We start from the raw sequence: 61,240 nt of genomic DNA, 5'->3' as shown, positions 1-61,240 counted from the left end.
AGAAACGTGTTGTCCTTATAGTAATCCACACTTGGGCTATTGTGTACAGGCGTTGGCTCTGACTTCCTGTTATGCACTGCTCTTGTTTTTACCTCAACTGGGATTACATGACTGAGCCTATAATAAAAGTGGTACCAAAAGTCCCTGGAACTCTTGGTTTTGAATTTACAGTGTTTTCATTGGATGGAAAGTAAGGTAACATAATAACAAGTAAGAGGTGGCTGTGGTGTGATGGGAAGAATGTAAGAGCTGAAGCAAGATGACCAAGATTCCTCTCCACTTTCTGCTGAATTTGGAATTGTTTTTGTTAATTGAGATCTAATTCACATACCATAAAAACTCACCCTTGAAAACGGTACAGTTCAATGGTTTTTATACATTCACAAAATTGTGCAACCATCACCACTCTCTAGTTCCAGAACATTTTCATCACCCCCAAAAAGTAACTCCATATTCATTAGCAGTCACTCCTTATGCTCCTTTATTTTCTGTGTTTCAACCCCACCTAGATTTGCTGGCTCTTCCTCACCTTTCTCTCCTTTCCCCCTGAACCCTCTAGTTGTTACTAGATAAGTTACCAGAGATGAAGTTCCTCTGGCTGAGCACAAGACCAGGGTCATTGTCATTTCACTCACCATAAGGATGGCTCTGCCATCCAGTTCAATGTCACCCCTGACGGAGAAGCCCCATCACATTGCTACAACTAATATCCCAAGGAAACAGGTATGTAAGCATTCGGAGGGGTGGAAAGCCCTGAGTGTGAGCTGCACCTAACTGCTGGCATGGTTCTCAGCAGCCCGACCATGCTCCTAAAATGGGCTCTCCAGGATGTATGAGGTCAGCCTGAGGGATTAGGAACACCACAGTGCCCCTCACCTAGGGCACGAGTGTCACCCTCTGATCTCACCCACACTTCCTGCCTCCTGCATTGCTCCTGTTGAAGGGAATACTTATTCCCAAACCCAAGTTTTCACGGAGAGTAAGGAATTCATCCTCTAAGCCTAAGAAGCCACAGTGTGCAAGGGGCACCTCTCTCTGGCTACTTGTTCCCTCCTGCCTAGGGAGCCTTAGCACCACCTTAAGAACATGTAAGGACTCATGTATGATACGATACAATATATTGTATAGTATATATTGTAATATATAATACATAATATATAGTACACACTTACGTCTTTGTTTTTGTCTGCTTCCTCCACTAGCACATAGTGTCCAAGAGAGCAGAGAGCTGGCTTATCCTCCTCACTGTCCCACCTCCAGTGCTTAGAATTGTGCCTGAAACAGAGTGGATGCTCAGTAAATATGTGTTGAATAAATGAAGGAGAGAGGATCAGGAAAGCAGAAAAGTGGCACGAAGTCAAAGGCCAAAATTCAACCCAGAAGAGTTTGTCACTAATGTGAAAAGTTCTGAATGTCAAGGCTCACATTTCTTTAAAAATTGTATTTTTATCATGTTTTTTTTGTTTTGTTTTTGTTTGTTTTTTTACATTAGGGGAATATTGGGGAACTGTGTTTTTCCAGGACCCATCAGCGCCATGTCAGTTGTTGTTTTCAATCTAGTTGTGGAGGGCGCAGCTCAGCTCCAAGTCAAGTCGTTGTTTTCAATCTAGTTGTGGAGGGCGCAGCTCACTGGCCCATGTGGGAATCGAACTAGTGACCTTGGTGTTATGAGCACCGTGCTCTAACCATTGAGCCAACCGGCTTCCCTTTATCATGTTTTAAAAAATGTACCTCACAGGCACTTAGCACAATAGGACCATCATTTGATGTGCCCAGTCCTGCAGCCAATGTTGGCTCTTCAACTTCCTGGCCACTTTTCTGTTCTTAGGACTCAGCTTTCAGCCTTGCCCACCCATGCTCAGCTGGACCTCGGACCCCTCAGAGAACCCTCTTTTCTGGCAGCTGAGCCAGCACGCAGACTCAGAGAAGGCATCCTGGCTTTTCTTCCTTGGCATTATGGCTTCTCCCCTCCGCACAGTAAGGTTCTCCCCTCCTCCATACCGTATCCCACAATGCACCATTCCTCCTACGGCATCTTAACTTCTAGTCTTGCCCCTAGCCCCGTTGTGGTTTCAGGCACTAAAACCAATGATAGGCCAGCCAGTTGTCCCCCCACGGAAGCCTCTATAAGGGGCACTGAAGCCCCACCAGAAGTACAATGATGTGGAGAATGTCAGAGTTACTGCAACTCCTCTCAGTACTGCTTGTAGTTATAACCTGCTTGATGGAGGGTGTAAAACCCAAAGGGTTGTGCTCTGGGAATAATAGATAATAAATACCTCAGCTGCCTTCAGAACTTTGTTTGCTGAGTGAGGTCTACAAGTCTGGATCCAGAGCTGAAATTTCCAGACCAGAGAGGGGAAGAGTCTTGGTGGTGACAGACCCGCTTCACTTCTCTTCTCCCAGGCAGGCAGTTTCTTTAAATGAATGTTCAAAAACTCTTGGAAGGGGCCTAAACTGTTACCCTATCCGGTGTGCCCATGCACATCAGTCCACTCCTGCCCCCTGCTCCATTCTGCATCCCACAATGCACCATTCCTCTTAGTCCATTTTAACTTCCAGTCTTGCCATCAACCCTGTGGTGGTTTCAGGCACTAAGGGCTACCACTGGGTAAAATGACATTTGTTTTAGCCAAATTTTCTCAAAACAGAAAAAGAGTCCAATCTACATCTGATACCATCCAAGAGTATCCCAGGCTCAGCTTAAAATTTCATTTCAAGGGTTCTTAATGGAGCAATTGGGCAATTCACACCAAGTCAATGGGATCCCTGTCTCTCAGCTTCTGCCGTAACCCAGGCAATTCCAATGTAAAAAGAGAAAGTAAAGGCCACGTGGAAACTGGATCAGCATCTCTTAATGGTGTTGATTCAGCACAGAATCTAGGTCAATGGCACTTTTTCATGGCCCACATTGGGGTAAATCCTTTAATTAGACATAGAGCTCCAGGCAAGCTTGAATGTCTTGACCTTTCTAAATGAACACATTTCCCTTCATCCCTGCCAAAGAGAGTGGAAAAACACTTTAAGAAATCGGTCTACCAACGTTAGCCTTAACAAGTTGGGCAACCTGCTTGACACTAGGTTTTATTGCCCACAAGTTGCCCAAGGGCATTTGAATGCTTGATCAGCAGCCACTGTGAGATTATTTATAAGCCAGGGTTTTTGAAATAGAGACTCTTTATCTTTACCTAAACAGCAGAACAATAACCAGATTTTTTTAACAACAAAAGAATGAGGGTAAGCAAATTTGATTTCAAGCCCATGACGTCAGAGTTTGGTCTTGTGTTTGGTTTCATGCAGGTTTGAGCCATATGTGGTTCACCTAATGAGTCAGACTGTGAACTCCCTGACATCAGCCCCACAGACACATAAGGAGAGCCTATTAGACTAGGAAGTATATTTGCCCCTCATGCAAATGTACAAAATAATCTGCTCCTGAAAATGTGATTGTGGCAAATATTGCTTTGTGCCATTTGTCTCATAGCAGCAAAGGTTAACTATGGCCTTCCCTTAACAAACTATACAGACTCTGAAGAGCAATTTTTAACAGTAAATTCAAGTTCACAAATATTTCATCATCCAAAAACGCAACTTCTCATTTGCCAATAATGGTTACTAACATTTTCCAGAATCTCTTGGTTATGAGGTTACTTTCCCTGTGAAGATGTAGGGAAAGCCGACTTCCTGATTCCTATCCACCCGAGTAGAACCGACACTTTGTTCCCCCTGTACCTGCCTTTATTGAAGTGCACACTGCTGATGTATCCAGTTTTGTCAATGTCTGTCTCCCCTATTGTTTTTTGAGGTTACTGAGAGTCAGGTCATATTTTGATCATCTTATTTTCTCAGTGCTTAGTATAATGCGTGGTACAAAACTGGCACCAAATATACAGGTTCTGACAATTAAGTTCACGAATTTGTTGCAATGACGTTGCTAAACTTCTTTGATATAAGAGGGATTATTCATTATGAATTTGTATCAACTGGACAGTTAACCAAGTTTGCTATTTGGAAGTGCTGAAAAGGCTGCATGAAAAAGTAAGATGACCTGAACTTTTTGCCAACAATTCATGGCTCTTGCATCGCGACAATGCACCAGCTGATACTAATCAACGTGGCACTGTCTGCGAGGGAGTTTTTAGCCAGTAAACAAATAACTGTATTTAGGGCACCCTCCCTACTCACCTCATCTGGCCCCCAATTGCTTCTTTCTTTACCTGAAGATAAAGGAAATATTGAAAGGAAGACATTTTGATTCAGGACATTGACATTCAGGACATCAGGGTAATATGATGACAGCTCTGATGGCCATTCCAGAAGAAGAGTTCCAAAATTGCTTTGAAGGGTAGACTAGGTGCTGGCATCGGTGCATAGCTTCCCAAAGGGAGTACTTTGAAGGTGACCATAGTGATATTCAGCAATGAGGTATGTAACACTTTTTCTAGGATGAGTTTGTGATCTTAATTGTCCGACTTCGTATGTTTGTTGAATAAGTAAGCAAACAAAGTCTCTTGGAATGGTGCAGAATGTATGGTTTCTGCAGTCTGCTTCATTTCTTCCATAAGTGAAACCATAACAAATAATCAAGATTGAAAGAGTTAAAATGTAGACAACAATAACTTCCCATTTTCTTTACTTGCAAATTTTTCTGCCAAATACCCTTTTCCTTTAAAGTACATTTATTTTTTTCGATCCTTTTAAGAGTTCACATTGTATAAAGCTATAATTTGCAAAGCAATTGGTATAGTTAGTCTCTGATACTAATCAACAGTGTCACATTAGGAAAGAATTCTAGAATTGATTAGTGATGTCTGTCATGGATGATAAAGAAAAAGAATGATGCAAAATAGGCTAGATATTTGCCATCCTGGTATAAATAATCTCAAGCATCCCTTTCAAGCTGTAAACTTCTGATTTATTTCTTTAGTAGTTCATGGAGTTTTAACATTTAGAATATACATGTTGTGTATGGCCAGAATGCATTCAGTGTTAACTAGATCCTGGCACCTAGCAAAGTTATTTTGCATAGATTGTCTCATTTCATCCTCACAACATTGCTATGGGGTCTATGATACTATTGTTCACATTATACAGGATGAGGAAAAACTGAGACCCAAAGAAGTTGAATGGCTTACAAGGTCACACTGAGTTTTCTCCAGAAACTGTGTTCTTAATCAGTATGTTGAGGTGGCTCTCATACTTTGGCTTCTTTCTCAACAAAAAGACAAAGTCTGCAACAGAAGAAAAATAAACATATTCAGGGGTTAGGAAACTGTGTTTTACTGACAAACAATGATTTGCAACCTTAAGTAACACATGGCAGTTCAAATACTGACTGTTCCTGAATCACTAATATTGCAGGCAAGCTATTTGAAATGCATGCATCCCTGGGAAAATTCAGACCTATAATCATTTTTCAGTAGTACTAATAAGTTAAAGAAGTTATGATATTTTAGGTAAAATGAAACAGGAAATCGTTCCTTATCTCCCTTTTATATATGGAGAGAATGGTTAAGAACTTCAGTTGGGGCCTCGATGTAAATAGACCGTTCTTTTAGGTAGCTGGTAACTTCTCCTATGACACACCATCGTCAGCCCGTCTCTGTTCCACACTCCCTGACGCTCAACAGATGATCTCCTCTCTAATGTGCCCATTCTGTTCCTAGTCCTTTAGGCCAAGTAGACTCTCCCATGTCATCAAGGCAAGCCTCACCTGCTAGCAGATTTTCTAGGCTCAGATCAGAAGCATCGCAGAATTCAGCGTGGCTGAATAGGACCAGGTCCACAAATTCAGCTATCAATAGGTGGGGCATGGGAACTGGTCACACTTCCTTTCACTGAAGCCTGAGAAGTACCCTTCCCCCAGCCCTCAATCTGCAAAGGTTAGAAAAAGGCATTACCATCAATGCCCGGCAGATGAAAGGATGTGCAAGCTACTTCACAGAGGAAGATGCTATCTTTTGTGCATTAATTTTCTTGCGTCTCATGATTACCCCTTCACTTGTCACACAAGATTAGTCCTTCTGTCATCTATGCTCTGTACCTCATCCTTTAAAAGAACTTGGTTCCCTCCTATGCTGGGGACCATAGTTTTAAATTAATTTCCCATTACTCATTCACTTCAATAATGGATTCTCTGTTTAAGAAATTACGATAAAGCTAAAGTCCAGTAGGTAGCTGAAAATATGGATCTCGAAGGAGAGGTCTGGAAATAATAGCTTAAGTGATAATTGAAGTTGTCGTCAAAGAGACTTTGGAGAGAATTTTCTCCCCTAACTTAAACCCTGCGCATAAATAGCCTCAAATCACTCTCATCTTCAGAAACAAAAATGAAACAGAAACACCTTCCTTTTTCCTAATCCTCCTCTAGTTATCACTTGTTTCTTTTCCTCCTCCCCTCCCATTCACTCTTCCCAAGGCTGCAGTTTCACTACAATGTATTTTGCTTTCATTTATGTTGGGTTAAACCTAATGACAAAGAGCGTGCACTTAGAGTTTCAATAAAAACCCAAGCGTACTTTATTGCTGGCTTTTACTATCTTTGATTCAGAGCTGGGAGTAGGGAAGCCAGAAGGTGTCGGCCCAATTATACCCATCCAGCTGTATTCTCAGCTAGAACTACTGCAGGCCCCCTACAGGTAAGGAACAGCTTCTTCTCACTAGGGGACATAGAACATTTGCATCTGGAGTTCCCAGCATTGGCAGCACTCAACGGAGCACTTAGCACAGCTGGAGAGCTGATCAATGCTAAGGTAAGCACTTCCTTTGTGGAGAGCTTATCTGAGTGTAACTGTGATTGCTACCAGAAGTGCAAGCGCAGAGCAAACTCCATTCTCTGCCTCATTCCACTCAATCATACTTATGTGTTCACTCTTGCAATCGTGTAACATGTAAACATAAAATTGTTTATATTTTTAAGCCTACAATCCTTCTAATTTATTCTGGTGATCTCTAAAAGGAGTCTCAATGCATGAGTGTTAAGCTAGAAGCGCTGAGAAGACCTCAAAGCACCTCTGGGTCACAAATGAGAAAATCAATGGGCTTAGGAAAGGGGAAGGCTCTGTCAAGCAGGGGCAAAGGGATGGAGACTTAAAAGGGCGCCTGCAAGTTCAGGAAATGGTGGAGAGGGAAAGGCTTGTGGCCAAGAGGATGGGTGTGAGGTTGCGAGAGGGTTAGAGTGGGCTGGCTCACAGGCAACTTTGACCCTGGACTGGCAAGCCAGTCAGCAAGATGGGTATAGGGTCTGTGTCTAGGAATTCACCTTGAAGCCTTGGGGCCACAGTAAACCCTTACCTGGGCGCCTGCTTAGCTATCGCTGCTAGTCCACTGCAGACCAGAGAGGGGAACATGCCTCTACCCTGACACCTTCAGGGCCTCCTGCTCCCCAGTTTTACCTCGGCAAATGCCCAACAGAACTGACAGGGCCTCTGCAGCACCCCTGTGACCTCCTCAAGTGGGTACAACCTGGCCTGAGAGCTTGTTCCCTCTGCAGACTTTAGCACTATTGCAGTAATCAGGAGACTTGGGGGATTTTCCTCTGTGCTAAAAACACTTCAGTTTCTCTTAGTGCCAGCACTTGCCAGGTCTCAAAGTCTAGAGCCATCCACAAACAAGATCCGTTCAGATAACTGCCATGAGCCCCTGCCCCCCTTAAACTAACAAAAACACTTTTATCTCCCAGCCAAAAAAGAAAAAAATCCCCATCATGGTCCAAATGTACCAACTTCCTATTTTTCCTGGCCTGCTGCCCCTTCTTCATTGCCTCCTCTTCGTTTCCCAGCAGCAGCCAACATCCGCTGCAACTTGAGCAGCCGGGCAGGCAGGTTCTACCCAGGTGGGCGGAGGACACACAGTGTGGGAGGAGATGCTGTGGTTCCTCTGAGTTGTCCCAGAGCCAGAGGCATTTACAAGGCTGGCCTGGGGAGTGAGCCTGCTCTAATCAACATTTGGAACCTTGGCTAGAGTCATTGCAAGTCACATGTGTCCAACCCTTCAGGGTTTACAAAGCTATTTTCATATCTATTACCTCTCTTCATCCCCACAACAACCTCATGAGGCAGGCTCTGACTTTTGCTTCAAAGATGAGGAAGACAAACCTCAGAATTTAAATGGCTTTCCGTGGATCACCTGGCAGAGTCTGAAACGGAATTTACCACTTATAACTAAATCCTATGTGCTTGGCCCTATGCTTGGGATCACAGACAGGGAAAATGGCTTTGAGAAACGCCAGGAGATGTGTGTGAGTGCCAGCGCGCACACACCATGGTGCCTATTCCCCTTTAAGCTCGTATGGAATGAACCAAAGCCCTGAGCACAGTGCCTGACACCATACAATGCCCCACCTGGGGAGGAGACCACCTTAAGATCACCATCAGTTTCTAGGAATGAACTTGACAGCCGTTTATCACACTGAACGGCAATTAGTTGTTTGTAAGTCTGCTCCCCTCACCAGACTGTGAGCTACTCGGGTCCACACTGTGCCTAGCACGCCACTGATCTTTAAAACACATTTAAACAAATGAATATTAGAGACATGAGGACAGATGAACTGCCCCTTTCATCACCTTGTTCAGACTATTATGCTTATACTAATTCTGCTCACTTAATAGTATGCTCACAACCTCAAAAACCAGGCCCAGTAGCATGGGGATACGTGAAGCAGGTGGGCAGAGACACAGTGAGGTGCAGCAGGTGGTGGGTGCACTAGGTACCACGTAGATAGAGATACACAGGCAATAATGCGACAGGAGGTGCCTTACAGAGAGCCGGGGAGAGGCCCAAATCGAAAAATGACAGAGCTGATGGGCTAAGCAGGCAGTGGTGTGACAACCCCTGGCCTAGGTGGTCTGCCCCAGTTCACTAAGTTTAATGGGGGCCCTTCCATCTTTCTGCTCATCATCTTGAAGGTGTCTGCTCCATCCAGCCCATAGCTCTGAGACCAAGTGTGCGTGTGTGATGAAGATACTAGGTGGAAAAAGAGACTGGAATAAAGAGAAAGGATACTACGGCTCTTGATAATTCCTTCAAATTGCCTTTTGTATTATGGCCTGTCCTATCCCTTACTGAAGTTATGGCAGCAACAAGTGAGTGGGAAGCTAAACCTTTTTTTTAAAGGGCCAATTCGGAGCAAAGTAAAATAGAAATCAGTCCCACCTTGCTAGGTAACTAGGAAATTCATTATTATTTTCTTCATCTCCATTTTAAGAAAACATGCCTCTGCTAGTTGCTTGGATAATGAGACGTCATGGAGGCACTTGTAATAAGCACCGGAGACAACGGCTTGTTATCAGATCCCAGGCCCCAGCGGAGCACAGCCTCTGAGAACTTCCCACTGCGCACCCAGGGAGGCTCCACCTGGTGAGCAGGTGTGCTATTCATCTGGCACAGCGCGGGCAAATGTGAGCAATGGAAGAGAAGCGAGGCTGCTCAGTGAGACTGTTAGGGCGTCCCAAACAGTGAGTGGAGCCGGAGACAAATGGAGGCTCAAGTTCGAGACAGGCAGATGAAGTCTCCCCTTGAGTTCTGGGTAAAAGTCCCTTGAGGAGAACAGAGTACTGTGCAGTGTACGAGAAGAGAGGTTTCGGTGCAGAGTCCAAGGTCAACGCTTAGTGATAAGAACAGGGCATATGGGAAGGGGGAGGGCATTTTCTCAGCAAGGGGATCTCAACGCCCAGGACATGACTGAAGCTGGGTGAAAAGCCCGTCTCTATTTGGATCAGACCAGATGATTGGTGAGATGCGTTCTGAGTATATGAATTAAGTGATCCACAGCAATGGAAGGAGAAGGAACTACTGAGGCTGGAACCCAGGTAGGACCCGACACTATTGGATGATAGTTTCCACTGTGCTAAAACTCATTTGTAAAATGAGGTTAGTGCTCACCCAACTTTTCTTCCCAGAATTAAACTTCTCCCATGGGGGCACACAGGATGGAATTTTAGAGACACAGACAATTGCTTCCCACAGCCTCCTTCTCTGAGGTCACCTACGGGAAATGGAGGCATTAATGACAACACCTTCCATGGCCAGGAGAGATGAAAGTCTAAACACAATTAGACTGGGAAGAGAAACTCAGGCGCTTTAAGTCTATGATAGCCAGGAGACCAAAGTGTGGTGGAAAATGGACTGACTTCAGATTAGCCCGCTTTGACTCCCCGACTTGTACCTGACTTGTGGTCCAGGAGTGACAATGGAATGATGTCAGTCTCTGTTTTGGCTCAGACTCCAAAACAATAGGTGCCCATCATTCCCGCATTCCATAGTGAAACACTAAGCAGCCTCTGCAGGATTTGAGAAAAGAAGATTCAGACACAAAAGCATTTAGGAAAGAAAAGTTTACCTTTAAAGAAGTTCAAGGGAGTAAGACTTCAGAAGGACCGGCTGGCAAAAATAAAAAATAAAATCCATGATAGATATTTAAAGGGAAAAAAAATCCCTCAGTATTAGCAAGGTTACCTAGTTTACATTGGCCAGTCATGGTAGTGTTACGGATCCCAGGACTGGAGAGAACCCAAGTGGCACTCAGAGAGTTAGGAGAGGCAGCTTTATTATGCCAGCAGGCTCAGCGGGAACCTTCCCGAAAACTGAGCCCCTAGTGTGGTTTTGAGCAGGTTTTTATGGGTTGGGGCCTTCCTTGAGTTGGGGAAGGGGTAGGTGTCCTCTGGTGATTGGCTTGGGGTGTGACTTGGAGGGGGTTACAAGGAAGTGGGCTGGGGCTTAGGCTGGGGACTTCTGTCTCCACTCGGGCCACCATTTCAGGTCAGTTCCATGTGGCAGAGAACCATTTTAGGTCAGTTTCTCTATCAGTAGAAAAGCAGCGACTTTCTCACATGATTATTATATCCTCAAAGTCGTAACACATGGTCAGATGTCAGCACTGCAAAAGTCAGGGTAGAGTTGTTGGCAGAGTCAGGAAAAAGTCAAATGGCAGCCTGTCGTGCGGGGCGGCCTGCGGGGTCTCTGGTCCCGCTCCCCACATAAGAACGCAGGATATGGTGAGGCCAAAAAGGAACACCCATGGAGCCATAGGTAGGGGAGTCATACCACTATAGTCTCGCTGGCGGCTGGGTTGGAGACACAGGAAGCAGGAGCCACACTGTTCGCAACCCTCACTGCGCCGCTTGCAGGCTCAGCCCCCATCTTCTTGCTAGCCCCCATTTTCTGCTGGCGTAGCCACGGCAATTATATTCGTGGCCAATGGCTCACTGGTTACAGCTGACGGCCAACTAGCCACAGCTGATGGCCATCCAATCACAGTTGATGGCCATTTACTACCTGAGCCAGCACCTTTCCAAGTGAGGCCGAGAGCCTAGAAACTGCACTCCTGGCTCTGTCCCCACACAGCCCCACCCCCACTGGGAGAGAAAGGGATTAGAGACTGGAAACCTGTCTTTACTGGAGAAGGTCAAGGCTTTGTTTATTTAGGGAACCTGTCAATTGTTTTCAAAGGAGGTGGCTGAAACCCTGTTACCATTTGCAAACTTAAGAGTTGAAGTCAGAGAGTTGGAGGGAACTTGGAGATGGGAGCATCTCTTTAAAGAACTGCCATTGTGCTGAGTCCTAGCCTTCACTCCAAAGAGGAAGGGATGTGTGTGTGTATGGTGGTGGTGGTGGTGGTGGTGGTTCTTCCCTCTTCAAGCCTCATCAGGAGCATGAAGAGCTTATTCAGAGGGCTTCATTTTTGGGTCAGACAGCTAAAGAGAGGCTGGTGGACAGCCTGGGGCAGCAGAGTGGGCCGCACTGTTAGTATAACTGCACTCATAGAGGTCCAAGGTTGCATTGGTGTTTGGCCAGGACCAGAGGGAGCTTGAAGAAACAGCTGGCTGGGCAACTTTGATATTCCGCCCCAGGGAGTTGCCTTGGAAAAATGAGGGCTGAAGTTGCACTGAGAGACAGGGAGATGGAGGGAGGAGCTAAGTGACTGACCAGAAGATCCATATTCACTCCCAACAAGGAAATGGCAGGAAAAGGATTTTCAGCATCTCCAAGAAATCCACAAAAGAGGAAATAGTCCTTAAACATTTGCCAGGTTAGAGGAAACTGAACTCAGATAAATGCTGGTCAAATGAGATCTTTCTGTCTTTTGTCTTTCCTTCCCCTCTCCATTGCAACTCTTAAATTTTTAATATGCCCCGGTGTATGTCTTAACAGTGGGTACCTAGTAGGTGTTGAATTAGAAAGTTGAGGCTATAACTTTATATACTTGGCTCCCAAGGCAGAACGTGGAAACAATTTTTCATTAGATTAAGAAGCAATTTGGGGAAGACAAGAATTCCTAGGAGGAAGAGAAAGCTGCCAAAGAATTGCTAAAAAGAGCACAAAAGCTTTGCTGTTGGTAGAATTATAACCCTTCCTAAGCAGAGTCTTAAAAATTACTACTTGCTATAACCAACGAGGTTATCTTACTTCTAAAGGACAAGCAGCCTTCTATGTACATTTTCCTCCGAGCTTTGCTTTTTCACTTGGCAATATATACCGAATTTTTATATTAAAATAAAGAGCTAAGGAAGACCTTTTTTTAAAGATGAAGAAATCTGAATATGTTTGTGGGACAAGGAGAATAAACCAGTGAAGGAAGCAAACAACAAAATATATCCTTTAAAACTATAATTATAAACACTGTAACAATGTGAAAATGTATAACATTGTATGAAGAGTACAAGCGTAATTTTGAAAAGTAAGCAAATAGACAAAGATCGAAGGGAATATGAAAAGATTCTAACTGTTGTAGTAGGGTGGTAGGTAGAATTGTGGCAGATATCTCCTCTTGATTTTGAAATTTCTGAAAAGTTATCACCGTCTTCAAATTAAAATAATTTATTTTTGATAAAGCAGTACAGATAAAGGCATATTAATTACACTTGGAGACCTTAACACTTTTGATTTCCTTTCTCAAGCCTTTCTGCTAGGCATCATTCCCACTGTTGCTGTCTTAATTCATTAAAAAATTGACTAGGATTCCTGGTGCTTTTATCAGATGTCTCCCTGGTGTAACACTTAAAATTTTTTCTTATTCCGGTTAACCCATCTCTGTGAGAACTATGTTTAATTAGTAGACATCTTTTACTCTCTTTAGCATTTTGACTGTTTGTGATTAAGTTCCTGAAGCCCCTAGTCCATCACAAATCCCAACTTTGATACAGGTCCACACTGTTAACACTGGCTGCACACCTATGCCATCAGAATTCTTTGAAACCTTTGTAGTTTAAAGAGACTGTTTACGAAACACTAAAAAGAGGTGGAATTGTAATAAGGATTACCAAGATAATTAGCAAAAATCAATAGCAACCAGTAGCAACAGAAACTTTGTTCCTCTGGGCAAGCAGAAAGATAGTTGATTAAGAAATGTGGATCAAGTAGCGTGTTATCAAGACCTGGAAAGTCTTTTTTCTGTTGAGACACGTGTTCATTAATATCCAGTGGAAATGTAAATATCTTATCAGGAGACTGGGTTCTGCTCAGTCTATGAGACATTTCATTGATGTCTTTCTTTACCTTTTCCAACTTGGCCTCAGAGGCCCTCCTGTTTTCAGACACAAAAAGTAAAACCAAGCAACATTGTGAAATAAATTTAGAACATCAGTGTTTTGTACATGATGTCCATGCATAACAACCCCTCCAAATCCACATTTTTTCCATAGCTGGGGAAATAAATAATTATAATTCTTTCTCTTATAATGGTTTTGACCCTTGAGCTTCTTAAGAAAAATCTTTATTTACTTTATTTCATCCAATTCTCACAGTACATCGATAGCATTGTTATGGTCCTATTTTACAGATTCAAGTAGACTGAGGCTCAGAGGGATAAGTGGCTTTACGGTGAAGAGGCCAGGCCCTTGAATGCTGAATAGCACTCTCCACATTTCCACACTGGGTATAGGTAGATATTGCCATGGCAATAACGTGGAAGCTACAAGCAGTAAAAGAGTCAATGCAGGGGTAAGTCTAAACTGTTTTTTCAGTTTCTGCATTGGAATTTTCACATAGGTTCTTTCTATCTTCTAAGGACAGAACTATTTCAAAAGTGAACCGTGATCTTCTCAGAGCTGTGGTGTCTCTCTGGACCTTTTGCATTTGATGAAGCTATCTCGCCTGACCTCAGGCACTCTGTGACCCACACCCATGCTCTGATTCCTTCTGCCTCCAGAAGCACTTTGGTGCTTATCAGCTCCTCTGGACTTCCCCACCTGAGCTGTGAAATTTATGGCTGTGCCCCCTACAGGGGTTTCAGAGGGGAGGCTATCACCAAATCCCTTGGCCATCCCAGGCCTGAATGGACAATCTCTACATCTCTCTCATTGTCTCTGAATCATGAGAAGCCAAAGTCTAGATCACCCTTACAATGACAATCGTGGGGCATTAAGGATTCCTGGGCCTTGTCCTAGGCACTCAACCTGGTAGGATTCAGAAGTTCATGTGATGAGGGGGGTCCTTGAGCATGGGGTTTCTGGAAGATAGGGGACATGGGGTCTTTGGTGAGCAAAACCTAAAATGAAAGCACATGTGCCATGACTATAAATGTTGGAGACTTGAGAAGTAGGGCAGAGCCTAGAGTCTGGCACTGCCTTTGGACCCAGCTTCCATAGGAATGCAGACCCATGAGGGTCCATGGCAGGGAAGAGTAAGCATCTCCACGGTGCCCCTCATGCTTTCTGACTTGACCATGAACCACCCTGTCTCATACACCTCTCTTCCCCAGGGAGACCTCCTAGACCTGGCTTCCAGCTCCAAGATTATTCTCTCGTCATTTGATATGCAGGAAACCAGGAAAATAAATTCTTTTTATATAGCAAACTACCTAGAAGGTGATTTTTCAATCTTTTTATAACTTGAAGGAAACAAGACCCACCATGCCATAGCAGCATACATCAACTGAGCCTCAACCAAAAGATGAGTGGTGTGCTTAATGGAGAGAAGTATGCAACATGGTCCCTGCTCTCCAGTCTTGGGGCAATAGAACATTGTTACCACTTTGTTACGTTGCAATTCGAGGCAGCAGATCCTGGTACAGACTCTCGGACCCAGCCTGTTCCCCGGCCAAGGCTGCCAGATCTGTACCAGCAGGGTCATCCTTGCTCCCCGCTCCTGGGCCCTATTTTAATCAAATGCAAAAGAGATTTAACTAGACTAGCCACTCATTATGGAGTTTAGTATCAAGTCCTCTTAGCAGCTGGTTTAGCTTCAGGTCTGATAAATGGGTTATTTCTGGTGTCAAGCAATTCCCCTTTGGAATACCCCAATTCTGGCTCAGGTCTCATTTCTTGTATATTTCCTAATCAACTCTGAGGTCTAGAAGTTTCCTCTATCCCCAGCCTCCTATTTAGGCCACCCAGTTGTCCTCCTGACCTCCTGAATGTCCTCAAACCCAGACTCCCAATTGACATGTTTTGCCTACGGCTGAAAAACGCATCTTGTGTTGCTCTTGTGGAAAAGCAAGGGCAACAAAATGATAAGATACAGCAGCCCCTGAGACCCAGGGGTCTCGTATCATCCACATGAGCATCATAAACCTGCTTAAGTGATACCTGCAGCAGTTGCATTCTTTCATTGCTTTGAAAGTCACAATACCCGATTCAAAACAGAGCCAGATACAGGCTTATGTAACCCAACCCAAGATTATCACCTCAGCCACCTGCTTCTCTAGAAACTGCCAACTCAGACCAAAGTTCAACCTGGTTATAATTCTAACAAGCAGCTGCATTTCTGATAAATAATTAGTTATCAAATTAACTGTGACCTTGGCATCTGCCAGGCCAAACCAGTTCACAAGTTTTTTTAGAGAGGAATGTTTTAAGCTTTTGTTACCCATGTTATTTTTGAAATCACATGATTTTAAACATTTGACTTTAGATATCATAAAAACTTTTTGTCTGGCAAGATTTCTGCGTATAGTGTGTGTATATGTGTATTGCATTTAAGTAACTCAATAATTCCATATTTAAACATGGTGAATTCAGAGTTTACACTTAGTTCAAGATTTTCCACATTTTGGATTTTTCTAGTCAAGATGGTACAGTAGGTAAACACTGTGATCACCTCTCAGGACCACATCAATTACAACTAAACCACAAAACACCCATTTTTGAGAACCGCCTGATGTCTAGCTGAACCGAAGCTCTACAACTACGGAGATACACAAGAAGCAACCATGAGAGTGGTAGAAGGGGCAGAGACTCGGAATGGGCTGGTCCCACACCTGCATGTGACCATTAAAAATCAGGAGGAAATGTCAGCTGCAGAGTTCCCCACCAGAGGGGCAAGGGGGTCCCAGCCCCTCTCCAGCTCAGGGTTCCAGTGCTGGGGAGAGAAGTTCCTATAGCCTCTGATTGTGAAAACCAGTGGAGATTGTGGCTGAGTGAGACTAGGGCACAGCAGCTCAAAAGGTGTCAGGGATATACAAGGAGGAAGTGAATTGTCTGGCTTCTGCGGGTGGGCTGGATGTGCAGCTTTCTCCTAGACGGAGGAGCTGGCAGAAGCCATTTTTTCTTTGTTGAGCCCTCCCTATCCCTGTGTGTAGACACAGGCAGACACCATATCTGAGTCTCCATGAAATTGGCTATCACTTTTCATCTGCCCCGCTCTAGTGATTCCGAGACCACGCCCCACCTAAATCGTGGGCACATCCAAGCCGCTTCCAGTGGCTTTTCTGTATAAACAACTGCCTTAGCTCATGCTGCAGAATTTCCTAGAATCTCTCCAAGTTTCACAAAACCCGAACAAGCAGCATCTGGCTTCGGTATGTCACGTACATAAGGCTAAGCAGCCCTAAGCCTGGCACTAGTGACAGCGGCCTTTGTTTGTGGCTTGGCCTCTCAAGGTGCCTCCAAGCACAGCACAGGTGGTGGCTATCTCTGGATTGCTCTGTGGCTCATGCCAGTTGGCCCTAGGCAGGGCACATCTTTCGGCTGAACTTGTCCTGCAGCAGGTCCCTTCTCAGGAAGCCCCAGGGCTGGCAGGACCAGTGGTCAGCTTCAGACTGGGCCAGAGCATCACTCAGCCACCTTCAAGGATGACACACCCAAAGGGCAGACTGCTAAACTCAACCCTGCTAAACTGAACCCTGCTCTGTAGGATCAGTACCTGCACAAGAGTTCCTTCACTGTAGTCAGGGCCCGTCCACACAACCAATCAGCCTGAGGAGCAATCTCTCCCACTGATGTGAAAAGAGCAATCAAGTCTCAACTACAACAGGGGGACACACACAATCCACACAAGGGACACAACTGAAACCCCCAGCTCTGGTGACCAGGAAGACTGCACTACTGGTCCCACAGGACACATACTATATCAGGGCATTCTGCTAAGACTGGGAGGCATAGCAGCCCTACATAGAAACAAACACAGAAAGGCAGGCAAAATGGGGAGATAAAGAAACACTTCCAAAAAACAAAACAAAACAAAACAAAAAACAAAGCTCCAGAAAAAGAACTAAACAAAATGGAGACAAGCTATCTACCAGATGCAGCTTTCCAAACACTGGTTATAAGGATGTTCCAGGATCTCAGGGAGAACTTCAACAAAGAGATAGAAAACATAAAAAGGGAGATAGAAAAGATAATAAAGAACTAGTCAGAAATACAGAATACAATAATGGAAATGAAGAATACATTAAAGGGTATCAACAATAGATTAGATGAATCAGAGGACTGAATCAGTGATTTACAAGATAAGGTAGCAGAAAACACCCCATCAGAACAGCAAAAAGAAAAAAGTATTCAAAAAATTGAGGAGAGTTTAAGGGGCCTCTAGGACAACCTCAAGTGTATCAACATTTGCGTCATAGGAATACCAGACGGAGAAGAGAGACAGCTAGGACTCAAAAACCTATTTGAAGAAATAATGACTGAAAATTTCCCTAACTTGGTGAAGGAAATAGATATACAAGCCTGTGAAGCACAGAGAGTCCCAAACAAGATGAACCCAAACAGGCCGACACCAAGGCACATTATAATTAAAATGTCAAAGGTTAAAGACAAATAAATAATCTTAAAAGCAGCAAGAGAAAGGCAGTTAGTTACCTACAAGGGAGCTTCCATAAGACTACCAGCTGATTCCTCAACAGAAACTTTGTAGGCCAAGAGGGATTAGCATGAAATATTCAAAGTGATGTAGGCAGAACCTACAACCAAGATTACTCTACCCAGCAGAGCTATCATTTAGAATTGAAAGACAGATAAAGAGCTTTCCAGACAAGAAAAAGTTAAGGAAGTTCATCACCATCAAACCAGTATTACAAGAAATGTTAGAGGGACTTCTTTAAGACAAAGGAGAAAAAATCAAATCTATGAATAATAAAATGACAATAACTACCTCTCTATCAACAATTACTTTAAATGTGAATGGATTAAAGGCTTAAAGGCTCCAATCAAAAGATAGGGTTGCTGATTGGATAAGAAAACACATATGCTGCCAACAGAGACCCAATTCAGATCAAAAGAGACACACAGACTGAAAGCAAATGGATGGAAAAAAGATATTTCATGAAAATGAAAACAAACAAAAAAGCTGGAGTATACCAGACAAAATAGACTTTAAAACAAAGGCTATAAGAAGTGACAAAAAAGAACCCTCTAATCCCACTTCTGGGTAATTATCTGAAGAAACCCACAATGTTACATCCAGGTGACATGTGCATCTATATGTTCATTGCAGCATTGTTTACAAAGGCCAAGATGTGGAGGCCTGGGTGTCTGATGATGGAAGAATGGATAAAAAGGAGGTGGTACAATATTTCTGAAAAGAGTGACACCTTCTCTAAAAAGACCCTCAGGCAGGTCCTTCAAGTGGTATTCCAGAAGAAGGCATTGTTACCTAGGGAGATGACAGCTCCATGCATCTGATTGCCCCTGGAGACCTTCCAGTGGGATAAGATGGAAAGTGGGATAGGTGGAAAACAGTGACTCTGACTATCCTAACCCTGTGTAGGCCTAGGCTAACGTGTATGTTTGTGCCTAAGTTTTTAACAAAAATGTTTTAAAAAAGTAAACAAAATAAACAAAAGAAAAAGAAAAAAGCTTCTAAAATAAGAATATAAAGAAAATATTTTTGTATAGCTATACAATATGTTTGTGTTTTAGACTGTTATTACAAAAGAGTTGAAATGTTAAACAAATTTAAAAGTTTACAAAGCAAAAGAGTTACAGTAAACTAAGGTTGATTTATTATTGGGAAAGAAAATTATTTTTGTAAGTTTAGTGTAGTCTAAGTGTACAGTGTTTATAAAGTCTACAGTAGTGTCCAGTATATCCTAGGCCTTCACATTTACTCAGCACTCACTCACTGACTCACCCAGAGCAACTTGCAGTCCTGCAAGCTCCATCCATGCTAAGTGCCTTATACAGGTGTTCCACTTATTTATCTTTATACTATACTTTTACTGTAACTTTTCTATGGTTAGACATGTTTAGATACACACATACTTACCATTGTGTTGCAATTGCTTTCAGTATTCAGTACAGTAACATGCTGTACAGGCTTGTAGCCTGGGAGCAATAGGCTACATTATACAGTATAGGTGTGTAGTGGATTGTACCGTCCAGGTTTGTGTCAGTGCACTCTGCGATATTCACACAAGGAAGAAATTGCCTAATGACGCATTTCTCAGAACATATCCTCGTCATTAAGTGGCTCACGACTATAAGCACATTATGAAATAAATTAAATATCTTGAGTGATAAATCTATAGTATCGATACCTTAAGAAATTATAGCCAGTGTACAAGGGTTGAAATGTGAGACACACTCCTGCATAGTAGTTGAGAACACAGACTCCGAATATAGATGGTCAGTAATCAAATCGCAGCTCAATAATTTTTGCTGTCTTTGGTAAAGTTACTTAGCCTTTCTTTCTTTTCTTTCTTTATTTATTTTTTGATTAAAATTCATTGGGGTGACAATTGTCAGTAAACTTAAATAGGTTTGTAGTGTGCAGTTCTGTAGGGCATCGTCTATATATCACATTGTGTGTTCACCACCCAGAGTTAGTTCTCCTTCCATCACCATATATTTGACCCCCTTTTCTTAGCCTTTAAAGCATTATTATAAGCATGTAGTAGTATCTGCAAATAATAGAAGACAAATTGGCACATGTAAGTTCCATTTAACTTTCCTCTACTACTATTATTGTATTTTCTTTGTCTTTAGAACTATGTTTATCCTTTAAAAAACAAATATTACAGATTTAAGTTAAAAAAAAAAAAGGAGGCGGTACATATATACAGTAGAATATTGCTCAGCCCTGGAAGGGAGTGGGTGCGCACCATCTCTGGCGGCGTGGATGGACCTGAAGGGTGTTGTGCTGAGTGGAGTGTGTCAGACAGAGAAAGACATGCAATGTGATATCACTTATTTGTGTAATCTACAGAACAAAATAAACAAACAAAACAGATACAAACTCAGATACAGAGAACATTTTGCTGGTTGCCAGACAGGAGAGTTGTTGGGAATAGGTGAAAAAAGGGCAGGGATTAAGAAGTACAAGTTGGTTGTTATACAGTAGTCATGGGGATGTAGGGTACAACATAAGGAATATAGTCAATAATATTGTAATAATTATGTATGGTGTCAGATGGGCATTAGATTTATTGGGGTGATAGATGGGAGGCGGTTGGGGACAGGGTGAAAAAGGTGAAGGCATTAAGAAGTACAAATTAGTAGTTATAAAATAATCACAGGGATGTAAAGTAAAGTATAGGGAATATAATCAATAATATGGTAATAACTATATATAATAACTATGTATTATGACTATACTAGTCATAACTATACTAGTTATGACTAGTACCTATACCAGTACCAGGTGGGTACTAATCAGGGGGATCACTTGTTAAATTACATGAATGTCTAACCACTATGCTGTACACCTGAAATTAATATAAACTTTAATTGAAAATTTTTAAAGGTGGGGGAAAGGTGAAGGGGAATAAGAGGTTCAAATTTTTAGATATAAAACAAGTAAGTCATGGGGATGTAATGTACAGCATAGGAAATATGGTTATTAATATTGTAATAGTATAGTACAGTGTCAGATGGTTGCTGGACTTATGGTGATCACTTCTTTAGGTATATAATCATTGAATAACTATTGTGTATACCTGAAACTAATATTGTATGTTAGCTGTATTTTAATAAACATCTTTTAAAAAAAGATACTCCAACTTTCTCTACCTCTTTCCAATGGGAGGTGTTTGCACCAAGAGCCAGTGTCAGGGAGGCTGGCTCTGCTGAGCAGTAGCTTGGTGGTCCTTATTTGGTCCTCATCTTTATGAATGGGCTGCACTGCAGGTGGTCATACCTCACCATGGCCTCTGGCCCCTGGGCTCCCTCACTCTGCTTCTTCCTGGTTCTGATACCAGGCCTTTCTGCGTGGACCAGCTGGCTCTCAGCCACATCCGAGGCCCTGTTAGAGAGCCATGAGGGATTCTATGATGCTTTCTTGTGCCTCCCAGAGCATGTCACACACAGTGAACTTTCCCCAAGTCCTCCGTCAGCCTCTGCTGTCTCCCATGCAAGCCCAAGATGAGGTATGTATTTATCTATGCTTAGTGTGATTACCAGTGTTGTCAGAGATATAAAAAGAATGGCTATATAGATACATAGATATAGACACAGCTTTCCTTGCTTCCTTAAGCAGTTTACTGGAAATAATCTGACTATACATTTATTCGTCAGGAAATACTTATTGAGTGCCTACTATGTGCCAGGTACTATTCTAGGTACTGGGTATACAGTAGTCAGCAAGGCAAGACATGAATCCTGACCTTGGGGAAACTGGATTCTAGGGTGTTGTCATGCGGGCCTCTGGTCCCGCTCCCCACAGAAGAACGCAGGACATGGTGAGGCCAAAAAGCAAAAAGCAACACCCACGGAGCCATAGATAGGGGAGCCATACCCCTATAGTCTCGCTGGCGACTGGGTTGGAGACACAGGAAGCAGGAGCCACACCATATACCACCCGCCGTCCACTTCTCTCTGCCAACCAACACCACTTGTTAGCTGCAATCCGCCGTGCTGACTGCAATCCGCTCTTGCTAGCTCAGCCACCATCTTCTTGCTAGCCCCCATTTTCTGCTAGCATAGCCACGGCAGTTATATTAGTGGCCAGTGGCTCACTGGTTACAGTTGACAGCCAACTAGCCACAGCTGATGGCCATCCAATCACAGTTAATGGCCATTTACTACTAGAGCCAGCACCTTTCCACGTGAGGCCGAGAGCCTGGAAACTGCGCTCCTGGCTCTGTCCCCACAGGTGAAAAGACAGATAATAAAAAAAGATCTCATTTCTCAGTGAAAACTGAGCTTATTTTGATATTTACATCCAAACAACCCATGAAATATTAAACTTCCTCCCAAACAGGACATTCCTGAAAGCTCTGTAAGTTCTGAGCAATTCTCACGAGGTAAGAGTTACCAGTTCCCAGGACTGTGCTGTGGGTTGTTTACCAGGGTGTTAAAAAGTACAGAAATGACCTGTTTTAAGACAACATAAATGGTTATCCATTACTGGGTGTTTATTATGTGCCAGGTGCTATGCCAGGGTCTTTGCATGTGTTATCTCTAATTTTTTGTGCAATCCTAAATTAGGTGGCTATTACTGTTTTTATTATCAGCTCCACTTTGCAAGTGAGAAAACAAGCTGATATAATTTAAGTAACTTACCTGAGTGTTATGCAGAGTCTCAGCTCCCACTCCCCGCACAAGAACTCAGGATATGGTGAGGCCAAAAAGGAGCACCAACGGAGCCATGGATAGGGGAGTCATACCACTATATTCTCACTGGCAGCTGGATTGGAGATACAGGAAGCAGGAACCACACGATCCACAATCCACCGTCTGCTTCTCTGCCAACCCACCAACCAACCAACCCCCTAGCATAGCCACGGCAGTTATATTAGTGACTAATGGCTAACCGGTAACAACTGATGGCCACCCAGCCACAGCGGATGGCCATCTGATTACAGCTGATGGCCATTTAATAACCGAGCCAGCACCTTTCCACGTGAGGCCGAGAGCCTGGACACTGCTCTCTGGGACTGTCCCCACACTGAGGTCACACAAGTATTAAGTGGATGAGCCTAATGGAACTCAGATGGTCTGACATCACTCTACCTCCCTACAAATAGCAGGGAAATCCATCAAAAGAAAAGCAAAATTATAGGTAGGATTTCTTGGAGTGTTCCTTTAAACAGAAACCTTGCCTTTACATTTAAGAGGAATTAGGGAAAGGTTGGCTTGGGGAAGAGAAGTTAAAATAGACCAAATTTGGGGCCGACCTGGTGGCTCAGGCGGTTGGAGCTCCGTGCTCCTAACTCCGAAGGCTGCCGGTTCGATTCCCACATGGGCCAGTGGGCTCTCAATCACAAGGTTGCCAGTTCGATTCCTTGAGTCCCACAAGGGATGGTGGGCAACGCCCCCTGCAACTAAGATTGAACATGGCACCTTGAGCTGAGCTGCTGCTGAGCTCCTGGATGGCTCAGTTGGTTGGAGCACATCCTCTCAACCACAAGGTTGCCAGTTCGATTCCTCAACTCCCGCAAGGGATGGTGGGCTGCGCCTCCTACAACTATCAATGGCAACTGGACCTGGAGCTGAGCTGCTCTCTCCACAACTAAGACTGAAAGGACAACAACTTGACTTGGAAAAAAGGCCTGGAAGTACACACTGTTCCCCAATAAAGTCCTGTTCCCCTTCCCCATTAAAATCTTTAAAAAAAAAAAAATAGAGCAAGTTAAAGCTAAAGTTCGTGGAAACACAATGGAGGTCCAAGCAGAAATAATAAAACATCTCAGAAAGCATAACATAGGAAGGCATAAAAATAGAACCAATTTTATAAATATTCAGTTCCCATACAAGCTTCTGGGAGCAAGTCCTGGGGAGGTGGGAGAGCAGATAGGGAAGCAGGCCTCGTGCAGCCGCGCTGTGGGCATAGAGCCTGACGTAGGCCTTCCCCCAACCCTCTTCCTCACTCAGCTCTCTTCCCTTGTTCCTCACAACCTGAAAATGAATGTGCCCTCTCCAGCCCTCAGCAAACCAGCCTTCCAATAAGATGGCCTCTTTCCTTCTATCCTTGGTCTTGGCCCTGGGCCCAGCATCCCAGGCACAAACAGGTCATACGAGACCATTCTGTCAGTCCAGACCTCCCCATGCCCTGAGAAGACCCAGACCTCTGGATGAACCTCGATGAAAATCAAATTCTCCACCTGTATCACCTTCCCTCATGGCGTCCCCAACATGCTCAGAAGGGAAGCACACTGTGAACGGAGTTAAACCCCCAGGGCAAGTCCCAGGTGCTGGGTTCCCACTCAGGGAGCCAGAAGGGACAAAGCAGAAGGTCAGGGCAGCAGATCAACCCAGCCAGTCAGGGCACCCTATGAAAGTCAGATCTAAGCAGCCTTCTTCATCTTCACATCTGCCTCTGTTAGATCGCTTCCCCTTTGTCTTGCCTTGTAGACATGACTTCTCTTCCACAAGATTCTAAGTTCCCTGAAGGCAGCGCAGAGCAAGTGCTCCATAAACCTTCTCTAATGTTCCATACACATTCTCTCCTCTTTAGAAGAAGAGGAGCCCAACAGTAGCCTGTTGTAAAAGGAAAACACAGTAGAGACCACAACACACTTTGTGGTAAGCTGAGAGCATAGATAACCTCCTTTCCTCTCCTCCCTCTACCCTCCCTTATTTTTCTTGCCTTTCCCTTTCTGTATTTCTATTCATTGGAACCAAACTGACCATGTGGCCATGACCACATTGTGGTGAATGGAAACACAAAGAACAGAACTGATTAAACTGTTTGGAGTTTCCTGTCATGTGATTTACATGAAAACAAAACCACAACAGATGTTCCATTCAAGCCCTTAAAGTTTTTTATCCTCTGCTTCTGCTCATTAGTTATATTACTAATTATTGTTATTTGTCCCCTTTCAAAGAATGTATCTACTTTTTTTTAAAAAAAAAAAGATTTTATTGGGGAAGGGGAACAAGACTTTATTGGGGAACAGTGTGTACTTCCAGGACTTTTTTTCCAAGTCAAGTTGTTGTCCTTTCAGTCTTAGTTGTGGAGGGCGCAGCTCAGCTTCAGGTCCAGTTACCGTTGCTAGTTACAGGGGGCGCAGCCCACCATCCCTTGTGGGAGTCGAACAGGAAACCCTGTGGTTGAGAGGACGCGCTCCAACCAACTGAGCCATCTGGGAGCTCAGCGGCAGCTCAGCTGAAGGTGCTGTGTTCAATCTTAGTTGCAGGAGGCAGAGCCCACCATCCCTTGTGGGACTCGAGGAGTTGAACCGGCAACCTTGTGGTTGAGAGCCCACTGGCCCATGTGGGAATCGAACCAGCAGCCTTTGCAGTTAGGAGCATGGAGCTCCAACAGCCTGAGCCACTGGGCCGGCCCCTGTATCTACTTTTTTTATTTTTTAAAAGTGTCCTTAAAATATTCGTCTTCAGAAAAAACTTCTGGAAGGTGAACATACTCCTCTGTTTGATTCCTGGTGCAGTCATAGTACTAATATCTCACTGCGTTAGGATATTCCCTCTAAGCCTTGATTTGTGCAGGATTTGCTTTTTCAGGCTGGTGCATGGAAAAACGTTGTGAGATGGGAAATTTTGTTTTCAAATCTCTCCTTTACTCTTCCACTGTCCCTGAGCTCCCCAACCCACCTGTCCCAGCCTGCAGCAGGCTCCCAAGCAGCTCTCATGTCTGGAGTCTTCTCCAGAGAGGAACTGGTGTTAGGAGCTTGATCTCTAATGTCAGCCTCCCTGGCTTCAAATCTAAGCTCTACACATTGCTGATCATGCGATCTTGGGCAAGTTATTAGATTTCACTGTTGCTCAGTTTGGTCTACAAAGTAGTAATAATAGGTTGCCATGACAGTGAAATATCTTAATAAATTTAAAGCATTAGAAAAATGCATTGTACTCCTAATGAACTGATAAATAATATTACTTTTTAAAATGAAACACAACACCCAGATCAAACCTCCAAAGACAGTGCCAGTAATTGTCTATCTCAACAGAGTCCTATCTTTCCACCCCTGAATACACTTTCCTTTCTTGTTCTTATCCCTTACTCCAGGTACACTGTTCCACAGTTGCACTGAGACACAGCCACTCCCAGGCTCCTTCATTCTGCCTGTCAGCCCTCTTCTCTTCACCCCCCTGTCCACTTGCACCACCTACTCCTTTGCCAATGCCCTCGGCTCCCTTGCTCCTGGCCTTTCTTTGCTCCCAAGCAGCTCTGGGTTGAGCTACATGTACCAGCTGTAGTTTGGCCTCCCCTGCCTGCCCCTCAGAAGCCTGCAGCCCATCCCCAAATGTTCCTGCCACCTAAGGCCTGCAGCCCCAGGGGGATTTGACAAGACCTCCATATAGGCTTCCTACCTGGCCCACGAGAGTAAGACAAGCTGTAAACCTGATCCTCTGAGGCCAGGCTTGGTTCTGCTCTGGGAATCTGAGAGATACCGTGGCACTGCCCTTGTTCTCTTTCTTAGAGGACCTCACTTCCAGAAGCAAAAGCTTTGGCCTTTATCACATGGGACAGAATCCAAGCTTTCTTTGTTGAGATGTTGGGGAGAAACTAGCTCATGCCAGGGCATGAGTACCCCCATCGCTGCCTCGTCTCTCCTTGCTTTGAGAAGGGGTGCAGCCCAGGATGCGTCAAAAGGGCAAATGGTCTCTTATCTCTAAATCATACCCCTCCATAGATGAAAATCTGTCCCTCACCTGGCTCAGGGGTTTTCTCCAGTAATAACCTCTCTTCTCCTAGCATTGCTCCGCATAACCTCAGCTCCTGAGGTACTGATGCAAACAGTTTGGGGAACACACAGAGGTTCTGTTCTCATACTCACTCGGGTGATTGAGACCTGCAGTCCCTGGCACCCCAGGGACTTGACAGGTATGCAGAATTAGTCTCAACATCTCCACAACAGGTGGGATCAGGCAGAGCAGGCCCAGAGTTACCTGGATCAGGGGATGGAAGTCGACATCCGGACAGGGTCCGGGGCCAGAACAGAACAGGGGCCAAGTCAGTCAGAAGAGCCAGGAATCTCGACTTCCAGCTAAGAATGAGGCCCGACTCTGGCTCTGGGTTCTTCAGATGTCCTTTCAACTCAGTTCTGGTGTAATGGGATCAACATGACCAGGTGCTTGGTATCTGTATAAAGGCTTGGAACAGGCTAGTACTTTACACATTAATTGACACTCCTCACAAGAATTAAGTAATCTCCAAAGTCGATGACATAACATTTCTGTTTCAAAATGAGGAAACCGAGGCACAGAGAAAAAAGGTAAATCTCTGAGAGTCACATAGCTCATAAGGAGAAGAGACACAGCTGGATTCCAGAAATCCATGCTGTAGTGCAGGGGATCCTGCCGACTTCGCCAAGTGTCATGCGGGGCGTCCGGCGGGGTCTCCGGTCCCGCCCCCCACACAAGAACGCAGGACATGGTGAGGCCAAAAAGGAACACCCACGGAGCCATAGGTAGGGGAGTCACACCACTATACTCTCACTGGCGGCTGGGTTGGAGAAACAGGAACCAGGAGCCACACAATTCTCAACCCGCCGCTGTGCCGCTTGCAGACTCAGCCACCATCTTCTTGCTAGCTCCCCCTTTTTTCTCCTTTTCTTCTCTGCTAGCCTCTTCCCCTAGCCTAGCCACGGCAGTTATATTAGTGGCTAATGGCTCACTGGTTACAGCTGACGGCCAACTAGCCACAGCTGCTGGCCATTTGATCGCAGTCGATGGCCATTTACTACCTGAGCCAGCACCTTTCTATGTGAGGCCGAGAGCCTGGAAACTGCTTTTTGGGGCTCTGTCCCCACACTCCACCCCTACAGGCTCTCGCCTCACAATCTACGCGACAAGCGTCTTCCGCGAGGGGCCCTGTGCGAGGAACCTGGAGGTGAATGCTATTTCCTGGACACAGCCAAGCTCTCTGGTCACAGTCAGGGTTTCTCAGGGCACCACCAGTACTCCTGGGCACAGCCAGACTTCCTGGACTTCTTAGGGTACCACTAGTCTCCCCGGGCACAGCCAGGGTTTCTCAGGGCACCACCAGTACTCCTGGGCACAGCCAGACTTCCTGGACTTCTTAGGGTACCACTAGTCTCCCCGGGCACAGCCAGGGTTTCTCAGGGCACCACCAGTACTCCTGGGCACAGCCAGACTTCCTGGACTTCTTAGGGTACCACTAGTCTACCCGGGCACACGAGGGCCTCTCAGGGCACCGCCACTCTCTCTCTCGGCACAGCCCGGCTTCCTGGACACAGCCAGGGCCTCTCAGGGCACCGCCACTCTCTCTCTGGGCACAGCCCGGCTTCCTGGACACAGCCAGGGCCTCTCAGGGCACCGCCACTCTCTCTGGGCACAGCCCGGCTTCCTGGACACAGCCAGGGCCTCTCAGGGCACCGCCACTCTCTCTGGGCACAGCCCGGCTTCCTGGACACAGCCAGGGCCTCTCAGGGCACCGCCACTCTCTCTGGGCACAGCCCGGCTTCCTGGACACAGCCAGGGCCTCTCAGGGCACCGCCACTCTCTCTGGCCACTCTCTCTGGGCACAGCCCGGCTTCCTGGACACAGCCAGAGCCTCTCAGGGCACCGCCACTCTCTCTGGGCACAGCCCGGCTTCCTGGACACAGCCAGAGCCTCTCAGGGCACTGCCACTCTCTCTGGGCCTCTCAGGGCACCGTGCTGGAACAATAGCCACTCACAGTCAAGGTGCTTACATATTCTCGATGGTGGCCGGTCAAGACACAATAGCAAACATCCGCCAGTTCCACTACATGGTGGTATGTTCCCAAACAGTCAAGCTGTCCATTAAATTAGGGATGGAAGGCAATTCCCCATAGTCCATAGTCATTCGCCAGGGCTGTCCTGGGGGTGAGGGATGACCTTGACCTCACCCTCAGCTCCCACGGAGGACTCAGCAAGCGTTTCCTCCTGGGACTACAAGTCCTGCATCCAGGCTGCCTCAGCAAGCACTTCCCAGCTCACAGGGCCGCAAGGACCTTCGCTTTCTCCGGCCTCTGCTGGTTGGGGAATCGTCCACGTCTTCCCACCCCTCCACAGGGTCCAGCTCTCAGGCAGCTGCTCCTCCTGGTCTTCCTGCAACTGAGTGTTCATATGCACAAACTGCTCCACTGCCCTTCGGAGAGCTTTGGCCGACACTGTACCCTGCTCGCTGCGCCATGTGTAGTGCAGGGGATCCTGCCGACTTCGCCAAGTGTCATGCGGGGCGTCCGGCGGGGTCTCCGGTCCCGCCCCCCACACAAGAACGCAGGACATGGTGAGGCCAAAAAGGAACACCCACGGAGCCATAGGTAGGGGAGTCACACCACTATACTCTCACTGGCGGCTGGGTTGGAGAAACAGGAACCAGGAGCCACACAATTCTCAACCCGCCGCTGTGCCGCTTGCAGACTCAGCCACCATCTTCTTGCTAGCTCCCCCTTTTTTCTCCTTTTCTTCTCTGCTAGCCTCTTCCCCTAGCCTAGCCACGGCAGTTATATTAGTGGCTAATGGCTCACTGGTTACAGCTGACGGCCAACTAGCCACAGCTGCTGGCCATTTGATCGCAGTCGATGGCCATTTACTACCTGAGCCAGCACCTTTCTATGTGAGGCCGAGAGCCTGGAAACTGCTTTTTGGGGCTCTGTCCCCACACATGCTCTTAATCATAACCTTGTACAGCCTGGGGTATAGGCCCAGCTCTGCGATTGCCTCACTTGAAAATCTAGGCTTTGATTTCTGAACCTTAGTTTTCTCTCTATGCCTACCTCATAGGTAGAGGATTGTTGTGAGGATGAAATAAATCTGTGCGTGTGAAGTCCTCAGCATGGTTTCTTAATAAGAAATACACAGTAAATGTTCATTATCAGCAATGTCATCAGCCTTACTGTTATTAAGTGCCAAATCCCCAGAAACCCATGTTGGCAGGCTTGCCTGCCTATCACTCTTTTCCATGTGTTTCCTGCTCTAAGGAAGGCCCCTGACAGCTCAATGTTACTCCCTGGCTGCCTCCTCTTTCGTTTCCAGATGATTATTTTAAAGATCACCTCCTTTGATCTTTAAATAGTCTTGTAACGTAGGTAGAGCTGAGGCTTATCCAGATTAAGTACTTTGTTCAAGGATGATTCTTGCAGGGTCTAAGGCAGATCTCTGTAAAATTAACTATGGTGTTTTTACTTTTTTTTAACTATAAACTCAACTTTGAAAAAATATTATGAGTCAAGAAGTAGCACGATCCAATGATGTCCCACCATCCCAACACAGCAAGTATATTCATGTTACGTGTTACTCACCAGGCTCTGTCCGTCTCAAGCAGACAGTGATTTTTTTCTCTCCTTGGAGCTGCTAACAGCACTGCTCACCCCAGTGTTGGGATGGCCCTGAAATATCCACTGAGGAATTTTAGAATGCCCATAGAATAAATTTAGAATGACTCTAATTTGACCCCAAGAGAAGAAAAATATAATCAAATGAGAATAGATAATGAGTCATGCAGGTGTCCCATTAGAGACAAATCAGTCTTTTTTAACTGTTTTTTTTTTTTAAAAAAAACATTTTAATTAATTTATTTTTTACAAATAAAAATTGTATATACTTAAGGTGTACAATGTGATGTTTTGATATATGTATACATTGTGAAATGATTACCATAATCAAACTAATTAACATATTCATCACTTCTATTATTACTATTTTTTGTGTGTGTGGTGAGAACACGAGGTCTACTCTCTTAGCAAATTTCGAGTACGTAATATGTTATTATTCACTACAGTCACCATGCTACACATTAGGTTTCCAGAACTTATTCATCTTATAACTGAAAGTTTATACTCTTTAATCAATACCTCTGAGCCATTAGTTTTTAGTCTAAACCACACTATATCCAAATTCTCTACTGTGAACTACTAAAATTATGGACACATATAATCCAATCCTATATTTATTAATTTATTCAGTAAACCAAAACTAAAGTTAAAATATAAATTTTCATTCTGTTTCTTTCCTCCTGCCTATACCATTAAACTGCATCAAGTCAGGTTTTTGTTTCGTTTTGTTTTTTACTTTAACAGACTTTTTTTTTTTAAGTTTATAGAGTTTTGGAAACAAGGACCTCCTACAATAAATTTTACAAAGAGCGATAGAAATGTATGACTGTCTACGGTAATTCTACTGACACCCAGAAGATCCTCTTATGGTAGATGGGTTATGGAAAGTTAGAGGAAGAATGGGGGAAGGAAGGTTAGTGCTGATACAGCTCTGGTTTGCTTTGAGTGTCCTCCCACCTCTCCCCAACGACCTGAAGCTCATAAGAGATTTATTAATTCAAAAGAGGAAAATAATACCTTCATAGTGGAGAAAACTGATAAACACCATTACTTTAATCACATCGTCAAAGTTAACATCACTAGTAATGAGACAAATTGATATGTGTGACTCTGATGATGCATTAAGAAAACACATTACTTCTGTGCTTTTTCTGCCAGAAATGCATAGCCTGCATCTAACTGCAAGAGAGTATCAGACAAATCTAAACTTGGAAATGTGATACACACACACACACACACACACATTTGTGTATGTATATATATACTGACCTGAACTTATAAAAATGTCAGATGAAAGGTTAAAGAGACGTGCCAACTGAATGCAACTTGTGATCCAGGATTTTCTTTTCCTAAAAAAATAACCCAAAACATTATAGGTCAGTTAGAAAAATTTGAATAGGGCCTGCAGATTACCAGTAGTATTGAATCAATAGTAATTCCCCATTTTTTATAAGGGAATTATAAAAGAGAGTATCTTTATTTTTAGGAAATAAGTACTGAAGTATTTAAGAATAAAAGGGGCACATGTCTGCAACTTACTCCCAAATCTTTCAGGAAAAAAAAATAGGTAGATGACAGAAAGATAGATAGATAGATAGATAGATAGATAGATAGATAGATAGATAGATAGATAAACAGATAGGTAGATAGATATAAATGAATAATGATAACAAGTTAAACAAATATGGTAAAATGATAACATTTGGAGAATCTGGGTGAAGAGCATGAGGGAACTCATTGTACTGTTTTGGCAACTGTTCTGTAAACCTCAAATTACTTAAAAACAAAAAACTTGATCGTGGTAAAGAGGGCAGTGCAAAGCTTGTGCGTAAAGGAGGAAGATATGGTGGCTCTGGTCCAGGTGACCAGGAGGAGGAAGTGACAAAGATCCAGATGCTGCATGGACAGTTCAGAAAAATGAAGCACTGTCTCCTGACAGACACAGACAGGAGACACTGGCTCTTTGTAAAATCAGGAACTGTTACCAATCTGGAAAATAAATCCTATACTTTTTGCCAAATAAAATAAAATAGGGATTTTCCCTGTCAGGATAAATACTAGTGTCTGGTCACATGAGGCTATCTTATCAAGGCCTGGATATTCGCAAATGATGAAAACTCATCAAAATGGTTGGATTTTAGAAGCACGCATCAGCTGAGCTGTTGTTCCTCTCTGTGGAACATGGCAGATGGAGTCTAAAGTGTATAACCAGTGGAATAGAAAGAGGTAATTCTTTGTGTTTATGTCTTTTAGTGCAGTCACCCACACACGTTCCCAAGCAGACTAAGCCCTTTGTACAGACTCAAGATGAGAACTACAGATGTACATAAAGCCATTCAGCAAAATTATATTCATCCACATGCGATAAAGAGGGGATGTTCAACTTATATTTGAAAATAAAATGCTGCCTGCCTCTGTTCCTATGAATCTTAAGTAACTAAATGCAATTATGTCATTTAACCCTGGGCATCTTCACACCCAGTATTTCAGAAAAGACAAAACTGAGGTTCAAAGAAGTATTTGCTCAAAGATCACACAACTACCTGATAGCAGAGCCTATATTTGAAGCTGGGTCTTTTTGGCCTCAGACTTTCTGGTCTTCCTAATATTCCACCTCATTTCCCCTTTCTTATTTCCTAACAGGAAGAAGCATCTGGCTCAGTAGACACTGATCTTGCACTCAGCTAGAGATAAGCCCTATATCTCTAAGACTAATACTCTTCCCCTTGCAGGGAGTTGTTCATGAGTGGGAGTGCAACCCAATGTGGGCCAATAAAATATAGTGGTCCCCCCTTAACCACAGGGAGATAGTTCCAAGACCCCCAGTGGATGTCTGAAACTGTGGATAGTACCAACCTTCTATATACTATTTTTTTTCCTATACATACACACATTTTCACTTAAAGAAAATACTTTACAGCTTCTCTTTGGCATATCTGAATTGCCAACATCAATACTCTGGAGCTTTGGAGTCATTATTAAGTAAAACAAGTGTTACTTGGACACAAGCATGTGAAACTGTGACAGTAGATCTGACGACTAAGTGTCTAATGGGCAGGTAACACATTCAGTATGTAGACGCTGGACGAACGGATGCTTCATGTCCTGGGTGGTACGGAGCAGGACAATGGGAGAGTTTATCATGCTCGTTGCTCAGAATGGTGTGCAATTTAAAACTCATGAATTGTTTATTTCTGGAAATTTCCATTAATATTTTCAGACTGTAGTTGACCGCGGGTAACTAAAATGGCACAAAGTGAAACTGTGGATTGGCGGGGGGCCTACTGTACGTAGAGAAATTTGCTGGAGACTTCTGGGGAAGTTCTTCCTCAGTCCTATGGAAATGCTTGCAGAAACAAGGCCTTCTCTCCAGCCTGAACTCTAATGAGAAATCATGGGGTAGTCACAGCTGTTCTCAGCCAACATCCTACGACTACAAATGGGTCCCACCTGAGGATGGAATGGTGCTGTGGGTGGCAGAGTAGAGATACGGAACAAGGTATGTATCAGGAACATGGGTTCTTGATCACTGCTTCTACCGAGGTATGTTCTGGACACCCTTGCTTTTCCAAAGACTCTGCTCCAACAGTTATTGCTGGTTTTCTTTCTCTTCACTGACAATATCTCCCTCTATCCTGGATATTCCAAATGTGTTGGATTCTTTCACATTAAAACAAATCTCCTTTGACTCAGTATTCTCTTCCAGCTAGAGCACTTTTTCTCCTCTCCCCTTTTCCAAAACTTTCTGTCTGTACTTTTTCACCTTCCTTTCATGTTTTAATCCAGTCTAGTTTGCCTCCTCTTGTCACTACTCTCATAGAACTGCTCTAGTCAAACTGATTGCTAACCTTCATCTTGCCAATGCCAATAGCATTTCTCTGTTCTCATTTTTCTTGAGTCCCTTGCAAGATTTAAATGAGTTGAACATCCCCTCCTTCTTGGAATACTTTCCTGTCTTGGCTTCCGTGAATCCACATGCCTCGTCTTTTCCCTACCCCATTGGCTGCTGCTTCTCTTTCTCCTATACTGACTTCTCCCCATCTATTGAATTTATGAAGGTTGGTTTGTGTCAAGGCTTGGTCTTAGGTCCTTTACTCTTCTCTATTGATTTCATCTCTTCCTATATTCATTCAACATTTAGTCAGTATTTATTGAGTGTCTACTATGTGCCAGACTCTATTCTAGGCACTAGAAATAGAGCAATGAATAAACAAAGTTCCTGCCTTTATAAAGCATACATTCTAGTGGAAGAGAAGGTAAACAACAAAAAATTGTATAATATGACGTCAGGTAGTAATAAGTGCTATGAAGAAGAATAAAGCAGTGACAGTGCCAATGATGCCAATGGTGCTCCCCCCCTTTTTTAGATAGGATGGACAAGATAGGGTGCTCTAAGGAGGAGGTGACATTTACATCTGAGAAAAATGGAATGAGACAGGAAAGAGAAGAATGATTCCAGACTCTTGGTTTGTGTGAAATAAAGAATGATGGTGCCATTTATTGAAATAAAAAAGACTAAAAAAGAAAGAAAGAAGGAAGGAAGAAGGCAGGAAGAAGGAAAGAAGGAGAGAGAGAGGGAGGGAGGGAGAGAGGGAGGGAGGGGGAGAGGGAGAGAGAGAAAGAGAGAAAGAGAGAGAGAGAGAGAAAGGAAGGAAAGAAGGAAGGAAGGAAGGAAGGAAGGAAGGAAGGAAGGAAGGAAGGAAGGAAGGAAGACTAGGGGAGGAGGAGATTTGGGAGGGAAAAATCAAGAATTCTGGTTTGGATGTATTAAGGGGTCATATGGACACATTAAGAGGTAATTTGAATGGATTAAGTTTCTCTTGCAGATGATTCCTTCCTCAGGTCTTAGGGAGACCTTTAGGGAGACCTTTTCTGACCACTCTAGAAGAAGGAAGAGGGGGATGCCAGGAATGTCTATTCCCTACATGACCATGCATCCATTTTAGTTCCCCTTTCCTTAGCAATTTTTGAAGACTTCCCTTTCAAAAGAATCCTGTCCTTTCTCAATGGGAAAATAATTTTTTCCCCACTCAGGTGTCCTTATTCTGAAGCGCATGTAGGCACGAAAGAAGATATGGACCTGTGCCACATCAAATATGTAAAGCTGTACATATGAATATTAGCATTGGGCATGATTCTGAAGGAATAACTTTTCTTTTTAAACCCACAAACCATTTAGCATTAATATAAAGCAGGGAGGAAAAACAACGCAGATGGGATGTAGTTCCTTTCTCTTCTAGTGACAAGCCAACCCTTTTTGCCTCTAAATTAAAAATGTCCTGGAAAAGGGGATTGGATGCTGTGAAGAGAGGAAGGGGTCCTTATTTTGTCCTTCCCTACCAAATAAACGATGACAAAAGCAGACAGCTAAGAACTAAAATGTCAATAAAGCAAGATTATGAATAGAAAAATGAATAAATAATATTTAATTTGTACAAAGCGGCTGTCAGTGTCCGAGTGAGAGTCCCCAGTGAGCAGCGAGTCCCCACAGGCAGGGCCTGAGACCTGTGTACCCTCAGAGCAGCAGGAGGGAGCCCAGCAGCAGCTCGCCCTGGCCCAGCAGGCGGCCCCGCTCCAGGCCGCGGCCTTTGTTCTCGGCCTTGACGCGCACCGCCAGGCGGCGCACCTCGTCCTCCGAGAGCCCGTCGAAGCAAAAGTCCTGGTCGAAGACCGCCTTGCAGCTCGGCCGCACCACGGCGCTGCGCCGCTGGCGCGTCTTGCCCGGCGGCTGCAGGACGAAGCTGATGCTGCAGCCGACGGCGGGGAACTCAGCCGCTCCTCCCGCGGGGCCCTCGGCACCGAGCAGCCGGATGCGGAGGCGCCCGCTTGGCCGACTGTACTCGGCGGCCAGGCGCAGGGCGCCGCCGGCGTGGCCCAGAGTCACGGTGCCCTCTGCCTCCAGGCGTTCGGGCCGTGGGTTGGGAGGCTGCGGAGCAGATGTGAAGGGGTCCCGGGCTGGGGACCCGGAGCCAGGGCCACGCTCCTCGTCCTCGTCCCCGCTGGACACGGAGCGGGCGCGGGCCAGGCCACGACTCCTCCGAGCCCGCAGCGCGCGGTTCAGTAGCACTTCGGGGGCGCGCAGGAGGCGGCGGCCGCGGGACCGCGGGGCGAGCGCGTTCCGGGGCAGGCGGGGGCCGCCCGGGACCGTGGAGGTGCGGGAGGAGCCTCCGCCCGGTGATCCGATGGGGGCGTCTCCTCCGCTGCTGTAGGTGTTGGCCCGCGCGCGGAGCACGGGCCCGGCGGCGGGAGGGTGCAGGAGCGTGGAGGCGCTGGGGCACCCCAGGAAGAGCGACTCCTTGCGGCGGGTGTGCGGGCTCTCCAGAAGAGCGCAGAAGCCATAGGCGGTGCGCACGCGGGGCAGGTGCGGCAACGAGAGGGCGGCCTGCGAGCGCGGGTCCCAGTCCGTGCGCCCCGCGCCGTCGTCAGCTCCTCCGGGCCACAGGTCGGGCTCGGCTGCGCACCGCCGCGGCACAGCGGCGGCCGGGGGCTGGGATTCAGGCGCGCAGGGCACTGGCAGCCGCGGCGGGATGCAGAACTCAGGGATGCGACCCGGGGTGAGCACATTGGAGAAGGCGGGCTCCGGAGCAGCGCTGCCCGCGGTGGAGGCGCGGAGTTTCCCGAGGAGCCGCATCCTGCAACACTGGGGCTGGGAGTGACGAGAAGAAGCGCTCCTGCGGGGAAGAGAAGCTGTTGAGTTTGGACGTCTGGGGGCCGCTTGAGACGTGGTTGGACCCCTCCCCCGGGCCGTCTGAGGGTACCAACGCGTTTACCTCCCGGCCAGTCAGCCGAGCTCTCTCGCACCCACAAACCCGCCCGGCCTTACATTCATTAATACAAAATAAACGACAAAATAGAAATCAAACCTTTTCCTCTTCTTCAGTCACTCTGGATCAAGAGTTGCAAGTTTAGTGCTCTTGCCTCCTGGTCACGGATGAGTCGCTAGCTTCAGTACTGTGGCCGGGACAGTGGCGCTCCTCTCTTATACCGGTAGCCTGAGTCCCGCCCCCTGGCCGGGAGCCCAACCCCTGGAGGCCCTGGACAGTCCGCCTTTCAGGCCACCCCTTCCCGCAGACGCTGGGCGTCCCTGCAGCAGTTGGTGCCCACGTGTGAGCAAAGCTGTCGCCGGAGCAGGCGCCCTCTGGTCAGCAGGCGCCCTCTGGGATTTGCATCCGCTCTGCGTGCCCGAAGCCCCGTGTACAAGCCTGTGAAAGGTTACAGGTGAAAAAAGGAAGCCTCATCGCCCTGCCAAGGGACAAGTGGCAGCTGAAAATATTGGCGGCCTCTTGGAGAAAGGCCTCCTTTTTGCTAGGAACTAAATCCTGTCACCCTTCACATGACTTACAACGCCTTAAGGACTTCTATTTTACTGCCCCCACGCACCTGCCATGTACTGACCAATATGGTTTCCATGGTACTCGTGGATTAGTTATTCCTGCGTACCTGTGCTGGACGCTGGCCTTCTTAACAGCACAGGGCCTGGCTCAGTCAATGCCATAAACACTGGTGACGTGGGGGAATTAATGTATGCAAAAAATTTCTGAATGACTTCAGGTTCTGCTTGTCATCTTGTCACAAAAGATGGGGCTTCTGGATCATGCCCTTAAAATAACATATTTCCCAAGCTACTGCTTTTCTCTCTGCTCCAGCATGGAGGTATCCAGTTATACAGTCTTACAGAAAATCTAGGTTGCATCTTTCCACCCCCAACCTTTATTTTCTAAGGTGAGAAAACTGGAAGCCCAGAGAGAGAAGGAAATTCTATAAAGGTTAAATAAAGCTAGTTAATGGCAGGACCTGGAACTAGCAATTTCCTGTTTATTTGGCTCTGCATGTGATGCTTCCTGTTATCTGAAATGCTTTCTCTGCTTTCTCTCGCTGTGGACTCCTGTTTATTTTCCATAATTCAGCCAGACATCATGCGTTCAGGATCCTTTACCCAACAATCCCACCACAGTTCACCAGCGCCTCCTCATTCCCTCCATAAGCGGTCTATTTACCACTGCCGCGTTCTGCATGCTGCTTTGGGATTTTTGGTTTACAGGTTTGTCTCCCCTAATAAGCTGAATTTCTTGAGGGCAAGGACTGGGGCAATTCAACCAGAGTAGAGTTTGGGGGACCGATTAGGAATATATGTAAAATAAAAGTGCTACAATGCATAACCTGGTCTGCCTTCATCCCAGTTGTCCTATCCAAGGACCAGCCTAGCTGTCTTTTTCATCTCTTATCCAATTCCAGCACCTGGGGATACAATACCAGGCAGAGAATAAGTGCTCAGTAAATATTTGATGAATTATATTGTGTTGAATTGAACCTGATCTACAATCCAGGTCTTATGACTGTCAGGTGCTTTTAACCACAATCTCTCTAACTGTGGTATTCCATTTCTTTTTTACAACAAACCAGTGAAGTGGACATTGCTTCTGTTAACCAGATGAGAAACTGAGGCTCAGGTTAAGAGACTCGTGTAGGGTCATTCAAACTATGAATCGTAGCCCACATATTGTAAGTTCTAGCTTTTTTGTTCTCTCTCTCTCTCTCTCTCTCTCTCTCTCCCCCCTCCCTCCCTCCCTCCCTCCATCCTTCCCTCTCTTCCTCCTTTCCTTCCTCCATTCACTCAGTTCGTTATAATTCAGTCTATTGTGTGTGTGGCTTGTGTTGCATTTTACACCCAGAATATTAATTCTTAAAGCGACTCAGTCTGCTAATAAATGTTTCCCACTATCCTGACTTTAGAATAAGCACCATTATTTCCAAATCCTTAAAGGTAAGGAGAGTGAATATTTTCTCTGGGTAGTAATTAATGCTTTCTTTCTCAATTGATCACTGTTCTCCTCCAATATATGCTTTTTGGGGGGTAGAGGGGGGTGGTGGATCATGGATCAATATGCAGCCAGGGAGCAGTAACCATTCCTGCTGAAGCCACACTTGCAAGCAGAGTGCCCAAGGCTCCGACTGTATCATTTCTATTTGATTCTTCAGGTCAATCTGCAAATTCATAACTCAATGGTCTCTAAAACAGAGCACAACTGCATTATGTCCTGTTGATATGTGCCAGCTCACTTCAAATTAGGCCTCAGTGAAAATGGCTTTCACTCTCCTGAAGGCCTTTGTGATATAAACACAAACATTTTGTCAGTAGGTAAATGCCACTGAAAGCAGGGCATGGGATATGAGTAATTGTGATACCAGTATTTCCATGTTCCCAGAACCACGTAAGTATGGCTATAAACACAATCTCTATCTAGAGGGTTTTCCCAAACCATTAGTTTTCCATGAATCAGTATTCTACAGAAGAGAAAGTTAGCTACAGAAAAATTAAATTACTTACCCAGGCATGCACTCCAGTTATTCATTCACTTAAACCCATAGCTACAGCTGTATCCACAGTTAGAGGCCTGGTTTCCTTCCTGATTCTGAAATCACATTGGGAGAAAGTGAAAAACAACCCAACCCCTCAGTGGAAACTCTGATCACTCCAGTTGTTTCATTATTTTGTGCCTTATGACCACATAAAGTTCACCATCATCTTGTATTCAAAGCTTTGAAATTGTTATTTCAAAGAAACTCTCCCAATAATAATATTAACTTTTCCTGAATATTCACTATATACTGGGTCTTATTGAATTCCTAAATCATCTTCTATAGCTCATAGAAGATAAACAACTTGTCCAAAATCTCACATCCATTAAGAGCAGAACTGGAGCTCTCACCCAGATCCATCTGGCTTCTGATCCTGTGTGCTTTTAACCACTCAAAGCTGTTTATCTTGAACCCATCTCCTCTCTAGGCAGCTAGAAAAGAGAAAGAGACCCTTTTCCCCAGGCCTTGAGTTGCAACTATACACCTTGTTTACACCTAATCAATTAAAGCATGCAATTGGCATAAGCAGGAAGTCTAGGCACAGTAGTGCTGTACCTTTTGTAAACAGAATCCTTGTTCTCCCAGGAAGTGTATTCATTCTTTTTACCATACCTTGTTCCCAAACAGGATTTGAAGTGATTTACATAACAAAGACCCAGGAAATATATCAAAGGCTAGAGGCTGACATAGTAAATATGGAAAAGACCTGTAATCCACTGAGAAAGAACCCTAAATAAACTAGACTTATGGTGGTGAGCATACTCTAGTGTATACAGATATTGAATTATAATTTTGTACACCTGAAACTTATATAACATTACAAACCAACATTGCCTCAATAAAAAAAAAATTAATATGTGTCATACCTATGCCCCTGGAATGGGAAGAACAAAGTGTGAAGCCTGTTAAAGAGGCTCCAGTGGGAAGACTTGGGATAGTGAAAAGTCCTACAGAAGCCTCATGGTTCACTAGCCTTGGAAAACCAGCAAATAACCAGTCTAAATGTCCAGGGGTGTGGGAACGGCCATGTCCCTTTATAGAAAAAAATAGTTGTGGAAAGTCATCATCAAGAAGACTGTAGCAACATAGAAACGTGTTTCTGATGGAACATTCGATGAAACTAGCAATATACTCAATTATATATTCCTTAACATCATAGTTGGATAAAGATACGGTTTCCTAAAGCCTAAAACTGGAAGGGAATAAAAAATATCAAAACAACTTCCTTTGTGTGGGTATTGAAGTATTTATCGATTTATGCCCTGGTTCACTGATAGTTCATTGATAGTTGCACATAAAAAATACGTGCAGCATGATCAGATAAAACAAAAAGAAGTAGGTGAATTGGAACAGAAGGCAAATAAAAGTAGGGACGATGTGATAAAACCAGAAATGAGGTTAGAATGGAAAACATGCAGTGAACATTTGTAACTGCCACAGCACTACAGGAGCAGCACTACAGAATCTGGCATCAGAAACAGTTGACTTTGAGCTCTAGTTCAGCAATTTACTTTTTCCATGTCCTTGCACAAGTCATTGCACCTCTAATTTGCCTTGTATTCTTCCCGAAGATGGGAAAGACGTTAATTCCTTCCTGAAGAGAGAATGGGAATTTTTGCGTTAAAGAACTTTGTAAGTCATAAAGTGCAATCAGTCCTTTACTTGCTGTTCCCTGAAAGTATTATATTCCCTCACTTCCATGACTTTCACATCCCGCCCTCCACCAGCCTTCAAGACTCCTATTCATCCTTCTAGGACTACGTTCAAACATCCCTTCCTCTTGAAAGCCTTCTGTGAGCACCCAGCCTGGGTCACGTGTCCCTTTTCTGTGATCTTCAGAGTGAAGAAAAGACAGAGCAGTGAATTTTGGAGTCTTCCAAACTTGGGTTCACAATCTATCTGCCACTTTCTATATGTGTGACCTTCACCAAGTTATTAAAATGCTCTGAGCTCCAATGTTATCTACTAAGTGAGAGTAACAGTACCTATTACCTTCCTTTTGCGAGGATTAGAGATTAGACATAGAAAGCACAAGGTACATAATAGGCTTAGTAAATTTTGGTTATTACTAAAATAATTTCCTTGGATAAATTTCCCATGTTAAACTTTCAAAATTGCTCAGTTTGCTAAAACACATTAAGTTTATATTTACATTTGAAGATACAGCTTTTGAAAAGTTTATGGAAAACATATGAAACAACTTAACACACACACACACACACACACACACACACACAACTAGTTCCTAGTCCACATTGAAAGAGCTCAAAGAATTGCAGACTAATATTATTACAATTAAATGTTTATCAAGCTAAATGAAAATCAAGGTTAATCAAATCAATCTCCATTTTTTTCCCTTAAGGAGTGTCTTCCTATTTTTCCTATTTTTTTTTTGTTTTATTGTATTGTTTCCTTCTCTTATACATACATACACACATTGGACGTTACTTCTTTGTCATTTATAAGTGCTGTACTTAAAAATATGAAAAATAAGTCACAGGGAGATGATATATCATCTCCCTGTGACTTATTTTTCATATTTTTGTGATGTCTTTTGAGAAATAGAAATGTAAATTTTTTTTAATGTAAGCAGATGTATCTTTTTTTTCTCTTGTGATTTTGCTTAATAAATAATTCACTTCTCCAAGATAATAAGATATTTTTCTCTATTTTCTTCTGATGTTTTAAAAGTTTTGCTTATTCACATGTAGGCCACTAATACACCAACAGGCAGGATTTTCAATTGGTATTCTCTAAAGGTGAAAAGGACTTCTTTAAGAGGTGATGTGTTCCCCATCTTTGGAGGTGTTCAAGTAGTCTGGACAATCATGAGGTAGGGATGTTCTAAGGAGGATTCAACGACCATCTGGATGTATAAACCATATTGTCTGTTCACGCATGTGTTCATAGTATTGCTAGAAAATAATTCAACATTTCAAATCTGATCTCAGAGTGCTTGGTCATCCTCTCTTGGCTACACTGGACTTACTAATTCTTGTTTGAAAGCCACAACCAACCCTACCAAGTTATTTAAGGTTATGGACAAGTCAGCAAATGCTGTAAATAGACAAACTTTGTCACCTGTTGGTAACTATGAAGAATTAGACATAAACAGCCTATAGTTTCCTGCCTTGCAATATAACTGTGCTCTAATTTCATGGTGGACACTGGGGACTAAACATTACTCACTTATTCATATTCGTCATAGTCGCTCTCTAGCTGTGTGAGTCTGGGCAAGTTTCTTAATTTATTTAAGCATCAGTTTTTTTACCTGCTTGTATTCCATGAAGTTAATAGTTGTAACTACATTCTAGGTTACGCTGATTAGTAATCCATGTAAAGCCATTATGACACAGTTTCTGGCATTTGCTTAGTAAATCATCCATTTTTTGGTAGTAGTAATAAAGGCAACAGTACTATTTCGTTACTATACTCATTGCTATTATATCACAGGTGAGAACGTAAGGAAATTTTTAGACACAGGTGAGAACTTAAGGAAAAAAAGGAAGAAAGACAGTTAACTTCAGAGGGCACCTGTTCTGGGCCAAGCCCTTTACAAAAGATCCCTTATGTCATCTTTCATCAACCCTGAAAGATTGCAAGTACTTGACTTTTAAATACAAATTTTGGCTCAGAAAGTTTAAATAACTTCTAAAGTTGCGTACTTGGTCTGTAACCACAGAGCTAGAATCTAAATGCTGATGTAAAAGTCCGTGATGTTAACACTGCCTTCAGAAGTTACCTGAGGCTCAAACAAACTGATGGAGCGGTTCCCAAAGCCTAATCACCCGGGGCTAGGCTGACTGCAGCGAACTTACTTCACTTTGAAAGTCTCCTTTTCTTTGTAGAACTGCAGTCAGACATTTGTCTGGAGTCATATTTTCCTGCTCACAGCTGAATGTTGACATCATTTGTATGTTTCAAGCCAGGTGGGGACAAGCTAGTTTGAAGAACCCCCTTCTTCCCCACTGTGTTTGATCAGATGACTGAGACCCAACAAGGCCCTAAGGAGGAAATGTCTTAAATACAAGATGGATTCCAGATCCACTGGAATGATTGAGATTTCCATTTCAGATAGTGGCCGATATTATCACTCTACTCACATTTGGCATCCCCAAGGCAGAGGCACCTTGGAAAGGAGACAGCATCATGGTCCCAGGGGGACTCTATGTACCACCACATTAACTAACTACTGAGAGCAGAAGGTGAGTGGAGCTGCAGGTGTTGTTGCATAAATTTAAAATTTTAGGGCCTGGAAAGGTGCATCTTCAAAGCAAACCAATAGATTAAACAACAAAGCTACCCACATCCCCACATCCCCTGATCCTTTTCTCAGAGTTCAGACTTGGGGTCCTGGTACACTCTAAATAGTGACGGACCCTCCAATGGTTAATATAGAACACTTCTTGCTGTTCTTTACAAGTAGGGGCTCCAAATAATATGACATTTTTTCATTCCAAGTAGTATGGAGAAATCCTTACCTACTACAAAAATAACTCATAATATTCAGTTTGTATTGTCTTTGAAAGATATTTCATACAAATAAATGCTTTCTCAGTTCATATGTCATCAAAAGTACACTTTATTATAATACTCTAGTATCACTTTGAAGTACCTACATTGTGAGACAGAAGACACCTCAAGAAGGTTGTATACCTTGGTACTAGGTATATAATGGCACCATTTGTTGCATGAGTGGAAATGCACAATTTCAAACAAATCTCCACATTACAGAACCCGTCTATCTCACACTTGACCACAAAAGCACATTTGCCCTCCCCATCAAGAGACAGCCAAACACCATATCATAGGGTCCTTGTTCTCAGTGTCCCTAGTCGGTGTCCACTCCTCTTCTACATGAAAATCCTCCTGGAATGAGACCTGCGGACAGCATCAGATTTAATAAATTAAAGCATACCTTTGTGAGTGATCGTTAAAATTGATGTTGTGAAGAGTATAAGCTCAGAAAAATTAAAAGAAAAAGTCTAAAAGGCAGGATTGTACTGAGTGATCCCATTTCTGGAAAAAAATGTATACTCGTATATGACAACCACTGTGGGAATATCCATCAAAATGTTAACAGCAAGTTGAATCTAGATGATTGGATTACAGATGGTTATAATCTTTCTCTCTTTATATTTTGTAGATTTACCAAAATGAAGATGTGTTACTTCTAAAGTAGAACACCTCTCCCTCAAGAAAGATACATCCAATGAGAGCTAGAACTAAAGCTACTTTAAGTAGATGATAAATTGGAGTAATCAACAACTGAAGACACCAAGATAGAGCTTTTATATGGAGTTAATGTATTTCAAGTTGCCACTTCAGAACCCGGGTACTTGGGGAAGGATAAATCTGGGTAAAAGAAAAAGGCTTTAGACACCCCCACAGGGCACAGATGAGTTCCCTGGAAGCTCAAGTAAAAGTAAAAAACTGTAGCTGATAACAGTGAAAACTATATACCTAAAACATTATATACCTAGTACCAAGGTATACAACCTTCTTGAGGTGTCTTCTGTCTCACAATGTAGGTACTTCAAAGTGATACTAGAGTATTATAATAAAGTGTACTTTTGATGACATATGAACTGAGAAAGCATTTATTTGTATGAAATATCTTTCAAAGACAATACAAACTGAATATTATGAGTTATTTTTGTAGTAGGTAAGGATTTCTCCATACTACTTGGAATGAAAAAATGCATTTCCCTGGTGACCTTGTATGTCAAACAATGGGCCTCTTGCCAGGCAAAAAGAGACCCACACTACTTAACTGGTATATATGTAAAGCCATACAACTAGGGGTGTGATAAGAAAGTAATGCATTTATGTAGAAAGGGGAAAACCAAGAACCAGGAGTCTATGGGGGAACCAAGTCATTGGAACTGGCCACAAGAGGGAGTCAGCAGTGTGGGTCTGTGTGGAACTGAGCGTTGGACAGACACAGACCTGCCCATTCCCTAGGAAGAAAGGCAGTGCCCCTGGTGATGTGCATATTAAATAAATTTGGGGAGGTAGTTTACAATGTCATTTTGATTTTGGTTATTTTGTTTCTTGACCTTTAAAAGCCGTCAGTGTCATGATTAACATGAAGTTAATGGTTACCCTTGAGAAGTTCATTTGGAAAAACACAAACTGGTTAAAGTTGATCCAAATGAAGCTCAAGTAGGAAAAGCTCTTGGACTACCTCCAAATTTCAAGTCAGAGGAAAAGAAAAGGGTGGAAGGTTTCCTAATTCTTCGTTTCTTTAGTTTTATACTTCTTGTCTCTCTCTTCCTTTCTAAAACATTCTAGCCCTCCTCACTCAAAGTTTTGAATTCTTGAAGAGATCTTAAATCAAGATTTAAATGAAGATTAATAAAACATTGTTTTACATTGCAAATTAAAATTGAACACTGCTTAAAAAAGTGCCATAAATCTTGTAGTTCACTAGAAGGGATGTCAAATGGGACTTTTCATTCACATCTCACTTCCATCAGTCATTGTGGCAACCTAGAAAACCTAGGGAAGACGACGAGATGGTAAAGGGAAGAAGCTGAGAAAGGAGAACACAATGTACTCAGGAAACAGCATGGTACAGACTGAAAAACCAGATTCTAGCTCCACCAATCTATGAATGTCTTAGATAGCTTACTTGACCACATATAACCCCTTCAAGCAACCTTATGAAGAAGGTACTATTAGTATCATTATCATTCTCATTTTATAGACAAAGAGATGGGCCCAGAGAATAAATCATTTAGCATAATACCAGGAATATAACTACTGCTATACAGTGTCAGTTAAACACACTTAGAGGGGGGGACTTAAAGATTACACCTAGCCAGTCAAGACTATACCTTGTCTATTTCTGAAGAATCAAGTCTCAGCTAGTACTGCTTCCAAACCAAGGAGCCAAGTCTTCCAGTCTCTGAGAAATTAAGCATAGTTACCATCAATTAATTTTGAGACTAATAATGAAATTGACATCCTCAGCTGCTTCTTCATACCACATGTTTTAATAATTATACTCTTTTCGAAAAAAGCCCCCGTTTAGAGTGTAGTACAATAGATGAGGAGAAGCTGCCATGCTTGGGTTGATTTAATCTTGGCTATATACAGTACATGAAAATGTAATGTTCCTTTTGAAGTATTTTGTAACAATATTCTAGAATAAGGGGTGGGCAATGTTTTTTTGTTTTTGTTTTTTTTGTTTTGTTATTTTTTAGTTTATGTGGCTTTGGTAAAAGGCCAGTGATAGATAATTTGGACTTTGCTGGCCACATACATTTTTGTCGCTGCTGCTGCTGCTTCTTTTTACAACTATATAGCCAACTCTAACAGCATAAAAAGAATTTTTAGCTGAGGTGGCCAGACCAAAATTTTTGAGCATAAAAATAGTTTATTATTTAAAGGAGTGTTACGAAAAACAGAAGTGACACTTTGTGGCCTACAAAGCCTAAAATATTAACTATCTGAAATATTCACTGTAAAAAATATATACTACAGAAAAAGTTTACTGAACCCTCTTCTAGAGAATTACAAGTGTATTATTCTTAAAAATTTGACCATTTGTTCCCATTTTTTCTATTTCACAAAGCTAGTTTTTTTTTCAAAACAGAAACGACAGTACATAATCATCTCAGAGGATGCAGAAAGGCATTTAACATTTGACAAAATCTAACATTCATTCCTGATTAAAAATTCTCAGCAAACTAGTAAGAGAAGAGACTCTCCTTAATCTGATAAAGGACATCTATAAAAATCTATAGCTAAAATCTTATTTAATTATGGAAGACTGAATACATTCTTCCTTAGCTCAGGAAGAAGAAAAAAAAACATCTGTTGCTTCTCACCATTTCCATGCAACACTGTATTGGAGTTTCTCACCAGTGCAATAAGTCAAGAATAAAGAAAATGCATCCAGAATGAAAATAAAATAAAACTGTCTTTAGTCACAGATGATAGGATTGTCTATATCGAAAATCTGATGGAATCTTCAAAAAATCTAGAACTAATAAGTGAGTTTAGCAAATTTACAAGATACAAGACCAATATGCAAAAATCAATGGTATTTGTAAATACCAGCAACACACAATTGGAAATTGAAATTAATATGATTTACAACTTCATTAGGATAAATCTGACAAAAAATGTGAAAGTCCTGTAACTGAAACTACAAAACTGAAAAAAAACTCTAACTACACAGCGAGCTAGTCATGGCCCATAGTTCAGAAAACTCAGTATTGAGATGGCAATTCTCTGAAAATTGAGCTATAGATTCAATATAATCTTAACAAAAATCCCAGCAAGCATTTTTGCAAAAACGACAAACTTATTCCAAAATTCATATAGAAATGCAAAAAACCTAGAATAGGCAAAACAGCTTTGAAAAAGAAATCAGAAGACTAATATATAACCTGATTTCAAGAGATTAAAAAACCTCCATAAGCAAAATAGTGTGACACTGGCATAAAGAACAACAGATTAATAAAACACAACAACAAAAAGTCCAAAAATATAACCACATATATATGGACAAACGATCTTTGAAAGAGTTGCAAAGTAGTGAGGAAACAATAAATTGTGTTGGAACGATCGGATATCCATATGCAAAATAATTTAACTTTGAGCCGTACTTTGAAGTACCATATACAAATTTTTTTATCATATACAAAAATTAACCCAGAATGGATCATAGGCCTAAATGTAAAATCTAAAACTATAAAACTTCTGGATGAAAACAAGAGAAAAACTTTGTGACTTTGAGTTAGGTAATGATTTTCTTTTCTTCTTCTTCTTCTTTTTTTTTTTTTAGCTAGCACACCAAAAACACAATCTGTAAAAGAACAAATTGATAAACTGGGTTTTACCAAAATCATAAATTTCTGCTCTTTAAAAAACACTATGAAATATAAAGATAAGTCATATCCTGGGAAAAAATATTTGCATATGACATAGCTGATCAAGGGCTTAAATGTACAATATAAAAAGAACTTTTAAAGCTCAATAATAAAAAAAATAGTGTGGGGGACAAGAGATTTGCACAGACCCTTTACCAAAGAAAATATGTGAATGACAAACAGAAGAAAAGATGCTTAGCATCACTAATCAATAGGGAACTACAAATTTAAATCATAGTAAGACATCTCTAAACCTGTTAGAATGGCTAAAATTAAAAAGACTATGTCAAGTGTTGGTGAGAATAGAACACTCATCATACACTGCTAGTGGGAATGTAAAATAGTACCACCAATTTGGAGAGCAGTTTGGTAGTTTCTTTGGCAGTTAAATATACACTTACCATATGATGTGTGCCAATCATTATACACACACACAAATAGCCTCAACACAGTTTTTCAACAAACAAATAAAACCCCACAGTATCAAACCTTAATGTAAATTATGGACTTTAGTTAATGATAATGTATCAATAGTAGTTTTCTAAAAAAAAAAAAAAAAGATTTTATGCTTAAAATTCCTCATGTGGGGGGTGAAGATTCCAATCCACCCTAAAGTATAGATACGAAGTTCTCTTAACCTCTCCAAACAGCTTCATCAGCCCTATGACTTACTTGTGTCTTGAGGCAATTGTAGGGCAGCATTTTCCTGAAGTAGCCAAACCATCTGTTGTGGGAAGTAGAAAGACTCCAGGCATTAGCTCCTGTGAGAACTGGAAGTTCTGTGAGTTCAGGGAAGATGATACGTTCGCTCATTGAAGGACAGCTTGTGTCCTGGCAAGTCAGTCCCATGATGAAAGGCAGAGGTTGAGTCTCCTGTCTATTAGCGTCTTGGATCTTCAGAAGGAGCCCACCAGCTCTCTTCCAGCCCCGGCTCTTCACCTCAGCAGGCTTGGGTCTCTCACCTTTATCAAGGATGGAGCTCCTTGGATCCTCTGCGCCTCCTCCTCACTCTGACCCTCCCACCTTTTCCTCCTACACAAAGCCTGGTTCATTTCTGCCACAATCGGGTTCCGTCCAAGTCCATCTAGAGAATTCAAACTAATAACTTTGGCAACCTTTAAGGTCAAATCCCTCACTTTACAAATAAGGTAACAGACTCTGAGGTAAGGTGGCGTTCATAGGGCCATAAAGTGAATTTTACACCCACACATTCACACTGTATGAATGTAAGGGCCACTGTGACCGTATGTCCAAGATTTTCAGTCCCAATTTCACATGATCTGTACAATCATTGGGCCACATTAAGAATGTTGCTATCTAAAAAACATTGCAACAACTACTCAAGGCATGTTAAAAGGGACCTTCTAGAAGCAATTCCTGTTACTGAATGCAACTTTCCAATTCTAAAGAACTGGGTTTTAACTTTTTAGGGTAATGAACTCCCTTTAGGAAACTGACGAAAGTTATATACCCTTTTCACACAAAAATATTTGCATAAAAACAAAATTTTGCTCCAGCAATTTAACTGTGCTGGACATCACAGTGAAAACCCTTGATCTGATGGTAGAAATGTCAGCATATCTGCTATGTGACCAGGGAATATTTTAAAATAACTCTTAAATCATAACGAAAAATTGCAACTATTTATATAGTCTGACAGATTACAGAGCACATTTAATCCTCACAACAACACTGTGAGGTAGGTATTAATATCCCAGTTTTACCCACGAGGAAACACAACCCAAAGAAATCTGGAGATTTGCCGAAGTTCACACGGCTAATAATGTCAGTGCTAGAACTAGAACACAGGGTTTTTGTTCCTTGTTCAAAGCATCTTCACATCTAATACTTTCAGTTTGGGAATCAGGGTCCTTGCTCGCTACCCAGGGGAAACTCAATGGCAAGCCCTTTCAACAAGCAGTTCTCTTTAAAATTGAAAAACCAATGTGAGGAGACTATGAGAGACTAGAGAGATTGCAGCCCATCATGCTTTTTATGGTTGCACTCCTTAAGCATTGCTCCCAGGCGAGGACACCAGAAAGTATGTCATTAGAATTGTAGGCTTTGGGGTCTAGAAACTAGACACTGTTTAAAGGAAAACAAAACCAAACCACATGCCCAAAGTAGGAAGACAGACAGGTTTTAAAAGTTTTGGTATTTTTTTTTTTGTTTTCGTTTTTTCCACCATCAGTTGTGGATTATCTGGCCTTTTCCCAAACAGCAGCTGCAAGTTAATTGGGAAGACTGTCAAAAATATCTCAGAAAAGGCAGAACTAACTCAAAAGGGAAGTATGAGAGCCAGAAAACAAACTTCCAAGCTTTATAAAAGGTTAGGATGCTAGGAAATTTACTAAATGATCGTGGAGAACATCTCCAGTCGGAGAAAGCAGGGTGAGAATCCCAAATCAATAGATAAGCCAGAGATTTCAGAACCTCCACAAAGTTTTTGATCATTGTCTTAATGACCCCAGAGCTCCTCCCTTGGCCATCTGCTCAAAGAACAAACATGGGCAACTTCTGTGACTTCATGCCATCGTTGCCAAAGCAGTAGAACTGAGGTAGGTCAGTGGAAATTAAATGCTATCCAAGGACTGTGGCCATTTTGTAAAAGTTTTCAATGGCCCCAGGCAAATGAGAAAAATTGGTGGTGCTATTGTTTTAGTAAAGTTATCTATCCAATTTAAAGCACTGCCCATCATTACAGGACTTTGGTACACCACTCTTCAAAACGTTTGGTTAAAATAACAAAAACAGAGCCGTATCCTTTCCCTTGCTTTGTCTCTACAGGTTAGAGTATCTCTCTCTAGCCAGTGACTCAGCCCCAGGTTCTTTTAAGCCCTTCCAATTACCCAATGCAACTGCAGCGAATACACCTTAAAAACAGACCACGTAGGAAAGAGTTCCCAGACCTAGTCCTAAACTATCAATCTTCCTCTCAAACTCTGGAAACTCACAGCTATTCTCCAATGCTTTACAACCTCAAACCTAAATATGTAACCAAATTTGACTGACTCTTTCAAAAGGCCACATCCTGGAAACTCTATACTTTGCACCTGTAAGGCTTTGGAAGTGTTTCAACACCTTGCACAAAAGCACCTCCCCCAAAGTGCTTCTCTCCCCAAAGGGTGAAAACCAAGGAGCTTTTTGTTCTGTCCCACGCTCAGCCTCAGCAAAGACCCTTCACCCACCCTTAAACACGGCCTCTTCTCCTCCTATAAGAAGGGTTATTTGTGCTCAGGTCCTGGGGCTTCCTGGATTTCAGGGACCCATACATTGGATACCGAAATGTTTTTCTTCAGTTCCTTTTTTGTTAATTTGGGATAAGGGTGTTTCTTCTTCTTCATTTTTTTATTTTCCAATTTCCCACAACTTCCACCCCTTTCCACATAACTTGATGGCCGAGGGAAGAGCCCACAGCAACACAGGGGTACTTCAGGGAAGGGAGAAGTGATCACATGACCCCTCCACCGTGCCTGTGGGTGTGGCACTGGGGACACAGGAAGCACCCCCTTCCTGACTCAGTTCAGACCCCTGTCCAGTACCTGTACCACCATCCTCATTACCACCCAGAGGAGCCACGAGGAAGGCTTGAATCCTTAGCCCACACACCTCAGCTGCTCTTCCACCCTTAGTCCAATAACACAAAGGTAACTTCAGAACCCATGCTGGGGGGTGTCTCCATTATCTCAGTCCCTTCCTTACACACAGAAAGGGCAGTCCTTGGAAACCCATTTCTCATCCCCACACCCAAGAGTCAGCCATAATATTATCTCCCCATTACACATGAGTCTTGTTCATCTTTTATCCTCAGGACGTAGCTAGTACTTGGCATGTATGAAGGAAGGAGGAAAGAAGAAAAGTAGAGAGAAGTTCAGTCTTTCCTGTTTTTGTCTTATAAGTTTCCGCCACTGCCTTCTCCCTCTTCTTAGCCTTGGCTCTTTTCTCAGTGTTCGTTTATCTTTTCTTTTTCAAAACCTAAATCTCCTATCTACCCTTTCTTTGCTGTTGTAGCCTTACTTCTCTAACATTTGTATTCTCTGTCTAGAATCTCGTCTTGGTTTCTTCTTTGTTTACTCTAGTTTGTCATCCCTTCTCTGCCTCATCCAGTTTTCCTTTAATGTAAGGATAAACAGACCTAAGATAAGTGAAAGGCAAAGCGACAACTAAGAGTATCATCTGAAGACCCACAGAGGTAGGGCCCACGGGTGCAGTACATAGAAGTACTTAGTTTCCTTTCCCCCTTTTGCCTTATCCTGATGGATGAGAAATTTCCATTCATGTGTTTTCCAACCTATTATCTGGCTTCTTCAAAGTCACCTCAAAAGCTCTTCCAATTACCATCAACCTAGGAATTGACACTTTCCACAGTGTGTATCCTCATACAACCTGGAGACACCTAGTGCTTTGTGTTTCAGCACACTGCTCCAAAGAGGCAGCTGCTCCAGCTTCTGTTTTGAGTGACAGCAAAGGCCCCCCCCCCCCCCAAGGCTGGGGAACAAATAGCTCATGCTAACTTTAGACACTTTGGTGATGCTAAAATGCAGGGGAAAGCTAAGAGATAAAAGAAGCAAGTCACTAAAAAAGACTTTTCCGTTTTAGAACTTGGATGCATAACTGACGTTATACATCTAGCATCTTTCCTATTAGGAAAAGGATCTAAGCAGACCATGGAGATGCCATCTACAGCGACCACCTGCCTAATAAATATCAACCAAAGACTCCTCTGCTCTGACACCACTCTCCAGACCTTGAATAATGAAGGGTATTCAATCTCAAGATTGGATGCCAAATTCTTAACAGCCCTTAAAATTACACTTGGACTGCAGTTTAGTTACCTCTGCAATATTGTTTCTATCTTCCAGGCCCACTTAACAGAGACAGCACTAATTTAGGTAAAACAAAGAAGTTTCTTCTAATTCCACACATGTCCCTTACGTCAGGAATGACCATCCAGTGATGTCCCACCCTCTTTTCCTTTGGGTCCCTAAAGAATGTGGCAAGTCTTCTCTAATTACTATTACCATGGATGTGAATGTTCCTATATAGGCTCAATCTAATTTAAAAGAGCTGTTTTAGTGGTGTCCCCATCACAGGACCTTAAAGGCAGCTTTTTCTACCACCCCAGTTTGTCTCTATTTCATTTTAGAGGCTTTGGCTTTTGGAGAAATAGGCCCCCATTCCAACAATGCCCAGCAACTCTGGTAAGCACACACCCAGATTCAGTCTAATGTCATTTCAGGGTTCCAACTTAGGACCATCACAAACGTTTGCCATGTTAACAAACTTTGGAGCCTTAAGCAGCTCCCACACGCAGCCTAACCTATTAGCCAGAAGGCCTGCCCTAATTAGAGAGCGAAGTGAACTCTCCCACTGGGGCGGGAACTCACTGAGGGCCATATTCTTTGGTTCAGTCCATTGAAACAGCACACTTAACTGTTAAGTAACTTCTCCAATGACATCAAAGTGACTTAAAAGTCATTTTGGGAATTAGTTTTCCTCCTACCTAGTAAAAAGGGTGAAGGGGTACATTGTTGTATAATGAGAAGAGAGAATGAGAGGATTTTGATAGGGAAAGGAAAGGAATAAAAAGAAAACAGTATGTCTTGGATGGTAGAAACACCTAGGCTTGTCTGGTGGTGACAGGAATCTGTGAGCAGGGAGCAGAAGCTGAGTCCGTGGAACACTAATTGGTTGTAGACCTCGCCCAATTGATAACTTGGCTCCTAAGGAGATCAAAGAGCAGGAAGCAGGTCTGCTCCCCCCTTTTGATCAGAAAATCTGGCTAAAAGTCCTTAGCCTTGAATTAAAGTGAAGTTATCTGCCCAGTTGGCAGCTGTATATTGTATTAATGGGGGTAAGTACACATTTCACCCAGTTTAATATCCACTGTATATTCCCCCCTTCCTATGACAAGGTTTAAATTTTTCCAGAGTCTCCTCAAAGCCACTACATAGGCCAGTTGCATTATTTCAAAAGGCTTGTGCTACTCAGACCTAATCATCCTGGAGACAGATTTTTTTTTCCCCTAAGGCCACTGTCACGACAAGAATATATGGCTCTGCTACAGTTCAAGGCTTCAGCAACAGTGTAGGTGTTGGGGTCTTCAGCTCTACAAAGCCTCCCACGGAGCCTGCTGCAGTGTGAGGGCACCTGGTCAATCTTGAGTCTTGTCACCCCTGGGCAGGGAGCCTAACTGAAGGAAGCCAGGGTAGGGAGTGGCCAACGCCTTCTAACGGCAGTTAGGAGCCCTTCTGCGCGGGGTTTCCCTGGGCAACTGGCAGGAGCGCCCCCGCGGGGGGTGGGAGGGATGACCGCACTTCCTGGCAGTGGCCGGGCCAATGACTGGGCTGACAGCCACCAACAACAGCTCTTTCCTCGCGGCCCCGCCTCCATTCACTTCTGTGCCCGTGGAATTCTGTGCACAGAGCCCTTCTCCTCGAGCTGGGCCACACGGTGAGACGTTGGTGTGCCCTTCCTATGGAAGTTCAGCTGCTTGGCAGCCAAGGGGCTCTGTCCCGCTGCGGTCGTTGTCTTCCAACCGCAGCTTCCTACCCATCTCCCCACACAGTCACACTGCCCTGAGTAGACTACCCGGGTGCCAGATTAGCTCCAAACTGGACACAGGGAGACAGACTTGTGCAGCCCTTCTCCTACCCTCACCAGCCCTTCCAGCCTCATTTTCTTAATCTGAATTGATTGAACCATCGCAGCCTTTTCCGGATCATTGCGGCAGGGCAGGCACCCAAGTATCACCTCTCAGTCTTCCCGGGAAATGAAATCTCTCCCTTCCCCTCCTTACTCCGTTCAGAGGCCCTCTTTCATGCTTATTCCCGCCCCTGTTCCCAGCCCTCATCTGGGGATAAGCAAAGGTGGCCTTCCTGCCACCTCCCCTTGTAGCCTCTTGTTTGAAGCATCCTGAGGCATCACATGTGTCTGGACCCTCCTAAGTCTTTCTGGCATTATCTATGTTGTCCCTTCATCTCCCTATCCCAGTTCTCAATCACTACATATCCTTTGTGTTGCTGTTCCTTCAGGTCCAAAGGGCTTCTGCTCATGGAAAGCAGTGCTCACCACTCCGTATTGTCCTTTGTGCTTGGTTTATTGACTCATACATTAAATAAATACCATTTTAAAAAACATTCTTATTTGAGCACTTACTCCTTGACTACGAGCTTAATTATTATACATCTCCTATATCACGTAAATTACAATCACAAGGTTAGCATGGTTGAGTCCTTTGAACACTTCAGTGGCTTCAACAGCAGACACAACTTAAGTTTCTTACCAAAACTCTAGTAGTTTTATAACCACCACCTCCCCCACCCACCACCCTCCTCACACACACACCAAAGGCAACAATCAAGTTTTGTTTCTTACACTTATTCTTCCCCGGGGAAAAAGGAGAAAAAGATGCCAAAATGGGGACAGTGGTTACTTGTGAGGGATAGGATGAAATGTTTTCCATTTCCCTTTTTACTATCTATATTTTCTAAAATGCAGATATGTTTTCAAAAGTATTTTCACTTTAAAGAGGGCCAGAGACATGAAGAGACTGTGGGAACAGAGAAGAACAGACCAAGAAGCTCTTTGACAATCTAAGGGATATCTGTCCGCTCTATGGGGGACCTCTCCTCATACTCACAGGCCTTTCCCACATAGCGTGGTTCTAACAGAAAGGAGAAAGAGGCATTGGCAGCTTAGGGTGGGGTGAGGGGAACTTAGGGCGGAGTATGGAAAAGGTCAGTGGCGATCCTGACCATGGTTTGGGGGACAGAGGAACCTGAATGATTCATTGTACCTCCCAAGAGAGGGACCAGCCAACCCACCTTGCAAACTCGTGTGTGTGTAAGATGGAAAGTGAACTGACTCTTGGTGGTGAACACACAATGTGATATATAGATGATGTATTATAGAATTGTACACCCGAAACCTATGTAATTTTACTAAACATTGTCACCCCAATAAATTTAATTAAAAAAAGAAAAAGAAAAAGAAGCATCAAAGTGAATTAGGAGCAGACAGCACAGTAACAAAGGCCCCCCTGTATTTTATTCAATCCTTGGCTGCTTCCCCATTCACTGTTAAGTGTAAGGCCCGATTCCAAACTAAGTTTACCAAAGTATTAAGAATAATGTAGGAGAGTCGAGAGGTTAAGATGTAGGCTTTGAAATCAGACAGGGCCAGCTTTCATTTATGCCCTCCCACCTATTAGGTGTATAAATCTGGACACACTATGTAAATACAGAGACTCTTAACTTTTCATCTCTAAATGAGTGATAACAAGACTTGTTTTAAGAATTACCATACATTGTGGATCCTGTCATATACAATCCTCACTAGTGAGAGCTAGAAGCCCTCCCCCTGCTTTCTTACTATTGTCTGACCCCAGAGCCTGTGACCTCCTTTAGCCTGTGTCTTATTCTCATCTGCGGCCCCCTTAGTGTAGACTCGGTATGAGATAGTGGAGCCAGGATGTTTTCCTGTTCAAAGAGCCCTTTGCAGACCCTGAGGAAGGGTGCCTCCTGACCCTCACAGTCCATTAAGGTGTACTCTGGGGTCTAGTATCCTGGGTCTCTGGTGGAATCTCTCTATCTTCCCTGGGGCGGGGGGCTGTGGCAGAGGATCTCACTTAGGATCTGGCCCAACCTCCTAAATGTGCAGCAGCCAGCTGAGGAGAAAAGGGACAAAGGGTCTGTCCATCCCAATACAAGGCTGACTTGACTACCCCAGTCCCTTCTTCACTGAGACAAAACACTTTAGCGGCAAGACCCGGGGATACAGTCCTCTCCTCCTTTGTCTAAATTCCACATCCTCCAAAGCAGAAGGCCTAGTCATGGAGTCCAGTCTGTCCTGGACCTGTGCCCGAACTCCTGCTTCCCCAGCAGGGCCCTGTCATCTACCCTCCATGTCCACTGTATCCTCCACCATCGCCCCTTCCCCGGCTGTGATGCCAAGGGGTACGCTTTCTCTTCTGCCTTTATGCCCTTCTCCTTGTGAATGCCGAGGTCCACAGCACTCATTCTTCCCAGCGCCCCAACAGGCTTCGGTGTTGGGGAGCTTCTGTACCTGCCTGAAGAGATTCCCTTATCAGGGAGAGTGGCCCCTCAGTCACGTGTTATTCTCTCAACTTCCTTCAGCAAATTTCCCCACTTCCTATATCCTCCTCTCTGGTGCTTTGGGGCAGCCATTTTATCTCCTCACTTCCAAATCCTTCCCTGGCCTAAGTCTAAGGCGTTTGGACAACAGGCACATCAAGTCTGAAAAAGGCGTCTTCTGCTTTAAAAGTGGGGTTTGGTGTATCAGTAACTGGGTACTGTCAGAGCTAATCTGTCCATGGAGACCGGGACTTGAGGGGGCCCCTGGAGTGTCACTCTCAGGTCCAAGCCCACTTTGCTTACCTGCCCCTCACCCCAATTATTGTGAAATGTGGATTGTGGTCTGAATTTCCGTATTTAGAGACTATGTGATATAGGTGCTTTAAAAACAAAAACAAAAACAAAACAAAACAAAAATGGTATTGAACAAGAAATACACTTAAAATGCTTCCAAAAAGTTTGAAAATAAAGAAATGGACAAATGTAAATATACATATATATGAAGCAGAAATAGCAGTATCACTATGACCTAGGCTGAATAAATTGTCAAAAATTTATATACACCTAGTGATACAGTGGCTAAGTGTATCAAGTAAAAAACAAACAAACTACTACTTATGCAAGGAGAACTTGATTTTAAAAATACCATTATAGTGGGAGATTTAAAAATACCTCCTCATAAATCCTTTTGTTTGTTGCTTCAAAATTAGATAAGATGAAGTTAGAATTCATGTGGGAAAGAGAATGTCCAAAATAGCTAAGAAAATCCTGTAAAGGAATAAGGAATCTTAGCTCATGAGATGTGACATAAGTTCCTCCAGAGACCTACTGAAAGCCAAGGCTTGGAGCACAGCAAGGTCTGTGGGACAACGCAGCCAGGGCCCTGCGGTGCCAGAATAGATGGCACTTTGAGCTCTCGGCTGCTGGACAGGTGCTGTGGGATGAGCGGCAGGAAGCTGACTCTGCCAGGGGGAGACCAGGGCAGAGTGGTCCTGCTTAAGCCCCTGGTTGGTGGTGAAGGCAGCAATAGAGACTTCAAAGTATACCGTGGCTCCAGTTTCCCTTTCTGAGGTTGGGGAACATGCAAATAAACGAATGTGACTTGATTGGACGATGTTCAAATATTCGTTCAATAAACAGATACTTATAGTCAGGGTATTGGGGTATCACTTCTGCCAGGAAATGATGTCATTTTTGTTGTTGTTGTTTTTGGGGTTTTTTGGCTATAGCTATGAGAGGAGACATTTCCCTTTATGAGAATGTGAAAACTTCACAGCTCAGATTTGGAGGAATTCAGAACTGTTTTGGGTCCTCTCAGAACTCAGCCTTTCTCAGAATTTCTCGATGCAGTCAGAAATGTCAGAGAAGTCATAACCCCATCTCTATCCTACACATATACACATATGTACATATACACATATCTACAAATATACATATGAACCTGTCTATGTATAAGAACTATCTATAGATACATCTAGATAACGTGTATACACACGTTACACCTACACACACATACACATATACACACATATATGAATGAAACATTTCAACAAATGTGTTTTCAGGGAACTGGGAGAGGGAGGTAAAGAATGAGGACGGTTCCTCCCTTGGAGGAATGCACACGACTGGTACAGAACAGTGGGTAAGGGTTACTGATGTGATTGGTTTCATCTAGGTTTCCTCCCAATAAGTAGAACCACCAAGGTGGTTATCAAAAGCACGTCACAAAACCTCTCTCCAACCGCACTTTCTTCTGTAATTTATAAAAATAGAGGTTGACCGAGAAGCCCCAGAAGAATCACACCCCCCAAGGGATCAAAGTCTCTTGAGATCTGAAGGAGGAAATAGATCTTGTAGCATCCCCAAGTTGAACAGAAATGAGCCAACATTTCAGAGGATGATGTGTGTCAGGAAGGATGCCAGAAGCAGCATTTTGATTGCATTCTGTTGAAAGGAAGTAAGTTTGGAAGTAAATCTTTGCCTTCAAGGAGCTAAGTCTAATGGGGAAGACATGTAACCAAACAGGCTAATGCAATACACGAGCTCACTGAAGTACAGAGTGGAAGCCTCAGAAGAGAGACGGCCAGGCAGGAAAGGCCTCCTAGAGGAAGGAACATCTGAGGATTGAAGAATGAGTAGGAGGTAGCTGAACAGTGTGTTCAGGGTGGTCATGTCTTTCCAGCAGAAGTAATGGTGCCTGTGAAGGGTAGAGCATATTTAAGGAGAAAGTAAAGCTCTCTATGGCTGCACCACCATGTTGGAGGGCAGGAGTGAAAAGAATTGAAATTGAAGCTGGAGACAGATGCAAAGGCCTGTAAATCGTGTTAAAAGAGAGTAGATTTTTTTATCCTGGAGTAATGAGCTCCTGCTCTCCTCTTGGGCTCCCTGAAAGAAAAAAATTGGCAATAAAAAACAGACACAGACACACACGTTCAGTAAGATACGTCCAGAAAGAGTCAACTAAGGAAAAAATAGTCCAGAGATGAACATGTTGTAGAAAAAGGAAAACAAGGCAGAGAAAAACAAATAAATAGAATAGCAAAAAGGTAGAAGTGGAAAAATGAGTGGGGGTGGGAAGACCAACAGGCCATGAAAGTGATAGCAGAGAAAAGAGCAATGAAAGACAATATAATCAAAGAGCGAGAGGTGAGGGGGGAGGGTGTCAGAGAGCCCCTGTCAGGAAGCCAAGGCCATGGGCAGATTCAGGTAGAAAAGCTCCGACACTGCTGACCACACATGGGCTTTCTGACCTTGTGGGTGGGCTTTCCTGTCCCACCAGACACTGCCTCAATTCTTAGCTCCAAGACAAGGGAGAGTCATGTTTGCAAAGCTTCAAGTTTGGGGAGGGAGAGGCAGAGTAAAGGCCAAGTAAGAATGGGGTTGACTGAATGGACCAGAGATGGCAAAGTGGGAGAAAATTTTGTCCCAGAAGGATTGAGGGGACCACGGGTGGTCTTCAGCAGCTAAACTAAAGCAATGGAAGAAAACTGAAAGGAAGAATAACTGATGGGACATGAGTCTTGTCAGAGAAATTCCCAGTTACCATGGAGAGGTGCAAGCATTAGAGCTCAGAGTCTATAGCTAGACTGCCGGAGTTCAAGTCTTGCTCTTCTACCAGCTGTGTGACATTGAGTAAGTTACTTAAAATCTGTTTCTTAGACTCCTCAACTGTAAAATGAGAATGAAATTATCTTACTTCTCCCATAGGGATATTGGGAAGGTTCAATGAGTTCAATATATGTAAAATGCTTGTGCAATTAGCTGTTATATAGCTATCTATAGTGGCTGCTATTATTATTCCTCTGCTGGGCATGGTCTCTCCCAGTGATACACTGGTGCATTTTGTGATGTCATATACTTTCAAAGACCCCATCGGGGCTTTTCTGGTCGATTGGAGGGAAGAGATTAAGAAGGAGCAAAGAGGGGTGTCCCTGTGGGTTTAGGGCGTACCTGTACTAGATATTTCGAATGGACAGATGACCTCATACCCCACTGGAAGCCTGTATGGCACCTTCATCTTTCCCCTTTTTAAGGGGTGTGCCCTGATTGTAGGTATCACCTCTCCACTTGCTTGGACCTTCTTT

General features: G+C 43.5%; 1 protein-coding gene across 1 annotated transcript; it reads right to left on the bottom strand.

Moving 5' to 3' along the window:
* Positions 1–35,765: 35,765 nt before the first annotated feature.
* LOC117023626 (C2 calcium-dependent domain-containing protein 4A) lies at positions 35,766–49,501 on the bottom strand. Its single transcript, XM_033108652.1, has 6 exons — positions 49,234–49,501; positions 46,519–46,589; positions 44,481–44,560; positions 39,648–39,732; positions 37,183–37,521; positions 35,766–36,990 (listed from the first exon to the last, which is right to left on the bottom strand). The coding sequence occupies exon 6, from the start codon at positions 36,948–36,950 to the stop codon at positions 35,835–35,837; it is 1,116 nt and encodes a 371-aa protein (XP_032964543.1). The 5' UTR covers positions 36,951–36,990; positions 37,183–37,521; positions 39,648–39,732; positions 44,481–44,560; positions 46,519–46,589; positions 49,234–49,501; the 3' UTR covers positions 35,766–35,834.
* Between the last annotated feature and the right edge of the window lie 11,739 nt (positions 49,502–61,240).

The sequence above is a fragment of the Rhinolophus ferrumequinum genome, chromosome 6 (genome assembly GCF_004115265.2).
Source record: "Rhinolophus ferrumequinum isolate MPI-CBG mRhiFer1 chromosome 6, mRhiFer1_v1.p, whole genome shotgun sequence".
Classification (NCBI taxonomy): Eukaryota; Metazoa; Chordata; class Mammalia; order Chiroptera; family Rhinolophidae; genus Rhinolophus; species Rhinolophus ferrumequinum.
Note: the sequence above shows the minus strand (reverse complement) of the source record. Positions and strands in the feature narration are given on the sequence as shown.

Excerpts from the sequence above, each read along its gene's own strand:
- LOC117023626 (XM_033108652.1), bottom strand. The coding sequence starts at position 36,950 with ATGCGGCTCCTCGGGAAACTCCGCGCCTCCACCGCGGGCAGCGCTGCT.